Below are 72,089 nucleotides of genomic sequence, written 5' to 3'. Positions count from 1 at the left end.
ATAGTAAGCACCCCCCACTGTAAGAGTTTTTAGACAGATAGCTGGTTCACTGTGTTCTCTGCATAATTAAAAGGAACACTCTTTCCCTATGGGCACCGATATTAAACTTATTGACAGTAATGAACAGCCAGGCACGGTTGATAAATGTATTTGAATGCTATTCATGCACAATATAAAAGGAGTGGTTGTTGGTGCATCTTAATTGAGCTGTTGGTCGGAAAGTACTTCTGCATTTAGCACAATTAGCAGCATGTTTCTGCCTGCAATTCCGGAGATGCAACAGTATAATAACGGCTAATGCAGCTATAACAATAGGCTAGGTTTCTTTAATGACGCCCCAGACCCTCTGTAAACCAACACCAGTCTCAGTATGTCTCCCAAAAGCTCCACCCTGGAGAACCCCCAGAACAACCACACATTTACACATGGAATGTATTCAGACATGTAGCTCCAAGCTAGCTCTTTTCCCCCCACCCACCCACTCAGGTAATATGTCTTTTTCTCTGAGCTCCCATGGTAGCTATCTAAAATATTTCTGTTTAACTAACCATGATATTAAAGGAAATGCCTCATTGCTTTTTTAAGCACACTACATTCAAACACTGTAGAACTCGTGTGTTTCTATATGTGTGAAATGTTTTAAAACAGACTCAAGAGATTGTATCCAGTTTACAAAAAACTTGAAAGTTTTTGTAAAATGCAGTAAAAACAACAAAAAATATTTTTTGTTGCTTTAGCTTACTGATGAATATTCCAAGATTTTTTTTAACAATTCTATTGTATTTCATAAATATAAACACATTTTGAATTTTTTGTTACCTGCAATAGCCTCAAAAATACGTGGACGGGCATTTCACCACTGTGTTACACAAATTTTAATGACACATTTTAGTCATATAGGAAATTATAACCTTTTTAGAAGTGAAATATTTGCCTATTCTACTTTAATACAAGGCTTCAACTTCTCAACAATTTGTGCTCACTGTTGTGTGACTGTAATCTTCGTGATATGCCATAGGACACTCAAGCACACTCGCTCTGTGCTGATGAAGTCACATTGTTGTAGCATGTTCAGAAAGCGGCCTGGCATTATCTACCTGTAATAGCCATGGACATCCAAGGAATAGGTGTGTGAGGTATACTCTTTCTGTAGGATATGGAAAGGTAGGACCCCTGGCCTGTCCCCACCACTTTTGAGGAATAAAAACATAATGCTAATACTAGAAGCTAACCTGCTTCATCAACTGATATTGGTGGCTACCAGTATAAACACCAAAATGAGACAACAAAAAAAGCAAATGACAATCATAGTATTTTCCCAGGGCAGAAAATGTGAGTACACTTAATTGTTATCCATTCCTAGTCTTTGTTCCATGCAAATGTAAATGCATTTCCCACATATCTCCAATAGATGGGTTTACAGCTTTTATTTTGAAATTTATTTAATGCTAAAATGCATTTGCCTGATGTGATAAATACTTAAATAGCACTTTCAGGACTCATTTAGTGAAGTCACCATGTGACATAGTTTTGGGAGGTAGACCATGCCCCAATTACCTCTTCACAGCTGCATTTATACCTCTTCACTCTCACTCCATCCCCATGTCAAAGAACATCGCACCCACCACCACCCTGTCTCCCCCCTTTTTCATTCTGACCACTTTAAGCCCGGGGGTGGGGGGAGCTTTACGAGCACACCTCCAAGCTTGAAGTTAGGATTTCAGATTTCAAAAGAACCAAATCAGAGAGAGTTTGAAAACAGACTGTGACTCTGTTTAGTCTCATTCTATTTGGTTCTCTAGGGTTCTAGCAACAATGTTTCACCAGCAGTGTTCTTCAGGGTACCATTGCGTTCTCCAGTATTTCTTCCATGAATCCAAGAATAATTTTCCTTTATGTTCAAATAACTTTTTGGGCCTATGTTTTTCTGATTGTAATAGTACCATTTTTTACTATATCCCTTTCTGATCTTTAACTGGATAAGGAACCAGAACAGATCTTATCTATAAAGCTTTTTGTTTTCTATTGTTTGTGTAGCTATTGTTCAACTGGCCCAGACTAAATTTGTTTTTGAGGATGGCATAGTATTTTTCACCCAACTTTCTCACTGCCCAGTTTACTCTTTATGGGTTTTAAACACCTTTGACTTTGTCCATTAACATTGTTCTGTTTGTTTTCAACACATAATAGGGTCGAGTGTATTTTAAGCTGATAACCTTCAATGACCTAAAGGAAAGAAACCAAAGAGTAGTAGTTTAGGGGATTGACATGCTTTGTGAGTATATAGAGCTGAAAAACTAAACAAAAAAATGTTTGGATACAGGATCTCATCCCTCATTTGTCTTTACTCTTGTCACGTAGATGTGCCTTTGGGCTTGGCTAAGGTTTACTCTTTTATTCCTTAGCTTTAAAATACTGAAGAATGGAAGGGCCATCTGTCTAATCTCAAGTGACAACTAGTTTGGGACTGTGTGTAGAAGTCCAAAAACTATTATTAAAAAAGAGAGATCACAGGTTCTTAGAACATAAAAATGCATAACATGGATGTATTTTTACCAAAATGGCTTTTTATTAATGAACCAGCAGTTAATATGATATTTTGATATTCTCTTATATAGCAATTTTAAACATGGCCACCCCATGTAGTGTATCTGCTGTCTGGTTTTTTGTTTTTTTTTCAAATTGCATGAATTTAGAAAATATTTTTTATAATTTATACAAGAAATGTAAAAGTGAAAAAAGAATCACACATTGTTTGTTATTTTTTTTAGTGGTTAAAATGAATGATGGCTCCTTTAAGGCTGGATTGTGTCGATGAGGTCAAGAACATTGGACAGGGCTATAAAGGTTTTACTCACCTAGACGGCTGTTGTCATGGAGATCCCAGTTGCTATGTGCACAGTGCTTTCCAAATGTCGGTCAAGGGAAGAAGACACTGAACTAGTTTAAATCCCTGCCAAGGTTCCCAGCTCTCATTAGGAGCTTTTCCATGCACTAGAGCATTGACTATTTTTTTAAACACAAAAATCTAAATAAGAACTAATGAGGTATTATTATTATATTTAAACAACTCATACAGAATTTCCTATTTGTCTCTAGACTTTAAGAGTGGCATTAGACAGGGGCTTAAACTGCTGCATTGAAGGAGAAAAAGGAACAGGTCACAAGGTCATTGGTTTTAATGAACAGGCCCTCAAAACACATATAAATATTAATAACTAAGAACTGATCATATATTAAGGTGCTTATAGTTCATAACATATATGTTAATGTGACAGTGATAATAGTAGTAGTAGTAATAATAATAATAAAATAATAATAATAATAATAATAATTTTATGAGGGCGGCATGGTGGCACAGCAGGTGGTGTCGCAGACAAGCAGCTCCGGGGACCTGGGGTTGTGGGTTCAAGTCCCACTCTAGGGTGTCTGTGAGGAGTTTGGTGTGTTCTCCTCGTATCTGCGTGGGTTTCCTCCAGGTGTGAGTGTGTGTCGCCCTGTGAAGGACTGGTGCTCCCTCCAGGGTGTGTTCCCACCTTGCGCCAAGTGATTCCGGGTAGATTCCGGACCCACCGTGACCCTGAACTGCACAAGTGCTTACAGACTATGAATGAATGAATAAATTACAAATTTTTTTCTACAGACGAAACTGCAACTATAACAATTTATTTTGCACTTACAACAACTGCGCAGACAATACTTTAATTTACAGCAATTGTATACATGTGCTCCTTAACATTCATGATTTCACTAAGATAAAAAGCACTCATTAAAGTACAGAACTGTCAACAAAGAAATGCTTCTCCACTAAGTTAAACTAAAAAAAATCACTACAATGATTCCGGGTCGGCTCTGGACCCAACGTGACCCTGAACTGGATCAGCGCTTACAGACATTGAATGAATTAATTAATGATTTTAAGGTTTTACCACCATTCTCTGTAGTACTTTAAAACTAGTAGGTAAATCATGTAATAATTAGAGGAACCAAAGATGCATAAATACCACTACATTGCAAAAGACACAGTATAATGATATTTTCTCAGTGTTTCTTGCTGTGCAGGCAACATTTTATTACTTCATTTTAAATTAAATAATTCAATTCAGTGATCTTGACCAACACCAACAACTTAAACCTTATTCTTCAGAGTTCAAATACACTGTTCATTAAGACTCTCATTCAGAATATATGACACGTGTTATTGGTATAAATCCCTGGACTAGGCCATGGCACTGTAGTTCACAGAAATTTTGCAGCTGTGTCTGAGGGATTTAGAGTCTGTTCACACACCCCTCACAGAGCCTGCACATGTTTAACAGGTCAGCTGTTGACAGTAGGCTGCTGTTACATGATCTGTTTCAAAGAATAATGTAAGGAAATCACATCACACTGCTTTAACTTTGGTTCCCACGCCCCTGTTAAACCCCAATGAATCTTCAATAATGCCTCCCACTTTCCACGATGTGGTAAAATTGTAAAATAAAATGGGCACAGCAACATAGAAAAAAAAAAGATTAATAAATATGAGCATTACACTTTTAACATTAATTTCAAATATACAGTGACTGAAATGATCAAATATACGTTGGACTGTGTGAAGTTGAAATTTCTTCAATTTATTAAATAATTATAGATATCTGCCATATTTATAAACAAATGATGTAATTATTTGTAAAATGTAATGAAACAAGTTAGATTATCTGTGAAACAAACCAGGTCAGGAAACAAACAAACACACACACACACACACACACACACACACACACACACACACACACACACACACACAAATAATAAGAAAAAACACCTGGCTCTATATTTATGATCTAAGTCCATGAGCAGGAACAAGGCATTAAGCCACACCACAGGCTCACGTGGGGACATGCCAAAGTGAGCAATGAACTCTGATATTTTGGTGCAATTCCAATAGAGAAGTGCAATTCCTAAAAGAGGTTTAATTTCCTCTAAGCTTCCTCTAAGCTTTATTTTTTTCTAAGCTTCAAAAAAGGATAGGTGCATCAACGAAACAGCACAACTGCATCATAGGAAAAACATTCAAAATTTGCAAATATTCATTTTATTCTCCTCATAGTGAACAATAATAAAACCAAAACAGCAAAATCGGGGTGTGTTTAAGTCCTTTATATAAAAAAGAATATTGATTATTCTGTAGAAACATGCACAGAAATATCAGTCTGTGCATGACATAGTGGCAAGATGAAAACTAATTTAAACTAATCTCACTAGTTTAAAACTAATGAGCGAGCAACTCTGTGTGCTGTGTGAATCAAAAGAACAGGATCCACCAGCAGCAAAATCACCATTCAGTGCACACAAATGTGGGCCTGTGGTGAATGTGAACCTGACTGTTCTCGTGTATGTGCACCTATCCAACATGCCCGCCTGTCAAGTTGATTTTTGAGGGTTTATAGGCATGAGCAGTGGCTACTTTCTCCACTCCTTGATGAGCAAGCATGCAAGTAAGGTCATGCCTATGTTCCCGCCAGCCATGCCCACAGAGCCGATACGCCCTTGCACACTCACACCACACACATCTGGCGCTTTTCCACTTCATGGTGCCTACTCGACTCAGCTCAGCTTTTCTTTTGTTTTCCCATTCATTACATTTGGTACAGGAACTGGGATCTTGTTTGTGGTTCCAGGCAAGCCGAGAAACACCTTCAGACATTCAGAGCTCCAGCACAAATATGACATCAAGTTGAGGGTGAAAAAACACCAAATATATACCTGCAAGTTTTAACACATCACATGTAAATATCCCCCTCTGAGCGCAAATGTAAAACTCTTGAGCACAGAGTGTATAATTGTGTGTGCACTGATCATAATCTTGCTCTCAAATCGTCTTTTTTTCTTTCTCGAATGGCTTTTACCGTCTTAATTATTTTTTTTACCCCCTCAGACTCTTTGAGAAGATTTTCCTTGCTCGGTTTGGGGGTGGAGTCAGAGCTGCTCATTGAATACTATTGGCTGATGTAACCTTACATCAGACTGCAGTCATAAAAGTTGAGCCCCTGGACGTCTGGGATAATAAAGGTGCAGGGTTACAAACACAACACAGGTGAACAGGGATGGGGGGATGAACAAGGAAGTTGAGAGTTACCTGGAAATATGCAGAAACGGAACTTGACCAGTTTAATAGTTTGTAAAATTATGACAGCAGTGATCCAATCTGCATTTAGGTACAAACGTGTCACTTCATAAGCCATCTGTGATCAATAATATATATATATACACACACACACAAATGACCACCTCTGCTCATATAGACTGAACCTGATATACTGAAATACTTCTGTTGTTCTGCATAATTTTGTGCTCCCTTTCCTCTGTTTTTTTATAGTCAGTGCTGCAGTGACACTGACATTGAGGTGGTGATGTGCTGGTATGAACAGACCAGACACACCAGCTCCTGGAATTTTTAAACCCCTCAGTGTTACTGCTGGATTGAGAATAGTCCACCAACCAAATATATCCAGCCGGCACTGATGCAGGACCTAAAGATGATTAACACAAAGTGCACAAAAAGAAACGAGCTACTGTCTCTGATTTTACATCTAAGAGGTGGACCAATGAGGTAGGTGTGTCTAATTAAGTCAACAGTGAATGGACACAGTTTTTAAAAACTCTCACAGCATTGCTGTGCCTTATCCACTCGTAGCAGCGCAACACACACTAACACACCACCACATCATTAAATAACAGCATGAAAGAGGGCAAGCATTGAAAAAAGAGCAACAAACAGACTATAGTCTCCAATTGTAGATCTCCAACGTACTCCTGTAGTTGTTTTGTTCTTTATTATTATTAGTTAGCTATACTCTAATGTAACCAACCTGGTCACTAACTATGGTATACCTCCTCCTATCCTCTAGGGGGCAGGAGGGAGGTTAACATGTCTAGGGGTATAAATAGGGGAAGCCAAGTAAGAGTAGGAGAGAGTTGACCTACAGGCACATGTACTCTCTGCTTGGAAGACCTCCTTGTGAGAAACTTTAAGTTTCAGGCTCATTGTGAGTATGTATTACTTATGCCACAATGTTGATATTATGCTAATATGCTAGTACTAGGCTAAGCCTGTTTTTTATACTAGCATGCTAATGCTAACGGGTTAAGAACATGGTAGTTGGGGAATTAATTTTCACCCTTTTATACAGAAGGAGGTTCTTAATGCGCGGATGGCTGGGAATTGATGAACTGCTTGGAGGTTTTGCCGTACCCAAGTTCCTTCAAGTTTATATCTTCCTCCTGCTGCTCATCCTTTCTGGACTGCATTTCAACTGGTGGGACTAATTATCTCCTTTTCCATTAAGGATCTACCCAAACCTAAGCCCATGCTCCTATAGGATAAAAGGACTGTGTTTTGAGGAGTTATTTGTTTGTGGGTTTTTTCTTTTGGTTTGTTTAATTGGTTAGTTGGTTTTGTATACTTTTTTTTTTTTTTTTTTTGGTATGTTTGTTATATGAATATATACTTTTTTTTTGCTTGATATTAATGTTGTAATATTATGAGTAAGATAATTAGTAAACACTATACTAGATAAAAGGTCTCATTTCAGCTACCTTGTCTTCATTTAACACTGTAGCATTTATGCAGTCCCATGTGGTATCCCCCTCATATTTTTTGTAGCAAACATTCTAACAATATCGTTTAGGGTAATTGTTACACTAATTAGACATTGAGACAGAGGTTGATTTTAATTTTTTTTTTAATGTAATCATGAACATTATTTATTTTGTGAATTTCTCTCAGGTGTGAATCTTTCAACAACTTGACGATACTATATTCTCAGAAACTAATGTCTCTTATGTGTATCCCTGACTTTGCTAGCTGCTGCGACAGTAAGAATGGTGCATCACAAATGTGATAGCAGAGGAAATGTAATTGAGCTGAAAGATCAGTAATTTATGATGCTATTACAAATAGGAGCAGATACTCCTATCTCTGAATAGACAGACCATAATAGCAGCATTGCCTGTGGGACAGAAAAAAAAAAATAAAATACAAGATCTCACGAATCTTCAATCAGATCTCATTATTTTCTCCTTAATATCTTTCTAAATCTCTCTATATAATCTCTGTAGACTATTATCTGTGTTTTTTTCTTAACTGCAGTTTTTCTTAATACATCTGTATTTTGTCCTTAAATTTTCATAAATATTCACATAGACTGACCTTAATATCTCAGTAGATTCTCCTTATTGTCTCTGTAGCTTCTCAGTAATATCCCTTTGTAGTTCCTCCTTGGGCAGCTGTGACTTAAGTTAGAGACTTGAGATGGAAAGTCATTGGTTTGTTCCCTTCAGCCAACAGGAAATGGTGGGGGAGAATGAAGTAACAGCACTGTCTCCTCCCTCAACATTCATGGCTGAGGTTTTCCCCAGGAAATAGGATGGCTACTTGGTACATGTGGTGGAGACTACACTTGTCATTTACCAGAAAAAATTTGGAGATGTGTTTTAAAATGTCATAACTGGCCAAACCAGAAGCCAATCTTCATTTTTCTAGGAAGATTTTACTCTAGGCAACAGAACATTAATATGAGGATTTGATGGAATGCAGTCAAAAACATTATTGATGTGAGGTACTGTCATGGGAAGATTTGTCCTGGATGATAAACACCACACATCACACTTTTTTTTTTTTTTTTTTTTTTTTGTAGTTACAATGATATAGTTCCTTTTTAGACACCCAAGAATGCTTTATAAGCACTGCACAAAACGCCATTCCATTCAGAGAAGCGGCAGCCAGATGCGCACAGTGTACTCTCAACCAGAAATTCCACCTGAAGGACGTCATCAGGCTCTAGGGGGTTCAACCAGCGCATAGTGCCAATCCATAACTGGGCGCATACACAAACAGACATTAGTTCACATACATGCTAATTCACTCACACCAGATCAAGTAGCCAATTCAACTAACCTCCATGTTTTTGGACTGTTGTAAGAACCCAGAGACCCTGGCCGAAACCCACGCAGACACAGGGAGAACATGGAAACTCCATCCAAATGGGTGGAGTACATGTCCTCTGCATTATAACCCAATATAGGCTAGCTTTATTCCATTCTAGCCCAAACTTGGCACTGAATATGATGAGATAAGCGTCGTGTGCAGCTCTAAAAGACAATTTGATTGTACAGTGGTGAACCAGGAGCAGCACAGTGCTGCAGCAGCTAGTGTTGCAGTTACACAGTTCCAGGGATCTGAGATTGTGTGTTTGAGTCCCACACCAGGTGACTGTCTGTGAGGAGTTTGTTCTCCCCATTTCCACATGGGTTTCCTCCGGGTGTTCCAGTTTCTTCCCACGTTCCAAAAACATACGTTGGTAGGTAGATTGATCATTCAGAAGTGTACCATAGATGTGAGTGAATGTGTAAGTGTGTGTGTACACAAACCATTTACAGCACAGTTTCTCTAGCTCGTATTTGGTTATACATAACAGAGATTTTGAGTTTGCTTTGTGAAACTACACCACCAGTAGACAGAACTCACTTTGTATCTTTTAAGATGTAATAGTATGTTTTTGAAAAAACACTACAGCTGTTTGTATATGGCTGAATTTTAACTTGTTTAAGTTTTTATACACTATTTGGACTACCACAGAAACTTATTTATAACTTAAATTATTTAGTTTTGAAGCACTTTCAGTCTGTGTTTACTTTTTGCTATTAATTTCATGTCATTACCTTTCATTCAAGTAATCTGAAACAACAAAAATAAGTCAATATTACCCACCTATGGACCCAATAGAGCAATATCCACATCTTGGTTCATGCTTTTCAAACCACCTGAAACATTTCTCTGCCATAAGCAGTGAGAAAGCCTAACATACCAAATCAAGACACTCTGGTTGTTTATTTAGTCATTTTCTGACACTGGGGATTCATAAACACATTAGACCGGTTTGAGCAAGCAAACAGACTTGGGAGCTAGCAAAATGATAGGAAACATCCTCTGTATTTGAATTTTTCTAATGTTTTTGTGAAAAACACACACACACACAAACATAATGCAAATGGTGACTTGTGGAGGGATTAACTGTAAGGGTTTCTGTTTTATGGGCCATTTCTGTGAACTGAAAATTAAGTTGTGCCTACAAAAAGGAAATAATACATGCGAAACCTTCAGCTCAGTTCAGCTTAATTATTATTAAGTGAACATGCAGGTCAGACTGCCACATTGTTTCAACAGAAGTACCAAAGATGTGAAACGTGTACTCTCTAATGTCTGTGTCAGCATTTTATAAGACTTTTAAAAGAAGAAATGCAAAATCAGAAATTACAAAAATCATACTAACAAACAAATATAAATAAATAAATATGGGTTTTTCTTCAGATCTGGTAATGACGAAAATAGCAGGGACACCCAAAGTTCACATATGTACTGTCTTTATGCTGTTATAGGGGGTGCAGTACCAGCCAGCCCCTCTCACTTTAAACCCTTGAAATAGCTTCAATTACTTAATTACAGGTTTTATGATTCTTTATTCCAGTATATAAAACAACCAAAGAAAAAGTAGACACATGAGATCATCTCCTATGCTGTGCGTTTTACCAGCTAAAACAAGCAGAGACAGAGTTGTGCGGTTTCCTTGACAAAAAATCATAAACACTTTCTACAGTGAGAAGGTTTTAAAAAAGTTCTTAGGGTCAGAAAAGCCTGTGGAAGTACTGATGTAGGCAGAGCAGGAATAGAAACAATACAATGGCTGCTTTTTATATGCACTATAATGTACTAAGGTACTTTTGTTAGCTTACGTGATTTTAATAAATAGTTACAAACTTGAGCCATGAGTTCAGGAACTTTATGACCTCAAAAAGTCTTTAGACAGCTACAAAAGCCCCACTGAGGGAGGCAACAATTAATAAGCTGAGTCTAAAAAAAAAATGACGAGAGTCAATACAAAGAAAAGCCAAATCTTGTTCTCAAGGCCACACTCCCTGCAATCCTCCTTACCATCTAATCTTCAGAATAAGGGCCTCTCTCCCTCTCCTTCCCTCCCTCTCTCTCCCTCCCTCTCTCTCTAAATGGATACATTCCTCTGAATCCCACCCCTGTTGCCTAGAGAACTTGTCCAATTTTGTATCATTCCTCACACTTAGCTGTAACACTGGAGCTTTCAGAGTCTGACACATTCAGAATTACAGGGAGGGAGATGCACTAAAACATAATTCAAGTGGGCTTATGAATTATCAGGTGATTCCACAACAGACAATTCAAATAGCACACCAGTGGTCCAGTAATACACAATGGCTTGTGTCAAGCATATGGTGTGTGGGCCTGAATTGGACTAATTGCGCCTCTTATTCAACATGCCCAATGAATTTATTTATGCAATTAAAGGAGCAATCTGGAATACTGACACCAAGTGGTTAAAATCGGAACTATAATACAGTTTCAAAACAGTGGAGAGAACAGTCTGCCTCCTCCCCCTCTTCCCCAGACATGAAGCTCGAGCAGGTTGCCAGTTTGAAAAAACCTGAAGGAGCAAGCAAGAGACAAATTTAAGAACTTAGGCCGTAATAGCTAAGAAGAATGTGCCATAATTAACATATTTACACAGAAAAGTGTTCATCATTTCACTAAAACATCTATCTACATAGAAAAGTGAACAGGCGGCCATCATTTGCCTGTATTTACAAGCCTTTACTGTCTAAATCCACATTAAAAATTTTGGCTACTCTTCTTCAACTTTATCCATTTAAAACACACAAATCAATTGCATTATTCAACCAATTATTCACAGTTTTCTTATTCAAGCATTTAGTTCCACCTTAAATGGGTCTGTATAAGAGACTTGTTTGTGTTTTTGTCCAGCTTCTTATTAAATACTCGTTTTCATGTTAAACAGCTCTGCGAAACACAAGGCAGGAACACACCCTGGAGGGGGCACCAGTTCTTCACAGGGTGACCCACCCACACACACACACACACACATTCACTCACACCTATGGACATTTCTGAGTCGCCAATCCACCTAGCAACGTGTGTTTTTTTGGACTGTGGGTGGAAACCGAAGCACCCGGAGGAAACCACGTGGACACATGGAGAAAACACCTCACAGACAGTCACCTAGAGAGGGACTTGAACCCACAACCCAAGAACCCTTTGGTGGACACCTGGGGTGAGGGAAGCAGTCAAGTGTCAGCAGTAATGTGGTCAGTGTATCAGACTGTCATAGTGAAGAGAGATCTGAGCCATAAAGCAAAGCTTTTAGTTTACCAGTCAATCTATGTACCCACTCTCACCTTTGGTCATGAGTTCTGGGTAATGACTGAAAGAACGAGATCGCGGATACAAATGGCCAAAATGAGGGACCCACACAGACCAAATAAGATCCATAACAGGTGGTAGTCCTTTTTTGAGTGAGGGGCAGGTTGAGAATGAACACGAGAGAATATCCAGCAGTGTAAGTGCAATGCATGCTTGCAGTTATTACAGAAGATTTACTCTCTACAGCACATAATATCATGGTAAGTATCTGGAAACTGGAGTGTAAATATCAGTGAGTAAAATACAATTACAACGGTATAGTACATTCTTTCAGCAGAGACATGTTTAATGGAGGAATGACAGGAAAATGAAACTGAACAAATATGTGTCCTCAAATGATTATTAGATGTTCATAGAAGGAAAGGGATCAAATTTGGAATGAGTGTATTTCCATTCCTTCTATATTATTTTTTTATTTGTTAGTTTCAATAATTCATAGCCACATCGGTGGGTCTTTTCAGGAGGATTTGTGAGATTTCTGGGAAATGATGCACTTCCAATTTATAATCTTCACAACAAAAGGCCAGGCCCAATGTGACTGAATAGTGGAACTGTATATTTATCCTGTAATTGCAGGCTTCCCCCAGACTACAGCACTTAAAAATAAGATTAGAGGTTCTGCACTTCAGGACATCAAACACGGGAAACAGAAACACTGCTTTGCAAAAGGAAACCTGTCTGTGCACCAACATGGCCACAACCGAATAGAGCAGATCAGTATTGAAATATTGATAACTCTGATGTTTTGAGACTCACAAAAATGTGCATATTAAGTTATTATGGAACACCACATAATATTTTACCATAAAATTATAGCTTCAAAATCATTGTGATGCTTCACTGCATTGCCATTGCTACTCCAATCTCAGCACTGCAAAAACTACACTATGTAACTTTTGGGCACCATGTGTCTTTAAGTGAGTTTTGCCATGCTTAAAGTGATATACAGGGTGGGCTATTTATATGGATACACATTAATAAAATAGGAATGGTTGGTGATATTAACTTCCTGTTTGTGATGTATGGGAGGGGGGAAACTTTTCAAGATGGGTGGTGACCATGGTGGCCATTTTGAAGTTGGCCATTTTGGATCCAACTTTTGTTTTTTCAATGGGAAGAGGGTCATGTGACACATCAAACTTATTGGGAATTTTACAAGAAAAACAATGGTTTTACCATAACTTTATTCCTTCATGAGTTATTTACAAGTTTCTGACCACTTATAAAATGTGTTCAAAAGTGCTGCCCATTGTGTTGGATTGTCAATGCAATCCCACCCTGTATTAATTGGTTGTGTTGATCTGTAGGAAAGTAACGAAAGGATCCATGTGTTGCAGCTGTCATCACCGTGTATAGTAACTAAAATATTGAATACCTACACAATGTGGCTAACACACTTTTTCTCCTCTTTATGCAACACTGAGGGATCTTTACCGTCCCTGACACAAAGTGGCCATGGGATTCTGTGCTTCTGAGTGTTACAAAACTCTCTCCAGCGCAGGGATAGGAACTGTGTATGAGAGAACTAAAAGCCTCAGCTTTTGATATTGGTTCTGCACTCCACCAGATAATCTTTCCCTAATATGGCACCCATACAAAAAAAAAATCACCAGACTGCAACTCTTAGATTTTACTATGGGAAACACCCTCTGCATTGCAGACCAATAAAGCACCAATGGCAACACATTTGGCAGATACAAGTACTGACAGACCAAACACAGCACTGATCTGAGAGTATCTATCCCCCACATAACTTGGGAACATCACCCATGCCAGTCATCCTTGTGAATAAAGAATTGCAAGATGCTTCACACATGCTTCAGAGGACAAGCATCTCAATATGCGAAAGATATGGCTCCCATATTGCATGTATTCTGAACTAATCTGCTGTGTGTGCTGAGGAAACCTGGCCAGGCACATGATGTCAGTGGCACTACGCTAGGGCTAGGACATAGTGCTGGAAATTCTACATTTTTAAAAGGCAAAAGGACTGAGTATCCCCTGTGGGAAAGGTACAGGTAAGTGCCTGAAATTCCATATCTGTCTTTCAAAAATGTTCTGTAGTACAGAATGTAATGGTATTTATATTTAGCCCCAGGTAGGTTGTATCCTGGTTTGTGTTGCCACCCAGACTCAACAGATTGAACATCAAAGTGGGTAAGGGGATACAGAGCAGACAATCATCTAAATTAGCAGTAAGAGAGACAGAGATGTTTTCATACACTTGGGAAAACCCATGGGGAAGATAGGTAGGTATCATAAGTAGTCACATACAGTGATGTTAAATGGTAGGTAAGTCTGTAAGGCTTTCCCCCATATATTTCTAGTAACAAGCTTTCTGAGAGATGCTGGGAGAAATGGCATTTAGCCTAACAAAGCATGTTTATTATGAAATAGCATTCTTGGCATTGACTGCATCTTTTTTGCCTAAGTGAGGGAACAATGTGAATGAGAGTAATATTGGCATTTCTTTCACAGACGCTTTATTTCATCTCCCTTGAGGCACTACTCTGAGGGAGGTGAGGGAAATGGCATATGTTACTGGCTGTGCTCCAGGGTGCCTTCGCCAATGTGGACCAGAAAGAATATCAGGCCAAATTTGTAGCACATCTGAAGTTTTCTTATGGCCCACATTTGGTATTTGGCCATTGTTTGGACCACACAACACACGCTGTAACTCAAGTCAAGCCTGGGCCTATGGCTCACGTCTGGCACATACAACAATTGTCAGCACCATAATGCATCTTTCACACAAACTCCAGAGAATTTCTAGAGAAACTCTGGAGTATCAGGTTCGGAGATGTCCTGGAACAAACACAATGCACGGCTGTACATGCAGGAGAAACTCGGAAACATTTCCCTTGCCGTTCTCACATGCACTGACTCGGACTTCACACAGAAGTGTTACTAGGGCACAAGGAGACTAAGGTCAGAGTAAGGTCCAGGATGAATGTTGTGGGTGGTCTCGTTCACAACTACAAATTCTCCAGGTGAACTCCGGAACATTTCTTGATTACCGTTCATGTGTGAATTGATTACTGTGCATAACTGAACCGTAAGTGCCTAAACTGAGACAGATTAGGCACAAATGTGACTCTTCCAGGGCCTATTTACAAACAGCTTTAACATTAATTTTGCATCTAGATAGTATCTGGGTATACTTTGACCAGAATTTGTTTACATTTAAAATGCATCCACAACCTGACCATATAAAATCTGATTTCAATTTCCTGTGTAAAAAGCACCACAATACCCACATCATCTCCCTTTTACTTCCTTTAACCTGCTGTAAACATTTCTCACATGCTGCTACCAGTGTAATTTATGCTCTCAAACCTCAGGAATCAATGTTTAAACAGGCAGTGCTTGACTGACGCATTAGGGGGAAAAAACTCCCTACTTCCTACATACAGATTATAACTTTAAGAGAACTACTATTAGACTAAGTGCACTAAATTTTAGACAGGGCAACGAAGCCTGTAGCTGAACATAAATTTTTTTATTATCTGACACTATTTTGTGTGCAGGCTGTTATTTTATAACCTACACTATTTTGCCAAAAGTATTCGTTCATCAGCCTTTGCACGCATATTAAGTTGAGTAACATCCCAACTGCTTCAACTCTTCTGAGAAGGCTTTCCACAAGGTTTGGGTGTGTGTTTATGGGAATATTTTGACCATTCTTACAGAAAGGTATTTGTGAAGTCAGAAGGTGTTCTATCAGGTTGAGGTCAGTTGAGATCTTCCACACCAGACTTGTTCATCCATGTCTTTATGGAGCTTGCTTTGTGCACTGGTGCGCAGTCATGTCAGAACAGGAAGGGCTATCTCCAGACTGTTCCCACAAACTTGAAAAAACATGAAATTGTCAAAGCATTTAGAATTTTCAGACCCCACTGCTGACAAGACACACCTAATCCTTTTTTTCATTTTTTCATTTTAATTCATTTAGTCCAGTGGTACTCTACTTTATACTAGTGCATTTGATGCTTTGCATTGCGCTTGGATGCAGCTGCTGGAAATGCCATGGAAACCCAATCTATGAAAACCACTAAGCACTGTTCTTGAGCTAATCTGAAACCCACATGAAGTTTGGAGGTCTGTAGTGATTGACTCTGAAAGTTGGCTGACTGTTCTCTGGCATTGTACATGGCCTACCACTTCACGGCTGAGTTGCTGTTGTTCCCAATCACTTCCACTTTGTTGCAATACCAAAGTTGACTGCAGAATATTTAGTAGTGAGTAAATTTCATGACTGCACAGGTGGCATCTATCATGGTACAATACTGGAATTCACTAAGCCCCTTAGAGTGACCCATTCTTTCACGAACGTTTGTAGAAGGATTCCACATAATTAGGTGATTGGTTTTATACACCACCATGGAAGTGATTGGAACACCTTCAAAAATTTGTATGGGTCAGTGAATACATCTGGCATTGCATTCCCCATAGGGCAGAGGAGACATTTGAGATACAGCCAGTTTCGCAGCTCACATTTTGTTCAACATAAACACAAACAGAACAACTTTAGTTAAAGGTAAAAACATGTCCTCCAAGAATCTGTTAAACTCCCTGAGCTCGGGGTGAGCCTGATCAGTTTGCCCTGTAAACAGAATGAAAAGAATGAGACAATGGATGTGGCTTGTGTTTGTAATTTACACGCTAAAACACAAGTGAAATAACGCTGAAATAACTGGAGCTTGGTCTTGCTTATAAGACCATTTATTCTTAAATCTGTTGTTGTAAAGTCATTACACATGACATAATTTATGTGGAATTCCTCCGGGTAAACTCACTTGGGTTCCTGTGCATGTATAATAGGGGCTTAAGGGAACTAACAGGTCTGGATTTTATTATGGCTACTAACAAACTAAATAACTAACCTAGTTTAGATTGCATTAGCTTGTCAGCTAACAAGAAACATTTCACACACAAGCATGAGCTACCCAGTCTATCTAATGTCATGGGTGTTTTCATTAGGGATGTAATACCCAAGGTCTGTACATTCCCATGGGTTCATTTGGTCATTTGCGCCATCATCTTGCCAATGATTAACAGGGCATTCATATCACTCCATTTGAAGTATGCCTCTGAAAAATCAGTTTCCAGCGCTATACTACTCTAACCCTTTCCCTACCTCTCTTTTCCAACAAGAACTGAGGCACCCTATCCCTAGGCAAAATGGAGGGGAAGGGCTAATGGGATGTACCGTTGGTATCAGCCCACTCAAGGTGGTGTTTTGACTTAATCTCAATGAGACATATTCTTGGACTTGTCTCAGGTTTGACAAAAGCTTTCAAATCTTTGATTACCGCCCTGCCTCTCAGCAGTGGTGGAAAGCCAACAGCAAGTTTTGATGATGAGACACAGATAGCTGACCATAGCATTCTACTGAGGCTAACTTTTTAGAGAAGGCAAGGTTAATGGCTGCATCCATGCAGGAAGGGACCTCTATAATGGTTAACTAGCAGGCTATGGTGTGGGAGAAAGTGCTTGGGTTAGCTTGTAGTGAGGCAATAATAACACTAGTTCACCATGATGTGTTAGCTAGTTTGAGGTGCTCTCACCAAGTTGGAACGCCAACAGCCACATTCAGGAATGAGAAAATGGTGGGGTTCGTCTCTTAAATGATTGAGCATGGTCATCAAATGAAAACATTTTAAAAATATTGGTAATGAAAATTGTTCTTTTTTAGCTAGCCTTAGACATTCATTATATCAGACTAAAAAATAAAAAATAAAAAACATTGTATTGCTCATACTATGCAGGGAGTTGTGGGGTTTCCTAAACTCATTCTTTGCTGAAATGTTGTTAATGTGGTAAAAAAAAAAAAGGAAAGAAATTAAAGACTTAAAGGGGTGGCACGGTGAAGCAGCAGGTAGTGTCACAGTCACACAGCTCCAGCAACCTGGAGGTTGTGGGTTCAAGTCCCGTTCTGAGTGAGTGTCTGTGAGGAGTTTGGTGTGTTCTCCCTGTGTCTGCGTGGGTTGCTTAGGTTTCCACCCACGGTCCAAAAACACACATTGGTAGGTGGATGAGCAAGTCAAAAGTGTCTGTAGGTGTGTGTGAGTGAATGTGTCACCCTGTGAAGAACTGGCGCCCCCTCCAGGGTGTGATCCTGCCTTGTGCCCAGTGATTCTCGGTAGGCTCTAGACCCACCACGACCTTGAACTTGACAAGTGGTTACGGATAAAGAATGAATGAATGAATTAACTTTGGTAGAGGACAACGCCTTTCTAAGTGATTCTCCCGTGCTCATGTCAGAAAAAAGCTTTTATAGTGACACCTAGTGGCCACTATAAGGACCTGTGTTGTGAATAATAAATTGATTATATCTGGGACTGTATATTGCTCTATAGCAATGTGTTCAAAATAATAGCAGTGTGTTTAAAAACATTCGTTAAGCACAAAATCTTAATAGCAGTTTTTATTTCCATGCATTGGGAACATTGCATACTGTTTTCCAAATCAAAACATGAAGAGAAATTTAAATAATTTTAACTGCTTTACAGCAAATACCAAACAATTAACATTGGGCTGTTCAAAAAAATAGCAGTATCTGCATTTGTCTTTACTAACTCAAAATATATACTCTTTTTTGGGGATTTATCATTCCTGTGAATCACTAACCTAATATTTAGTTGAATAACCACAGTTTTTTAGAACTGCTTCACATCTATGTTGCATAGGGTCAACCAACTTCTGGCACCTGTCACCTGGTATTCCAGCCCAGGATGCTTTGACTACATCCCACAATTAATTTGCATTTCTCGGTTTTGCCTCAGAAACTGCATCTTTGATATCACCCCGCAAGTTTTCTATCGGATTAAGGTCTGGGGATTGGGCTGGCCACTCCATAACCTCAATTTTGTTGGACTGGAACCAAGATTTTGCTTGTTTACTAGTGTGTTTAGGGTTGTTGTCTTGTTGAAACACCCATTTCAAGGGCATTTCCTCTTCAGCGTAAGGCAACATGACCTGTTCAAGTATTCTGATATATGCAAACTGGTCCAGGATCCCTGGTATGCGGTAAATAGGCCCAGCACCATAGTAAGAGAAACATGCCCATATCATGATGCTTGCACCACCATGCTTCACTGTCTTCAGAGTGTACTGTGGCTTGAATTCAGAGTTTGGGGGTCATCTGGCGAACTGTCTGCAGCCCTTGGACCCAAAAAGAACAATTTTGCTTTCATCAGTCCACAATATGTTTCTCCATTTCTCTTTAGGCCAGTTGATGTGTTCTTTGGCAAATTGTATCCGCTTCAGTACATGTCTTTTTTTTAACAGTGGGACTTTGCGGGGACTTCTTGCTAATAGTTTAGCTTCACACAGGTGTCTTCTAACTGTCACAGTACTCACAGGTAACCTGAGACTGTCTTTGATCATCCTGGAGCTGATCATTGGCTGAGCCTTTGCCATTCTGACTATTCTTCGATCCATTCGAATGGTAGTCTTCCATTTTCTTCCACGTCTCTCTGGTTTTCCTCTCCATTTTAAAGCATTGGAGATCATTTTGGCTGAACAGCCTATTATTGTCTGCACGTCTTTATAAGTTTTATCCTCTCCAATCAACTTTATAATCAAAGCTTGCTGTTCTTCTGAACAATGTCGCTATCGACCCATTTTTCTCAGGCTTTCAAGGAGAAATGCATGTAGAGCATGTGCTGGCTTCACACTTAAATAAGGGACACCTGATTCACACCTGTTTCCTCACAGAATGATTGCCCTCACTAATTGAACACCATGCTGTTATTATTTTGAACACACGCCTTTCAATTAATTACACAAATACACAGACTCAGGAGCATGCATATCATGAATGCTGAGTCTGTTGGTTTTCTAAGAATCTACAGCACGAACTGTTACATTGTTTGTCAAGTGGTAATATAATTTATACCAAAAACAGTGATTATCTGGTTAGTCAAATTGGACTGCTATTATTTTGAACACAACTGTACATGCAATAAATATGTTGTGGTCATTCTCACATCATGCAACACCAATGAGAGCAGGTTCTGAAATAAGTATTCTTCTCTATTTAGAAATTTTTGTTCTAAAATATAACGCTAAAAACTTTCAGTAATGTGGCATATCACAAAGCAGTTCAGCATTTCAACACAACGTAATTAAACTGGATATGAATCAATTACATTTCTTTACTCACTGGTGTTCTTAAGTTATTCCACACACCAGAAAGACTGTGTTAAGAACAATTAGCCATTCTTTTTTGCCCTCTGTCCTTCAGACGGGCCCCTAAGCATCACAGGCACATAAGCATCAGATACCATGTACCATGGAGTACCATGGAAGAAGATGGCCTGGTTTGATGGATCATGTGTCATATACCTGTGGGATATAACTGTGCCTTTTGAGACTGTGAAACTTTTGATTTAGCATTAATGTGTTTTAGATTTAAACCCATTTTCAGTTTTGAGTAAAAAGAGCTGTGTATAAATATGTGTCTGAATATTATAAAGTTCAACATCAGAATGTGGAGCTTTCCAGTATCCCATTGTTTATAACTTGTAATATATCCAGGGTAGGGCGGCACGGTGGTGCAGCAGGTAGTGTCGCAGTCACACAGCTACAGGAGGTTGTGGGTTCTATTCCTGCTCCGGGTGACTGTCTGTGAGGAGTTGGTGTGTTCTCCCTGTGTCCGCATGGGTTTCATCTGGGTGCTCCGGTTTCCTCCCACAGTCCAAAAACACACGTTGGTAGGTGGATTGGTGACTCAAAAAAGGTCCGTGAATGTGTGTGTGTCTGTGTTGCCCTGTGAAGGACTGGCGCCCCCTCCAGGGTGTATTCCCGCCTTGCGCCCAATGATTCCAGGCTCTGGACACACCGCGACCCTGAACTAGATAAGCGCTTACAGATAATGAATGAATGAATATATCCAGGGTTCATCAGTTCTATTCAAATACAGGTAACTTTCGGATGGAGCATGTTATCAGTTACTAGGCTGAGTATCATTTGTGGCTGAGGGTTGTGATCCCAAATATCAGAAGGAAGAAATAAAAGAGCCTTTTTTAAATGTAAAATACTTTAAACAAGGTTAATAATAATGCAATAACAACATCAATTGAGTCTGTCTGGCTATTGAGTCTGTACTGTAGGCTACATATTAACCTGATGGCGTTTTGTGATATTTCATATTTGAAGCATCTCACGCTAATGAAAATGTTTCTTAGTATTACGTGATTATGAATTACACAGTCAGTATTATGTGATGCTGTAATATTACGGATGTGAACAATTACTGATATGCTTTTCTGTCTAACCTTGCACAAACATACTAAGGTAATGTGATACCATGAAAAATGTCAATATGAGATTATAAGATATCATACTAACACTACAATTGGAGTCAGCAACTGTATCCCCACTTATGATACTTTTCTTCTGAAAATGTTTTATAGCATATTAAACACACACACATTTTAGGTATTCATACATTTAATAATGTAAATATGTAAATACAAGCTCAAATGTATTACATATAGATTATTTCTCCATTGAGCAAGAAATTGTGCATTTCAAGAATTAATAAATGTGTATAACATGTATTTGCTTTTTTATTAGCAATGTAACTATAACATATTTCTGCAAACATATTAGTGGACGGTGTCTAATGGAGTTTGACACATAGGTATTGATCTTTCTGAGCATTCAAAGAAAAGACAAACTAAACACGGAAACACATTCATACACAAGAGCAAACACTGAGTTTCTCCAGTGATTCTTCTTCATAATTTGAAACAGCTACTACACTGACACCTAGTGGCCTGAATTTGTCATAATTAAATATGGCCATCAAAATTTGGAGTCAGTAAAAATTACAATATCTGCTGCAATATTCCAATCAAACACCATTTCCAGAAATGTGAGGACATTTTGTAAAATGAAATAAGAGCTTGAATCTGGGATATGTTAATTGCTTTGAAACTTTATTTAACTGATAAAGAAAAATGATGAATGTTTTCACAGAACAAATTGTTTATGTTGTAAATATTAACACATTAAGAATTTGATGCCTCCAACACACTCCAAAATGAGCTGGGACAGAGGCATGTAAGCACCATGTTTTATTATTTTCCTTTTTTAATATTTTGTGGGCGGCACGGTGTTGCAACAGGTAGCGTCGCACAGATCCAAGGACCTGGAGGTTGTGGGTTCAAGTACTGCTCCGGGTGACTGTCTGTGAGGAGTGTGGTGTGTTCTCCCTGTGTCTGCGTGGGTTTCCTCCGGGTGACTGTCTGTGAGGAGTGTGGTGTGTTCTCTCTGTGTCTGCGTGAGTTTCCTCCAGGTGACTCTCTGTGAGGAGTGTGGTGTGTTCTCTCTGTGTCTGCGTGGGTTTCCTCCAGGTGACTGTCTGTGAGGAGTGTGGTGTGTTCTCCCTGTGTCTGCATGGGTTTCCTCCAGGTGACTGTCTGTGAGGAGTGTGGTGTGTTCTCCCTGTGTCCACTTGGGTTTCCTCCAGGTGACTGTCTGTGAGGAGTGTGGTATGTTCTCTCTGTGTCTGCATGGGTTTCCTCCAGGTGACTGTCTGTGAGGAGTGTGGTGTGTTCTCCCTGTGTCTGCATGGGTTTCCTCCAGGTGACTGTCTGTGAGGAGTGTGGTGTGTTCTCCCTGTGTCCACTTGGGTTTCCTCCAGGTGACTGTCTGTGAGGAGTGTGGTATGTTCTCTCTGTGTCTGCATGGCTTTCCTCCAGGTGACTGTCTGTGAGGAGTGTGGTGTGTTCTCCGTGTCCGCGTGGGTTTCCTCCGGGTGACTGTCTGTGAGGAGTGTGGTGTGTTCTCCCCGTGTCTGCGTGGGTTAACTCCAGGTGACTGTCTGAGAGGAGTGTGGTGTGTTCTCCCTGTGTCTGTGTGGGTTTCCTCCGGGTGACTGTCTGTGAGGAGTGTGGTGTGTTCTCCCTGTGTCTGCGTGGGTTTCCTCCGGGTGACTGTCAGTGAGGAGTGTGGTGTGTTCTCTCTGTGTCTGCGTGGGTTTCCTCCGGGTGACTGTCTGTGAGGAGTGTGGTGTGTTCTCCCTGGATATGCACTTACAGAGAATGTATGAATGAATGTTATTATCATAAAGTGTTTGGGCAAATTATTCTTCAGTGACCTTAAACTGTCATTTATGTATTTGTCATTTATGAAACTTAAATTTCATAAGTGATAAATCCATTACCACCCAGTGATTCTGGATTGGCACCGGACCCACCATGACCCTGAACTATACAAGCGGTTACAGATAATGAATTCATAAATGATTGAACAAATACATTAATTTCCAAAATACTCTATTGACTTGCTTTTATAGTACTGTCTTTCTATGTTATTTTATTCCTTTTATGCTTCTCTGTTTTCCTCTTTATTAGACACTATTTATCTTACAATTTTATAAAATGTAAGCCTTATATTAGATGCCTACAAGAAATGAATTCCTGAGGAATGGTGCAGTCTTATTTCTCGCCGCCAGGAGGCAGCATTATACCAGAAACCAATTTAAAGGCGAGTCAATGGAAGAGCGACTTTTCCTCAGTGTGGACAATACGAGAAGTCGATATGAAGTGCTTTGAGGTTTGTGGTGATGTAAAACATTTCTGGACTAAATTTTTGAACTGGTTAAATCGATTATTAATCTCAGTTTAATAAACAATATATTTTTGAATAGCTTAAACTGACAAACTATGTTTGTCAGTGTAGTGAACTGAGAATTTAGTAACCTTTCGTTCTTAATTTTAAAAATTATTTCCTCAGTGGCCTAATGCATGAATGAACGTTCTCTTTCACAGAAGAACCTTGAGCACATACAGTTTTGCCTGGCAAGATGATATATTCTTTTTTTTTTTTTTTTTCTGGGAATCCTGTTGGTGTAACATAAAAGGCCCATCCTGGAAAAGAGAGTGAATGTAAAGCCAGGTCACCAGGGGAAGAGAATAAAAGTAACATAAAAAGAGAAGCAGCCAATTGAAAACTTCTAAAATGACCACATACTCACATGACCACCAGTTTCTGGACAGAAAAAGCAGGCCTGGGCCATCTCAGTGGCAAAGGTTAAGAGGCATGTGGTGCCACGCCTTGGGATAATGAGCACATAGTGGAATGCCCCAGTGGGCATTGGGGTTGGGGTTGAGGTGGATGGTCTTACTGAATCTCTTTCACCACTCTGTCTCAAGACAGTTCTGATTTAGCTTAAAGAGTGACAGTGTTTCTTCTGGAAGGCATTTCCCAGATATTTACCTCTTACAGACAAGAATATCACAAAATATGTAAATGATTTATCAGTTTAAATCACTTTTTGAAATGAAATGAAACATGAAAACCAATTTAGACGTGTTTTGTACACATTACAGTTATGCCAGCCGAATTAAATTATTTTGTGCTGTTTACTTAATTTAATTCCCCTAATTATAATATTAACTGCTTTTGACATTTCCATCTTCAGTTTATCATGTTAAAACCAGTTTCATTGCTTTTTAAAAGCTAAACTGTGTAGAGCAGGAGTTCCCTAAACACTTTTGATATATATATATATATTATATTATACACACATATATATACTAGTTGTGTTTTTATTTAACATTTAAATTATCAGGTGTACTTAAGATGTTTGGTCAGGTTTATATCATTTAATTTCTTTTTTTCCTGTTCCAGAATGTATTAATCAGCACAAACACAGAATCTCGTCTCGTCACTATCTATACAAGTCTAGTCAAAAGCACATATTGTTTCCCTAGTAACCCCTACTTTTCGACCCCGGGTGTTGTGAGGAATTAAGAAAGACTTGTTTATATTTACACGAGTAAAAATCTTCCACAACAATCGAATCCTCCATACAAACTGCGAAACACCCCTTGTGGACACAGACGGGACTGCAGCACGCTTTTGAGCCAATGGGATCACAGCTCTCCGTCTGCCTCCCTATAACTAAGTTTCCAGAAAGCTGATCCGGACCACAGACGGAGTAAGTTCAGTGAAGAGAGCTGTGGGCAACGGGAGCCCTCCGAGGATTCGCCAAACTCCACGTCTGCATTTTCTCTAAGCTTCAGACACATCACAGGACAAGGACATAAGAGTGGACATCTTTTACCCCCTTCTCCCTTTTTTCGTTCCCTCTTCATAAACGACAATGAGTGGACCGACGTATGAGAGGAAGATACCGGGGATTTCTGCAGACCTTTCGGGCTCTATGAGCTGCCACCCGTCGTCTAAAGACTCCCCCACGCTGCCGGAGTCTTCGGCCACGGACATGGGCTACTACAGCGACTATTACCCAAGCCAAGCCTACCAGAACCAAGCCATGAGCTCCTATCCTCAGTTCAACATGTCCAGCATGCACGGACCCGCGGGGCATTACCCCACCAAGGCAGAATACCCCTACAGTCCGCCGTACAGACAGTACAGCCACTACGGCAGGGAACTACAGAGCCCTCCTCAAAACACAGGTGGGACACTTTTTTAAAATTATTTGTTTTTCTCTGGAGCTCTGAGGGAAGAGAAGGGAGATGTGGGGTTTTGTGTTTTGTGTTTTCATTGTCGGTTTTGCCATACGACTGTTTAAAGCGTTAGAGCATTTAATTTTTTATTTTTGAGGCGTGTGGGAATTCGTATACACTTAATTTTTGAATTGCGCGTTTTTTTCAGAATGTGAATCTGAGTTATAATACAGTAGTTAATTTGCTTGTTAATCCACTGTTGGGGCGATGTACTCACGAACAATTTTCTGTGGTCAATTCCTCGCTGGTTTAAACGTTTACTCTGTTCCAATGATATTTTTTATTTATTTACTTTACAAATAATGTCGTACTGTGATATGATCAGTGGACAGGAGGTTATTTGGCATACAGTCGTGTGCAAATATTTAGACGGCACTCTGCACTCAGAAAATGATAAAATATGACACTTTTTGAACATTTTTAGCACACTATTATTTCTACTGTCTAAAATAGCTTTAAATAATTATTAAAATATTTTTGAGCTTTTCTTCTCATACTGTTCTCTGTTACAGACCTAAACAGACGAATACAATATTAAAAATTAAAAGCCTTGCATTAATATCTGAAATACGAATAATAAAAAAATAAAAAAGTGGTTAAAATATAAACCTATCGCCGGTTTATTGTGCGCGGAAAAATGAACTTTTATAAGTTGGTTTCGAATTTTTAATAATTTTCTTCCTTTCTTTTTGTTTTGCTTCTTATAAATCCATTTATTAAACCCCGCGATTATCCCTTATTTTCTAAACTCTTCAGCTCCCAAATATCGTTTCTTAAACCGTGTGGATTTTGTCCAAATTGTATTTAAGACTGGAATTAATTAATGTTTTGGTGGAACGATTTCTCGCGAATACGACCACGGGAGGATTATTAATGTTATAAAGGGTTTTTAGTTTTCAGGTTTATGGGCTTCACTTTGGAACGGTTATCATTTTCAAAATATTAATACAATTAATAAAATTATGATAAATATTCTGAATGAAGCAGATTTTCCAGTGAAATCCATCGTCATACAGGTCTGTGCTAAGAGGTCTATTTACTACGTCCTCTCTCTAAGGGAAATATGTGTAATTTTACACATAATTTTAAAAAATTAGACCCACAAAACTTTATATATATAATAATAATATATAAAAACTATATATAATAATAATAATCTTCATCATCATCTAAAACCTGTTAAGTTAATAATGTAATGGTTACTTATTTAATAATGTTTTTACTTTCTCCACTGCTGCCCAACTAATGAAACCAACACGCTGTTCTGTCAGAACATTTGTGTCATATACATTTTAATTATTTACCCTTCGTACAAAATATAGTTAAAATGACTGGTTCAGGCACTTAAGAGTCCAATATAACTTTACATACATTTTCTTTTCTCGCTTAACTTGAGCCTGATATCTGGGCCCTAGCAAACTTGGTTTTATAGGGAATAGGTTTATACACGAACTCCAGTTTTTATAATGGTGTAATAGCAATGTGTTAACTGCTATATATTTATACAGCAAGGTGTGCCCACATATAATTTATGCACTGTATGCTTTGTTTTATTTTCTAAGCAGTTAAAGAGGAAGTGGAGACTGAAGTTCGGATGGTTAATGGGAAACCAAAGAAGATCCGCAAGCCCCGCACTATTTACTCCAGTTTCCAGCTGGCGGCGCTGCAAAGGCGCTTCCAGAAAGCCCAGTACCTCGCCCTGCCTGAGAGAGCCGAGCTCGCTGCACAGCTCGGCCTCACACAGACGCAGGTACAGCCCAGCACACACAGCCCAATATTGCAGCCTTACACACAGTCCAACAACACAACACAAACTGAAATTATACAGCCCTAAACAGGGTCCAGCACAAACAATCCAATGCACACCAATATTTACAGCCCAACACACAGCCCAATATTAACAGCCCACAACACACACTAACATGGAGTCCAATAAACACAGTCCATTGCACACAGCCCAGAATGTACAGCCCCACACACACGCACAAGCAAATATGTACAGTACAGCACATAAAACACACTGCCTAGTAAATATATCCCAACACTCACAAGCTTGCTTAATTTATATACACGCACTATAAAACTGAAATGAAAGGATTTATAAAGTATTGTCAAATGTTAAGCTACTTAAAAATATATATTTTCTTTTAAATAAAGCACATTACTGATTTTTTAAAATGGTAAGATAATTGTTTAAATCGGTTAAAATGGATTACCGACTGTAGTTGGGACTGGGCCGTATTTATACAATAAAAATCAACGCTATGTCAAAATGAATGCCATCTTTTGCTACAGAAACAGAGCTGATTTGTGTTAAACGCCAGCTGTTTATTCTTTTATCAAATACAAAGAGTTTTTTTGCCAGTTTTTGCGATTATGATTTGCCTCATACATACTTCTTTATTGTCCAGGTAAAAATCTGGTTCCAGAACCGACGGTCCAAGTTCAAGAAGTTGTACAAGAATGGTGAGATCCCACTGGAACACAGCCCGAATGCCAGCGACTCTATGGCCTGCAACTCACCACCCTCTCCAGCCGTATGGGACAGTAATGCACACTCAGGACAGCTTGGCCGGGGTCAGGGCCCTCAGCCCCCCCTGAGTTCCACACCACCTTCGTACCTGGAAGACTACAGCAGTCCTTGGTACCAGCAAGGATCACATTTACAGCATCCAGGCACTGTGCCGAGCCTAGGTGCCGTTTACTGAGCTGGACAAGGGACTAAAGAGAAAAAAAAACAGACTGGACTTTCATACAAGCAAGCAGACTGTTGGTAGTGGCTTTGTGCGAGTAGGGCATAAGGGAAATAAGCTGAAAAGAGTCATCTGGAGTCATGGCCGAGGCTCTCCTTGACTTTTGCAGACTCCTTCAATTGCCGTAAATGGCTTCATTTATCAGGTAAAGAAGGAGACAAGGACAACTAGTGTACCACAGCAATATTTCAACTTCTCGACTATTCAGAATTAATATGAGCACGTAGGCATGTAGGTTAACCTCTTATTTAAAGGACATAATGGCGTGGTTTTAAATTATTTTGACTCTTGCTCCCATGTTATTCATAGTTGTTCTTCTTTGCTAGATGCATTTTGTTTTTTTTGGAGTATTTTGTTTGTTTACGATACAATGAAAATAGAAATGAACCTGAAAACGAACATTGGTGCGGATGTCCCCGCACCTGCGCTTCACAGACTCAGGACGTACTAAGTTATACTGATTTGTACAAACTATTGAAAGATGTAATTGTATAGATATATATGTGTTTAAAATGCAACAGAACCACTAAAAAAAACATTTTTGTTTTCAGAGATATAAAACACTGCGCGATAGTGCCTCGAATGGTTTTGATATAATCTGTAAGTAGTGCTTCTGTTGTAATGCTGTTCAAGCTGAATAAATGCAAACTGAAATGATGTAAGAAATGTTGGTATGGCATTAGTTACCTAAACCAAAACACTTATGGTGAATTATATGATCATGCTAACACAGATCGTGCTGGGTGTAATATCATAGGGGCTCAGCCTCCTGAAAGATCATCAGCGTTGTAGATATTGGCCCTAGAGAAATGTTGGGTTCAAATGTATAACACTGTATACACTGGTTCAGTTTTAGATTTCTATGCAGCGAGCTGGAAAAAAGGGTTAAAATCCCAGCAGGCATGAGGTTAGGCCTGCGTGCAAAGAGGCAGGAGGAGGCGACAGGCAAGCAGACATGTTGGAGTCACTGCATTTTATTAGTATTCTGCTGGCAGATAACAAGAAAGCCCCGGAGAGGAACAGCAGGAGCAGTTGATGACTACCAAAGGCAGCCTTTAGCTTCAGGCGTTGTCAGGCAGCGCGCACACACACACACACAAACACACACACACCCAAACAAAAGTGTGAGATGAAAGAAGAAATAACTGAGCAGGTATGCCAATAATAGATTGGCCATGCTCAGGTATTTAACCTACTTTTCCCTAGGAATCTAGGGTCATCCCAAACTGGTTTTGTTTTTATTTTCATTTAAACTGCATCTAATGTGATCTCAGGGGTTTTTACTGGATTTGTAAATCTACGCCTTGTAAATTTTTACAAACAATTAGGGCTGGACAATACGGGCACAATTTTATATCATGATATATTTCTTAAATTCAGTTTGATATAATTCCAATAGTGATATTAATGAAATAAAAGCCTTTGAAAAATTGCCAAGAATATATAAGAAACGGCATCACCAAACATAAAGCTATCGTCTCAATAGTAATATTTTTAAACTACATTTAAAATTGATTGCTATTAACTTAAAGCAGTGACTGAACTATTGAAACTGTGTTTAAAAACATTTTTACTGAAACATTTTATATTGCGAAAATTATTGATATTGTAATTATTATACAAATATAATAGTAGAAATCTCACTTTATAGTGGTTTATGAAAACCCCACTCTGTTAATATCAGTTATCTTGCATCTTATGAAATATTTGGGTTTGTAACATTTGCTTTTTTCCTCATCTCTAATCTTAATGCAATAACTAAATATATTTTAGGCCAGTGGTAACCCCCGTCTGGCACAGGTTAGCCTTCTCCCTGCTTGTAAAACATGTGATCCAAAGAACCAGTTCTGAGCTGGAGTTATGTTCAAACAGGAGGTTTGAACACACCTGGGGACCTGCGTATTAAGGAAGATGAAACGTTTATTTCCCATAACTCTTAGTGAAAACACATTTTCCACACAGATTTGCCAGAGTAAGACTAGCTTTGCCAAAAACAATGCTTATAAAGTCAGTGTGAAAGTGATATAATCTAAGAGGGCATATTTATACACACACAGACTATGTGGGTGGATTTTGTATTATGATATAATGCAAAGTCAGCTTATAATGCATCAAACAGGTGCTTTTTAGTCAACGCACAAATATATGAGACATGGTATTGTGTGTCAGATACATGAAATAAAAAAAATAAAAATAATATCCCTTTATCTCTGTGTCTGGCTCGTGTGAAATTAGCTCAGAAGTGTCCCTTTAACTGATTCAAGTGATCAATTCTCATGTAGGCCAGCTTCTAACTAGCAAATATGACGCACAAATAGAAATATCGTTTATTTAGTACATGTAAATACAATGTAAAATATGATTTAGAATTTACGTATTAAGTCGTCCATGTACATGCTCCAATGTTTTTCATTTGTTTTCAAAGTGGAATTTCAAGTACAACCAGGTTGCTGACTTTTAGGGCAACAAATAATTTCATTTATTTATTTACAGTATTCGTTACTTCACATACATTGGCAGATAATGAATAAAACTACGTATGCTGTATTTATTCACACTCAATGATATGTACAATATGATAATTAATTAATTAATTAATTAATTAATGCATTACGTAATTGTTTTGATGGACCACATGCAAAATAAAGGGAAAATCGGGGAGGAGTGTGTGTGTGTGTCTCAATACATATTTTGAGAATTCTGGTGTTTCATATTGAGCTGAAATTCTTTATTAGCCCCTTGTATTAGAATAACATTAAAACTCAGCTTTTCTGTATAACAAGATTAATTGCTTATTATAAACATCCCACTTTCCTGACATTTTGGGATTTATTGTAAAATACAATAGAAATTAGCATGTAATTTTTTTTTTTTAAATGGACAACTTGACCTTTTAAATAAATAAATAAATAAATTACATTTAAATATTTCCTTTTAATTAGACTTTAATGTTTGGGAACTTCAGGAGTATTTAAAAAAATTTTAAATAATAAAAAATAAATAAATAAAAAACTTGTTGCAGTTTTGTAAGTGGAGCCCAGTCAAACACATGCACACTGCGTCTATAAAGTGATGCTGCTGGAACACATACAGGTATGAAGCCTGGCATTAACTCGCTGAAATAACCATGGACTTTCCAGGAAAACACATCACCTTGAAGGCAGCATGTGTCTCTCTCCATCACCTCTACATGAAGGGTACTATCACACGTATGCGAGTCAGTTATGCTGTGGTCACTTATGTATCCCGATACCATGACGGATATTGGCTTTCGCTGAAAACATTGGAGGTTCTCTTATGTGTTTGGCCCAGAGAACTTGACATTTTAAATATGGATTTATCTGAGCATAGCACAAGTTTCCTGAAGTATTTCAGATCATCTGAATTGAGCTTTGGCCCTGGGAACTAGGCAGTATTTCTGCATAGAATTGACACATGGTTTTCTCCTTACGAAAGAGGTCAGGTTGCATTTCTCGATACAGTGACTAACTGCTGTATGTGACAAGAGTTTTCTAAAGTCCATGCTTATATACCAATATTTAATCACAGTAGCGTGATTAAATAGCACAGTGGTGTCTGGTTTGCACTACACAGCCATTTCTCTGAATTTCTTGAACCTCTTTACAATATTACGTACCCTTGGTGGTTCGCTGTTTTGTATAGCATTTCTTTTTTTTCCATCTTTGATTTATTTCCTTCCAATGTTTGGCACAAAATGATTGGCCATGTCCCATAGATAAATATTTAAAATCTTTTATATTCATTATAACTAGTGGAATGTTTTGAAACCATGTAACGTCAATATTTTACTTACATTTCACATTTATTTTGCCCCTGTGCCAACTTTTTTTGCAGCGTACTACAGGCTAAAGTCTACATTTGCTTGCATTTACAAAATACATTTAAGTTGGTTTCATAAAATGTTGGATAGTTCTTTTTTGAACTTTATTAATTAAATAACGTTAAGAGAATGAACATATCACAGATTGTTTTATTGAAATTTACACAATGTCAAAACTGCTCCAGAAATGGGATTGTATATAAATTCAAAACACTAACATCCCACAATTTTAGTGAGTTATGTCATAATAGTTTATTCTTGTTGTGTATTAGTTAATTGTTGATTGAGTTGAAATGCAAAAACATCTTGATTTATATATACTTTTTACATTTTAATTAAAAAAAGCATCCAAATAGATGAATGAAATGTATATTTTTTAAATAACCAAGAATGCATATTTTTAAGTCTTTATCATTTAAGGAAACACAGAAATCTGGCTACTTAACCAAATTTAGGTTGAATTCATTTACATGTCTCCCATGTGAAGCTATATTCTTTGTAGTCCATGCTGGGAAAAACAGGAAATTCTGCATGCAATCCTGTAACCTGAAGTTTGTTCTCTCTCATGACATCATGGAAAACATTAATTTCTGTGCTGGCAAAATAAATGAGAGCAAAAGGAATAAAAAGTAGGCCCATGTTTAGGCAGATGCTCATCACAGTTCCCACAGAAGTCCCAAACAATGTTTTAGTCAGGGTTACAGAAAGTCAATTGAGGCTTTAGTGTGTGAAAACATTTGTGTGGTCTCATATGAAATGATAATGTCAGATCTTGGAACCAAAAAAAGCTGGAACGAAAGCCACTGATGAAAAGCTAGTGAGAGATGGATGCTGTCGCGAGAAGACACTAGCTGTCAGAAGGCTTCGCTCAATGGCGTGCTTGATGGAGATGGTCAAGATGGTTGCCTGGTCAGCAGTGAGTCATTTCAGGGCATAGCCGTGAACTTAGTCATGAAGATCTTCTAATGTCTGCCTTGCTATTCTGTGAGTTTGAATTACCCTACCTACAGAAGAGACGGAAGAGTCATATTCACACATTAAAACCTGTCTGGCCACTTAATTCCCTTTATAGGATGATTATTCTGTCATCTTCATAAAAATAGCTTTGTTAGCAAGCCATTATCCTTATCCCAATCTTATCCCATTTGGATATTTCATAATATCTACAGCAATCTTTTTTAATGCAGTGGCCCATCGGCCATACGTGTCACATTCCATTTTCTCATTGGTTTGTACATCGTGTGTGGCCTTGACACGTTGGTACAGATCCAGGGAATGCTGTCTTGGGACACATTGCTCATTCAGGCAGACACAAGGCTTGAGCTGCTGTGTGGGCTAACAAGGTCATCTCAGAGCTTTGGCCACTACCCTTAAAAAGTGCAAAGCCCTAAGCACAGTGGCTTGGTTTGAACTCTTGAACTCCGAATGTGATACTAGGTTTTGATGGTCGCTAAAAAAAGAGGCTGTTTTCACTCCTTGCCCCTTTTGCTGATAAATGATATCCAAGAAAATTATGTCAAAGGCTCTCTAGGGGTGGCAAATGAAGGTTGGGCTGATGGTCAGCAGTGGTTGGAACATGCATATGTTGCCATGAAAAGACAAGGGGCAGCTGCTTGATCAAGCCTACCCAGTTGAAACCTCAGAACGGGCTTCACTCAGTACCCTCATTCTCCTCAAAATGTAAATAAGAGCCAATGAGAGAGGCATCCTTGACAGCTGTGAACCAATGAACCCTGTTTCACCCTTGGAACCATTTTGGAGTGGCAGCAGAGATGTTGCGTTTCCACTACATACAACTTGGCTCTAATAATCTCCTTTGCCTTTCCATTAGACAAAGCTGGTACCTGAGTAATTTTTTTAGTCTCTGCTCACTCCTGGTTCCAAGCAATCAGAGTGGGGTCTAAACATGACAGGTAAACATCACTGAATGTTGATTAGCCAGAGAAATTTGTCCACATGTTGAAATGCAGACACCCAGCACAAACTTCTCACTTTTGAGTTTGACTAAAGACTAAAGACTTATATGTTAAAATATATTAATCTATCTGACCTGATGAAAAGAGCCACGTTTACTCAATGTGTATATAAACAACCTTTAACATTACCACATTTCTTGGTGGGGGGGCGGTTTATTGTGCAAACCCAACCCAGTCTCACGCCTACTCATGATATAGTTACATATATAGGAGACTGCTTTTTGTGACATAGTTGCAGATTTTCCACATTTTATGCGACAATATCACGATCATAAGTGTATGGGTAATTACCATAAAAAAAATGTGACAGTAACACGAAAACTCTTCCTTATTACAGGCGTCATTACTCATAACATAGAAAAAGGCATAATGCGAATTACAGATCATAGGTTCTTATTCCAACAAAGGCATAAAGTATTTTATTATACTATTTCTCCTAATCAATGCTTATTATTTGTGTCCTACTTTAGCTTTAACTCTAACGAGAACATTTCTTAACGTTATTTTGAATAATTTTCAAAAGGTTAATACTGAAAAGGACATTTCTCTAGCCATTATTGCTTCAATATTTTAGCAAATAATGATTTAGTAAAGTTTATTTTCCATAATTGAAAATACGGCAGTGGTATTAACGGAGGGTAATGACGCCTTAATTAGGAAGAGTTTGTGTTACTGTCACATAACACCAGGCACTGATATGTGGGTTTGTATAGTAATTACCCATACATAATAATTGTGATTTTGTCACAATTAAGTCCCCTATATATGTAACTATATCATGAGTAGGTGTGAGACCGGGCTGACAAAACCAACCAGGTACCAAGTAAAGTCAGCAGAGTTTACAACACACACAGCTGGACATTTTCCCCACTGGCACTAAATAAATTGCAGGGAATGAGAATATCTTTGAATTAACTTTAAATGAACAAATACCACAGACAATACAATTATAGGATGTCTTTTTGTACTATTGTCATTGAAGTTATAATACAGTGAATATGCCGTGTATAATAGATTAACCTTCCCTTTACCCTGACAATACAAACTCAGCTTTGATATACAAAACATTTAAAAAATGATAAAAGTAGACAAATTGAGTTCACGTGAGCCTGAGGTCTTATTCAAAAAGTCTTTATGAAAATAAAGCCAGAAAAAGGACAGTCAAACAAGTCTTTTGTCAGGAAAGGAGAATCCTGAAGTAATGAATGGAAGTTGGTGGAGGAAATTTTAGGCCACAATCCTCAGGTATTTAACCTCTGGGCAGGTTTTTCCTTTACCAGTTGCTTGCATGTGAACAAATAGAGTCCACCTGCAAACACAATAATTATTGAATTAATTTACAACTAAAAGATTCCCTGCTAAATATAACCTTAACATTAGCACCAGCCTGCTAACCACAGCCTTAGCTGTAGCCTGGGCCTGCTAACAATTACCTTAGCACTAGCCTCAACACACACCAACACAATTTAAGCACAGAACACACATAGTCATGGTTAAAAGGCAAATACCTCAACCAAACAACTGAATGTATTAGACTTCACCTGTTTGTAGATATAACTAGGTGCTAAATCTCGACCTCCCCACCATTTTAGAGGTTAATAGGGCTGCTTTTATATGCACTAGCTCCCTTACTTCCAGATCTAAGCCTGTTTAGAGTAGGTACTATACAGTGGAAAGTTACCAGTAGGTAGTTATTTAGCTAGATAAATATCTCGATGAAATGTACTTAAAAGGCCCAATTTCTCCCTTGAGTACCACAGGACCCCGATGCATGGCATTATTCATGGAACTGTAGAAGGCTACTCAGAACTCAAAGAACTAACACTGCAGCCACAGATATGACACTGTGAACCCCACTCCCAAATGATGCTGTACTGTGTATTGGCAACAATTAGTCTTGTTGTCAGATCGCAACAATGAAAGTAATTACTGCTGAGAGATTGTTTTGTTCATCTTGCGCGGATATACTGTAACTGGAACCTTTAATACAACAAGCATGTACTCTCATTGTAAGGGCAATTACTTAAGGTGGTTTCTCTCTGTCCCTCAGACCACACTCACATATTTCCTCTCCCCATCCACTGCAGCATCACCCATTAGACCTCTCCTAAATCTGCCTTGATAGTAATTGCCCCATTTGAAAGGTCTATCCAACCATTATTCTAATCTTGAGTTGTAAAATTGCCTATAATTTGCCTTGCCATGCCTTTGCTACTTCATTTGGTTACACTTGTCCTCCCTACCCATGGCCCACAACTTAACATCCTCCCATCATTTTAACAAATCCAGTACAGGGTTGTGGGATATATAAAGAGGTACTCGAAGAGTGGGTTTACAAATGTAGGATCGTGATGGATTTCTTGTCTTTGCGTAAGTTCATTCGCAGAGGTAAGTGACTAGGTGCTTGGATTCTTGGTTACTTTACATGGACTAGATTAATGGTGATTTGTTTATTATATTCTTCTTGCTATATCAGTGACAGGTAGACACAGAAAAGTATAATATAACCAAAATTAAAAATCATAAAACCATACCACAAACCTTATGACTGCTATGACTGTACCTCAGATACAACACAGATCTTTCAAGAACAATGATGTAATACATAATCTTAAGACACATCTGTGAGGATTTATAAAATAATAACAAAATAGTTTAATAGTAACCAGCAGTTGCATTAGTGTCAAATCAGTTTCATGAAACATTCCTTGAAACAAAACTTCTCTGAGCATGTGAGCTGATAGAAGATAGTGAAAAGGGTATGAGAATGATGACCCTATACGTGCGTGCTGTGGTGTGCTATAGCTCAGTGGTGGGCACACTGACAGAAGGCCTTTGTAATGTGTCTGTTTAGACAAGGGGAATGGACTCTGATGAGTGAGTCGGGTCAAAGTCAGGTCAAGTGGACCCCACAACTCTAGGGGTGGCTCTTATTACCAAGCTTTAATAGGTCTAGAATTAACCGTGAAATTATATGCATACATCGTCAAACATTCTCACAACTTTTTCTTTTTTGTCAAGTCATCTGATTTTTTTTACCACAGTCGTATTAAATTTACAGATAATACATCAATAATTATTTTTATATGAAAAACAGATTTAAATAAGTTCTACCGGAATCTTTCTTCGCTGATTTTGACGAATTCAAATATGCTCTTATTTTGAAAAAATGTTGTAAAGCGTTATCAGAGTAGAAACTTGAAATGCTAACAAACACTAAGCACATACTAAAGTCCTCATACTGACCTTGCTGTAAAGACAGTTTAGCTTCTCGTCCTGTTTTAGAATGTTACATAGCTTCAATATGTTTCCAAAAACGCTATGGTTTAATTTATATAAACATAGTAAACCTATATATTTTTCTCTTTTAACGAAACATTGTGTGGTCTTGATTTGTGTTCATTCTTGAGCACAGAACGAAAACTGTGATGTGGTGTGGAGCGAAGCCTCTCCCTTCTGTGCAATTTATCATGGTTCCCGAAATTCTCCGAAATCAGTTCCAGAGACGACAGAGAATAAACATCTCGCTTCGTTAAAAACTGAAATGTGCGAAACAGTACAAACTTCCATCAGTCAGGTTTCGCAGCATGTTTCTCGTTAGAAGGAAGGATTCTTCTAAAAATGAATCCACTAAACAGAGCAACCCAATCTCTGCCGACGAACGTTAAAAAGGAACGAGAAAATAACGAACGAGCGTTTTAAGAAAGTATCTGCTGCACAACTTCCGTGTAACAATTTAGCTAGATAACTAAAAAAATTAGTGAATGTATGGCAAAACCCTATACTGCATTTAACTGCAGAAACGAGTAATAATTGTGAAATTGCAAAAGAGAGACTAACAATTTTATTTTAGACACTGCGATGAAATCAGTTAAATGATTCACATTTCAAAACAGTTGTTTTTATGTAAAAACTCAATAATCGTTAAAATGTTTTACACGTTTTATATATAACAAACCAACAATCTGCACAAATTTGGTTAAAATAGTGTTACAATAATTAAATATACTAAAATGTTTGTGCACTCGTTGTGTCATTTGTTGAAAATGGTATCCTATAATACATTCTATGATATGATATGATATGATATGTAAGGCAACGGTTGGTGTTCATCAGTCCTTTTATTCAAACTTCAAAGAAAGCCTTAAAGATGTCTTTGTAACAATGGAAAAGCACCAATAATCAACTAAACAAAAGTACAAAAATAAAAAATATACTTGTTGAAGGAATGAAGAGGACACACTTGTCATGTTCCATGTCAGTGTTCAGGGGTTCCCAAATCGTTTGGAGAAATGACTCTCCAAGTCCTTTAATCATATCAAGATATATTTTCCCTTTAAAAGTGTGTATATTCATCTGAGAAAATATTTATGTAACACGAAAACAAATTCATAAAAAAGGCAAATGTTATTTTTGTTTTAGGCCCAAAAGAGTTTAATTTCATCCATTTAAGCTCCTGCAGAGTTCACTTAGCTTTAAGTTTTTCTCTGAATATTATAATTAATGTGTGTTGAGTCTGGACCTTTTTAAACGTATATTTATTTGTGTAGAAAATATAACACACGTAAGAGGAGTGAGCAATCACAGCCAAATGGACATGGTCCATGTTGTTAGAAAAATAAATTAATAAAAAAAAAACTGAAGCTGGTCAGTTGACAAAAGAATTCAGGGTTCCTGAACGGGGACTCTCTGCTATAAGGGCTCTGTGTTGTTGTACCACGAAGAGTAGGGGTTCATGTAAGCGCCCCCCGCGCGCCCCGCAGCGTCCCACATTGGCGCAATCCCTGTAAACGGCGGAGAACTCGAGCACGAGCCGTGCGGTTCTCCCTCAGGTCCGCTCACACCATGCTTCATGATTTTCTTGTATTTGGAGCGCTTGTTTTGGAACCAAATTTTAACCTGCAAAGAGAGGAAAACAGACACATAAGAAAAAAAACGTGACAGTTTACAGGCATATAAGTAAATAAATAGCAATAGGAAACAACCACTACATAATCAGTCAAGCAAACAAATAAATGCATTGCCTAATGGCTGTAACTGATTTTCAAGCACAAATATTGGAAAAACGTTTAGTGTAGAAGTATGTGGATTTGGTCACTTTTACAACAAATCATACATTGGAACTTCATATTAAGTTTAAAGTTTAAAACAAAATGGCAATGCACAGAATACAAGAGCAAGAACAGCTTTGGAGCTGAACCAATGGAAAAGAATAAAACTCAAGCAAAGAAATAAATAGAGCTGCTAACTTTCATTATAATAAAATGGTTTGAATTGACATGTTTACATTTAAATATGTTAGTATCATAAGTATAAATATGTTACATCAAACACAATGCTCTTTTCCGTTTTATTCTTGTGGATCTGGGTAAAACACAGGTAAATACAATACAGCATTGTTTTCATTCAACAGAGAAGACTTGCTGTATAGTTTCCTTTAAAATCGTATTTAGCTACATGGAATGGAGAGAAATAAACTCATGACTAACAATGAATAGAGATAAAAAAAATGAAATTAAACAAATTGATAATCAGTGATCCATTATTTTCACCTTGTGGAAAGAGTGAACGCCATCTGAGCCATTGTTGGTTACAACTTTTGCTAAAAATGTGTTCAGTGCTCAGTGACACCTCTGTGTGTTTTTACATGAAGCACAGCTCAAATAAATCTTCATCTTCAAAATAATGTTAGGGAAAGTACTCCTAGAGAGTTTTCAGTGGGAACACAGTAAATATTTTCACAATTTTTTAAAGCAAGGAATTATTTTTGTATGAATTTACTTTGAAGCTGCATGGGGTGAGGGTCTTTAGATTGCGCAATGGCAGGGTTAAAGAAGAACTTCTTTAAGACATAATTTGCAGAATCTATTAAATATGCTTTAGGGATACAAACCAGTAACAAAATGCCACAAAAACTAGAATCTGTGATTCGTTAACTCTACAAAAATTTACTTAACTAACAAAAGTACAAAGAAAAATATCAAATGCTTTCACTGAGCAGCTGTATTTTGCATGAATTGGATGCTTGCAGCTCAGTCAAAAATGTAGCTGCATCTTTATCACTTTTTAACGTGACTTTTACTTTTAATCACGTATTTTAATCATTCGCAAACTATTTGTTGAAGTTCCGCAAGTGAATCTTTTGCCCAATTGTCCTAGATCAGTATGACTGTTCTAATGTTTGCGGTTGAGGTTTTCTGATTTCCTATTCATGGTACACTATACTTTTTCAGTAGGAGACAGATCGCACAAGCATCATGCTGTTAAAAATAATTAGGCCTGGCACTGTCTTACTGAAGTAATCCTGGACTTCCCAAGAAAAGACATCACATTTTAGGCAGAAAATATATCAGTTAAATTCCAATATACCATTCTGCTTTGGTACCTTCACATCTAGGCAAGTCATGCCCACACCAATGTTGCCTTTAGCATCTATCACCTTACATCACTCTGGGTGGTCCCTTTTGTCTTTAGCACTGAGAATTCAAGAACATTTTTTTCCAGGACACAAACTGAAAACTGGACACATCTGACCACAGCACAAGTTTCCAATGTCTTTTGGACCCCCTGGAAAAAAATCTTAGGCCCAGAGAACTCAGCATGCATTTCTGCAATTGATATATGGCTTTCTCCTTGTGTAATAAAGTGTCAGGTTGCATTTCTTGATGCAGTGTTAAGTGACAACATTTTTCTAAAGTACTCCTGAGCCCATGTGGCTATATTTATCACAATAGCATGTCAGATTCTCATGCAGTTTTGTAGGTCAGGAACATTTGACTGGCCTTGCTCTGTACTGCCTGAGATTTCTCCAGATTCGCTTAATCTTTTCATAATATTATGTACGGTAAGTTGTGAAAGAAAATGTTTTGCAATCTTTCATATAAAAAGCTTCTTTTGAAGCTTTGAACTGTCTAATATCTTGTTTTCCAAAGTTTGTCAAAACCCATCTTTGCTTGCAACAACTAATGCTTTGGAGGATCTTTGTTTTATTGCTAATGTAAAATTTAAATGTAAAATTTATAATTGCCAAAAACGTGTCCGTTTATTTTACAATGAAGTTCTGGCAAACACAGCTGCCAGTTTTTTTTACCATGAATTCTACAGATTTTTTTTACAGTGTGCTTTTCACTTTTATTTTGTCCTTCTCCCATTGTTTTTTTTTTTTTTTGTGTGTGTTGCAAGTGTTGCAAGAATGAAATTCAAAATTTGTTTAGAGGTTTACAAGTTGGTTAGCCAAAACATTGGACTGGAACCTTTTTGTCAGCTAATTACAGGCTCAAGAGAAATAACAAATCACAGACTTATGTTTGTATTGGATTTTACAAAATGTCATAGCTTTTTTTGACTGCTAGTTTTTGACAGTTGTAATACACATTCATTCACATACAACCGGAATTACAACATCAGTATTTAGGATCAGTTGTGTTCCCTAAAACTACATTCTCTTTCCTAAAATGAATATTGCATTTTTAGGCGTTTATCATTAGAATTTTTTTTTAGAAAACAAAATGCATGAAGGTGAAAAGAGTTAGAATGGAATGTATAAAATAAGTAAAACTTAAAGGAACACTTAGTAAGATTTAGTATTTTTGCTCCTGGGCTCCTCCTACAGTTGCAATGTGTATTTAATTTTTTTACAGCACTCTTAAATCAAGAGGGAAGAGGCCCTTCAGTGATCTCCTACCCTCCTCCAAAAAATGACATCTGCGCAGCTTCTGCAGTGCTGAGTCTGGGATAGCTATGACAGAGGTTGTATTCTCCCTATTTCAGGTCAGAGAAGCATTATAATAATTTTGAAGCTGTAATTTTAAAGTAAAAAACACTACCTAGTGTTCCTTTAAAGATCTAATTTTAATTAAATAAAAATCGGTTACATTTATGTCCTTTAATTAAATATAAAACAATCATACCCCTGTGTATACCAACACAGTTACTGTGGAAGGAACCACAACAGTGGTAGTTTTTCTGAGAGTGGAGAATGCTGTTAATGCTTTAACTCTTTAAATCTAATCAATATGTTCTAAAATAATAATATGTGGTGCACACACACACAAGCTTCACACATTGAACACAATTTGTAACCTATACACTGCTGTAAATGAGAAGGAATGTCTTTGATTGTGTGGAAATGCTGTGCCCTGGTTTGTTTATCTTCAGAAGCTCTGTGTATTTTAAGGTGGAATAGAATGTGGGGGGGGGGGGGGTCTGTAAGTTTTTATTCACTGTTTAATTTATCATAAAACCTATTTGTAACTTTGTAGCATTTTCAGTCTGTGTTTACTTTCATGTACTTGGCGCTCTTCCAAATTTAGAGTCAGTTCCATCACAAATGAGTCAATATTATCTACTTATTGAGCAGGAATAGAGCAATATCCTCATCTAAGTTCATGCTTTTCATGTTTGATGTCTAATACCCCAAAAAGGCTGTTTTATTGTCTCTGAGAGAAATAAAATCCGTAGCATACAGGACAAACACAAGTTGCTTTTTTAGACAATGGGGTTTTGTGAACACATTAGACCAGATTCAAGCATGCAAAAGACTGGAGCGCTACCAAATGTTGAGGAAACATCCTCAGAATTTTATTAAAACCTTTTTGACTTTTTTCATTTAACCTTTTTTATTATTACAAATGTAAATATTATTTATCATTTAATTAAATATTTCTAATCACTTACTGCCACCATTCTTATGTGTATTTGTGTTTGTTGGCATTTGTTGGTGGGTTCTCTTTGACCTCATGCTGTTCTTAATTTGAAATCAGCGCTTTCAAAAGCACCCACAAAAAGCATCCAAAGATCAAACCATGTAAGCAGAACACATTACCCATAATCCAACATTTTCCATAACCTCAGACAAGCAAAATATAGCCACTGGCTTTTCAACAGTTACTGCTTTGGCTGCCAACCTAATAAACACCTAATGAAGGTCATTATTGCACAAGAAAGCAAGAAAAAAAAGTACTATTGTTAAAAAAGGGCACGAAAAGGGCACTAAAACACACTTTTTAAATGGACTGCAGGACCGTTTAACTTCTGACACTGGTGAAAACTGTGGTCAAAGCCACTGGTAAGTACAAGAATATGAGCTCTTAAGTAAAAGGCTTGGCCAATCAAGAGAACAGATCTTGGGAAAACTGAATGATCTATGCAAAACAGTGGTTCATTTTTAGCTTAATGAAGCATGTTGATGAGAGTAGGCATCCAGAAAATAACGTGTAATAAAAACATAATACACTACAGTTATGTTACAATATATATTTGTAGACTGCAATTTATTTATTGCCAATCTCGGGAATCTGAAAAAACAGGTATCTCAATTTTTGTGGATTTTTAATTTAATACATAATTTGAGTGGCCTCCAATAGAAATGGTGCAAAATTACTTAGAATAAAGTCTTTTTTCACTGAATTCCATTGAAATCTAAAAAGGTCTTTTGCTTTTTCCTATACAGTTACTAGTTTGGAAATACATATTTTTCCTTGGACAAAAGCAAGGGGCAATTTTCAAAAAAAAAAATCAACTGTCTTTTTTTTTTTCTAAAATCATTCACTCACTGTGTTATTGATGTAGGATCCCAATCTGTGTTTAATCATATTCAGTAAACTCATCAGCCAACTCAATGCCTCATCTAATTACCCAAATTTCTACAATTCTTTCCAGCCCTAAATGGATTTTTTTTTGTCTTTTTTAATGTAATTTTTCCTTTTCCCCTGTCAACAGTATTGTGTTGCATATTGTTCAGATAAATAAATGACTAACTGTGATTTCATTAAACCCCACCTTAAATGCCATACACTTCATCCACTGACAGTGTTCTGTCGTCACTGTCCAGCTGCATTGATCAAGCTATTTCCCCTGATTGTTAGGTACTATCTTAATAAATTGAAAAGAAAGCAATGTATTTATCAATTAACACAAGGTTGGAGTTTTGAAGACCCCAAAAACATCTCAAATCTCTGTTTTCCAGAGAATATAGCTCTTATTGCCATTCTACACGTTCTTGACATTCTAATAATAATTATAATATATTATTCAATTCATTAATTTTCTGTAACTGATTTATCCTGTTCAAGGTTGTTCAAGAGTCCAAAGCCTACTGGGAATCACTGAACGCAAGGCAGGAACACACCCTGGACTGGGTGACTTAATAAGTCCAACTTCATATTCAAGTTCAAATTATTCATATACATCCCATTATAATGTGAATTTTAACCGGATTACTCCTACTTAGCATCCAAGTTGTATTAAATACAGTAAAATCTGTCCTTTTTTCAATCATAAAACCAAACAATGAACAACTTGAAATAATCTCCAAATCAGTTTAAATGCTCATTTAAACATTGACTATCACAGACAACGAGTAACAGGTCACTAACATGTTTAACTTAAATGTTTTCAAAAGTTAAAGCAGCTGACGATCTTTACATTCTAGTATTGTTCCACACTTGTAAACTCACTACTGGAACTGAACAAACACATTATTCTATGGACTGCTTTACCGGAGTGACTTGTTGGTGTACTTCTTGGGGTTTAGAAAATAAATAGCAGAGATTAACAGATTTACGCAGTTACAAAGTACTTTATACACTAATATTTACACTGTCAGTAATATTGACTTCTTAATCCCTTTTCTGTCTTTATTTTAATAATGTTTTCTTAGTTCAACCCACGGGCCGCTCTGGTGTCTCCCACACCTCTCAATGTCAAGCTTCAGAACTGTATTCCAAATCAAAGTGTCAATAAAATAGAGGAATGGAGTCATGCTAAATTTCACTTTATGTGCTCTACTGTGTGAACAAAGACACGTTTTAACATTAAGATGTTCTTCGGCATTGACAGAATGCACAATTCATTCAATACACTCAGAAGGCAACATGGGGCACTGCTTAGTGGCACCCTAAGGCAGGAGAGGTTCATTAAAAACTCAGTAAATCTCTTAAGCAATGAGTTAACATTACATTTGTGAAGTGTTCAGAATTCCTACAGAATCCCAGAACACTGCAGACACTTATGATCATTTTGCTGAACAGTTCTAACATTTTTTAACACTTATGGTTTTATTCATTATGTTGAGAGAGAGAGAGAGAGAGAGAGAGAGAGAGAGAGAGAGAGACAGAGAGAGAGACAGAGAGAGAGATTAGATAAATAATATATTAACATTCATATGTTTGCTAAATTAGATTTGAATTATTCTGTATAATGTGTGACCCTCCAGGTTGTGTCCCTGCCTTGTGCCCAATGATTCCGGGTAGGCTCCGGATCCACCGAGACCCTCAGCTGGATAGGCGCTTACCGACAGTGAGTAAGTGAGTGTATACTGTGTTTAACCTGATGGTGCTTTGTTGCTGTGCTCCTTTGTGAGTGGGTTACACCAGCAACATTGGGGTTTTACCTTTTCAATTAGAACAAAAATAATCCATAACAGAGTAACTGAGTGATTTATTTTCAGAGCACTGGAAATATACTCAGTTCTTAAATAATATTTTAAGATGCAACTTTTATCATTCTACCCCAGTTCTGAAAAGGTACTTTTACAGTTGAAGTAGGCCTTATTTTAGCAATAGTTTTAATGGAGGGTGATGCTTAAACTCAGTACAAATGCAGTAGGGTCTTCATTTGGGATAAGATGGTGGGGCCCACCTCCACGGCAGTTTGAGTTTACCTGTGTCTGTGTGAGGCCGAGCTGGGCGGCCAGGTCCGCTCTTTCGGGCAGGGCAAGGTACTGAGTCTGCTGGAAACGCTGCTGCAGCGCCGCCAGCTGTCCGCTCGAGTAGATAGTGCGGGGCTTGCGGAGCTTCTTACCTTTCCCTCCGACCCGCGGGGGTCCGTCCTCCGGCTCCCCAGACAACTCCCTCCCCCCTGAGAGACAGGGCAGAATATTACAGTCAGATATCACTCTTAATATACGGTCTACACATGGGTTATGCACTTATTATGCACCACACCCAGTTTGATTTACGAGCTCGCAAAAAATGATTTAGCGTTTTAAAGCCCTGCGCAAACGTTCAAAGAAGGTTTTGTTGACATTCTGTGTGAAAATAAGTGAAATATTCTTTACCGAAAACAGACATCTACACAGTTTAAATATAAACAAGCCCAGCTGGATGAGAAAACGTGGCATTTTAATTTATCTATGAGTATCAACAGTTTTGCACTAAAGATGATGTTTAAAAGGAGGTATTAGTAATTAAATGTTAAAAGCAGGAAATTATAATAATATAAAGTTTGTGGTTGACATATGAAAATCTAATTATAACATCTGTTTATGCAAAGGTTCTATATACACCAAAGCAGATATGCGATATAATAACGTATAGACACAATATTAATAATGGTTAGTGTTAAAACGCTACAAGACCGCAATAAATGCACTGCACTAATAATTACAATACGCTGAACTAAAAAAGAAGAAGAGGGTTTTAATTGGCTATTTACATATAATCCCTTCTCTTTGTCTAAATACATCAAAATACCGCAAACACTGGAGCATTTCACTGACAACAGCAGCCTCAAACACAATCTGTCATCAGTAGCAGCATTCATTGTACGTATTTTTTTCCTTCTCCTTTAATTAAGGTGTTTGCCGACATTATTTTTTATTTTTTTGTTTCAATTTTATGCATTCATAAAGCGAAAAATAAATATTCATCCCTGCTTTTTTGGCGTTTACATTTTTCCTAGTTTAGTTCCCGAAATGTATGTTTTTGTGTATGTATTACATTTTACTGTTAAATACTCTTTTTGTATTTTATCATTATATTCACTGAATTACCCAAACATGTACTTGTGTAATTGTATGCAAATAATTTTTGATATCTATACACATCATCTAGAGGGCAAACATATGTTCTAGGGAACATTCTACGCAATTTATATATATTTTAAATCATATAAATTATATCATGAGCCATAACACTTACACAAACCACGAATTATGTTTTTTCCAATACATTAAATTTAGCAATACACAGTGAATGCACGCTATACAGAAATGTGCTATTTTCAGTCAAACATATAATTTACTATGACCACATTTAGCCAAACTTTTGCAAAACTTTGTAATTCTATTTAAATTTGAACCGTTTTAATTCTAGAAGTGTTGAACTAATTAGCCTAAAAGCAGCTACCTGACAGTAACATGTAGAGAATTACGTGCCAACGGCTGAATTATGACGTACAAGTGTTTTTACAACTGTAACAATTCCTTTAAAATTGTCCGTTTGCCGTATTATTTATTGCGTGCTAATTTTAATAGTTAACGATCAAAGTTTTTATGAACAGAAGTGTGTAAGATACATTCATATTTCATGTATATGTACGTTTTATTTTATAGCATTTTCAGATGGTTGTATTTTAAGTTCTATTCAAGTATATGGCCCGAGAAAACTTTTTTATACTTTTACACAGATACCCTGCTTTATTTTGTTTCTACGTCCTTTGTTGGGTAATTACTTTACTTATGCATTACTACACAAGTAGAATTTTGCGGTGTGTAGTCAATACATTCCCCAAAACACATTTAGACTTTGTACGGAGTCCCTATGTTGCAGTGATCTTCAGAAATATTTACTCACCAAGGCGTTGTGATGTTCCGTGTTGCCCCAGTGCTGTGCTGTAGTTGCCCTGCGGGTAGGGTATGTAGCCAGGCGGGGTGGGAGCGCCGCTGTGCGCGGAGTAAGAAAAGCTAAGGGGTCGCGTGTAGTGACCAACCGCGCAGGGGTAAGGCGCCTCATGGTGGGGGGGTCCGGACACGGGGCAGGCGGCGGGCGGCAATCCAGTGTCAGGCGCTGTGGAGAAGGGTAGGAAAGCAGGCGGGCGCGGAGCAGCGGCCAGGGGGTCAGAGACGAAGCCCACGGACATCATTACAAGAGAAGTCCATGAGGACGCGGCTCAGAGCGGATCCATCCTAAAAAATAACAGCTCACGAGCTGCGGGAAAATCGCGGTCAGCGGCAAAACAAATCAAAACCCAGTCGAAAAACAAGGGGAAAAAATCCACCAACAAACTCAGTCGCTGTTATAACAAGCAGAAACGAGTTAATCTTTATTTAAAAATCACGTAGAAAGAATACACGCACACACTTACACACACACAAACACACACAAGACAGTTCCGCTGAACGCGCACTCTGATTGGCCCTCACACTGCGCTGTCACGCGCCCCAGAGGGCAAAACTCATTAAGCTTATTAGCAGCTTCACAGAGAGGAGATAGATGTAGAGCACAAAACGTAGTTATAGAAAAAAAAGCGTTCTCCCCGTCTCAGCAGTTAGAACGGGAAAAAATGTCTCTTGGTCAAGTTCTGCAACCTGTTCACTACACACATTTCCAAAAATACCTACTTAAAGAAGCACTAGTTATAATTAAGTCTCTAGCAAAAGTAAACTTTAACTCTTTAACTAACTGTTGTCAAACTAATATCTTAGAAATCGTTGTATCTCAACAGTTCATCTCTTAATAGAAATATGACAGAGACAGCACTTGTTGTAATAAGTAATTACCTCTCTCTGGCTCCCGATCAAAGCTGTGTATCTTTGTTGGTGCTACTGGATCTAAGTGCTGCTTAGACCACATTAGGACGCATGATTGGAAATACAGCAACGGCAAAAAATAAAAGTGAAATGAGGAGTTCCAAAAGGTTCTGTTTTAGGACCGTTATAATTCACATTATTTATGCTGACACTTGTCAATGTTAAGCAAACCGTAAGGGTTTCCACTGTTCTGGTGACATGCCCAAAATTATTCAAACCAAATCACGAACATGTTCAAATTAAATAAGATCAATATTTGCGTAAAAGACGTAAAACACTGGATGTCACACAGCATTTTTTTTCTTCTAAAATCGATGTCAGATTTATTGTTTAATAAAAGCCGATTTGTCTCTGCTCCTGGGTCAGCGGCTAAAATCATGACGTCTCAATCGATCCAGATCTATCATTTGACAAACCAAACAATTTTACTAGCCCTGTTCTGGCAACCGTGGTTTCCAGTTAAGTGTTATATTATTATATTCATAAATTTTTTACTGATGTATAAAACCCTGTATGGTGATCTCATTTCATCTCGTGAACTACATGTCCACTTAGATCACATGTTGCTGGCTCAAGCCCCTGACCTCTGGTTAATCATCCAGATAATATTAAGCACTAAGACACGGTCTCCATGTTTTTAAGTCTAGGTTGACACTTACTAGTTTATTGTACATTTTTGGGGGAATGTGTATCTCCTTAGAAAAAAACTGTACTTCTAGCGGTTCATGTGGAAGTGTCGTAAACTGAGATGTTGGTGCTGTGACTCAGGTTTGACTGTTATAACAAGACAATATTCTTACACCGTTTAATCCACACAGAAATAATAGCATCTCTCTTTTCTGGGTAACCGACTTCCCTCCTGTCACAGAGCGTCCTCTAGATCGTTTATCTAAACCTCCACAACACTCCACACTTTCAACGTCGTATCTATGGCATCTGTCATCCCATTGCACCAAAACTTGCACATATGATGGGAATGGTTCGGCAGAGACATCCACAACTCATAGACCTCAAGGCTGCTTCTACTTATCCAGTGTTTAATGAATAGTTTTTAATATATTTGACCAGCGGATGATAGATCCTTGAGCCCTGGTTCCTCCCGAGGTTTATTCCTCCAGCTTCAATGGAGATTTTCCTTGTCACCTTTGGCTTGTTCACATTTAGTTGTTGTTTTAAATCTGGATTTAATGTGCTTCACGAAACCATGAGGCTGTAAAAAAACATCCCATACAAATAAATCTGACTTGACTTGAGAGCTCTGAAACCCTTCCAGCATCACTTCACGCAAATTACAATAACAGCAACAAAATCTTTATTGTTGTAAAAACATCATAAAAATATTTACACTGTACTTTTTTAAAGAAAATTATTAAAATTGGATACCTAACAGAAAAATGTACCACGCAGGAACAAACAGCTTGCTTTCATCTAAATAAAATAGTAAACGTACCTCGAATTTAATCCGTTAATTTACTAGAAACACAAGAAACAATTGGTTTTCCATCTTTAAATGTAAACAAATCATGTAACTGCTCTATGCAGCTTGCTTACGAGGAACTGCGTCACAATGTACGTTATTTCTCACCTATTCTCCCAAATGAATGATAAAGTTACGCCATCGTGGTTATTGATTACTTAGGTGAAGAAAAAAGGTGTGGTTGTTGATGAAAATACATAACTCTATTAAAACAAAAATGAAATACGCATGATTTTAATAATATTATTACAATACTTATATCGGTTAAAATGTAATTCTTATTCTGTCCTAATTTTTAAAATAAATTTTCAGTAAAAATAAAATACTTTCCATTATTGCTTCAAACGTATATTTCGGGATAACGAGATATTTTTTAAAAGTGTATGGAATGGAACCAAAGATATTTTTAGTCCAAAAATAAATGAAATTTATTAAATGAATGTTTTTTTTTTATGGATTCATTTAACAGTAAATTAAATCTTTCCAGGAGCCAACTCGGAATCACTGGGCATGCGCAAGTGGACAGGGCGCTAGTACATCATAGAGTATCACACATTGTCGCGTTCAGTTACAGTATAATTTGTAAAATATTTTCAATATATTCGGTATCTTCTTGCATCCGCAGTAATTTACTGTGTCATTACTATTATAAAATAAGAATCAAATACTGTGATTTCACAGTAACCATGACCAAAAATATAATGTGATAGAGCTGTATGTAGCTGTAAACGCACATGCACAACAACCTACTCATTCACTGGATCCATTTCTTATACACCATCAGAATCAAATTCCCTATTTCACTCTAACAACATACTATATAGCCCCGCCCACAATAGCAACCTACTGATTTTCTGACTCCACCTCTTATACCCATCAGACTAATCTTCATTTACTGCAAAACTGCTACTCATTTTGCAAATATTTCTAATTAACATAATCATATTACTGCAGTGTGTTAAATGTTTTTTTAATTAATGGAATGTGATAATGCTCTTATTTTTCTACATCTGACACTTGTAAGTGGGAAATTCTGAGGCAGATGCAAATTGCGCTAACTTTCTGTAAATTATACAGAATAAAAACATAAAAAATGGACTCAAGATTCCAGAATTCCCTGTGAAATGTACCAACATTGTATTTTAAGAAATCACTGTTATTATTAACATTTTGTACTGTATTATTTTTATAATGCATATACCTGCATCTTTTTAAAAGTTTCCCTTTAGAAAATGTAGCATGGTTGAGGAGAACAATAAGGATTTTAGATCCTGGCCAGAGGCCAAACTGATATTAACAGGTATTGTTAAAGCTCAAAAGGGCTTAAAATATATGTCAGTTTTTTTTGTAAGCATTACTGCTTTTAACATGAAAAGGGAAAAAAAACAACTTTTACACACACACACACACACACACACACACACACACACACATATATATATATATATAATTGTGTTTTTTGTTTTGTTTTTTTTGTGTGTTTTTAAGTGATGTAAATGATGTAAGATGATGACTGATGATGTTAATGGCCCATTTTTCTGAGTGATCTGTAGTGATGTATAGTGAGTAAATTCATGCAGAACGGTAGTTACAAACAGAAAACCAGAGATTTCATTTTTCAAAAATCATTTTATATAAAGTTTGTTCCACTGGATCAGATATCAACATTAAGAAGCATGATCTATTTCACTATAGAGCTACAGTACAGGGATGTCTTCGGACTATGTGGAGACAAATGTTGTAGAGGCATGTTTAGACTTAATGTCTTATTGAAATGCTGTATATTGTCACGAACATGTCCAGCAAAAGGGTGTGCCAAACCTGTAAGCCTATATTTTCAGGCATGACAGGTCTTTAACTGCAAGGCTTTCATCTTCTGCCAGGTCTTAAACCTTCCTCAATGCCCCTGAATTCAATACAATTTGACTTCCTTTAGAAAGATCCAGGGAGAGCTTGTACATCATTTCTTCTGTACAAGAATGTGGGCAGTAGTAGAGGAATAGTGAAAGATGTCAAGATCCATCATTAAATTTGATCAGCTTTTAGTGCAAGTGGAATTCATAAGATTATGCAGTTCAATACATTTTCAAAAATGTACAGTCATAATTCGTGAAGCACTACAGAAAAAACAATGAAGCTTGTTTTATTATTTGCTTCATGCTGCTTAAAATAATATTAATTTGACATTGTTTCAAGGCAAGCCTAGAAGTCAAAGCAGAGACACTGGCACATTTTCATTGCTGGTACCAGCCTGAGCAAGCTGATCCTCATTGCCATTGCCATTGCATTGCCTCCCCATTTTTAAACTCCAAGCAAACTAAAGCTTTCATTACAGCATGGCCAACCCTGTATATTGCTGAAGATATGTGTTGTTGGTGTGCCACTTGCTCATTTTGGTCATGTCTCTCCATGTGATATTGCTCCTCAGGCCTGCATAGCCCCACCACAATAGGCCCAAAGCCCAAACTCTGATGGGAAATAGACTCCAAGCCCCATAAGCCCCAACAAAACCACAGATTACCACTGAAACAGAATCATACTTTTACAAATGACAGCACACCAGATGTCCTGCAAATAGTTGCCTGCTTCAGGACGGCTTGAATTTCTCTTCTTAAACGGAGAAAAGAAAAATGCAAAGCCTTCGGACCAATATCTCAGCCAGAAAACAGATAATAAATAAATAAATAAATAAAACTGAAATGTCACTATGCTTATAATTGTCGCATCTTCATCATTATAATTAATGGTGTGCTGTTTATGGGACTGAACATTTTGAACTTGTTTTAAAACTTCAAAAATATCAAAGTAAAGATTCACCCACATGCCCTGTTCTAAAAAGTAGTGTAGTTGCCAGGGTGGATTCCTATCAATAGTCATCATAACAAAGTGGGGTGCTGGTCGGGGTGTGGGGCAGGAGAGAGAGAGAGAGAGAGAGAGAGAGAGAGAGAGAGAGAGAGAGAGAGAGGGTGAAAAGGAAAGGTAGACTCACTTTAAGGTTGTAATTATGTCTGTGTTACGGGGAAGAACAAAGCAGAGCCCTGCAGTCATAGGGCTGGGATGTGTCCTCACGTTGCCTTAATACGCGCAAGGGAGAACGTTAATAACAATACTGCTGATCGTGGCCCAGACTGGCTGGCGTCTGCTTCCCTATGGGTGTGTGTGTTTTTGTGTGTGTATATGTGTGTGTGTGTGTGTGTGTGTGTGTGTGTGTGTGTGAGAGAGAGAGAGAGAGAGAGAGAGAGAGAGAGAGCGAGAGAGAGAGAGGGAGGTAGAGAGAGAGATAGAGAGAGAGAGAGAGAGAGAGAGAGAGAGAGAGAGAGAGAGAGAGAGAGAGAGAGAGAGAGACTAGGAAAGACTGACAGCTTGTGTGAGAGCATGTGCATAGTTAAGATGTATCTACCTTTAAATGAAGATTGACCGTGTCCATTGCTGGTCACTGATGCTACATGACAGCACCCCCTGTAATATAAATGAGTCAGGTGCTCAACTCTGACATTTTCACCAGTTTATGTGTCATAATTTTCTTGTGCCAGGATTATGTTGCAACCTTTGTGCAAGAAGGAACAAAGTTCTCACTTGGAGTACAACTTGACTAAAAAAAAAAAAATGAGCGTAGAGTTTGAACTTAGAGTTACAAACCTATACATTTCTACACACACACACACACACACACACACACACACACACACACACACACACACACACACACACACACACACACACAAACACACACACACACACACACACACAAACAAACACACACACACAAACATATATATAATGTTTTATTTTTTGTATGTTATATAAATATTTCCCAAATATTTCTCTGTATATCAGTCCAGGTTTGATTGAAGTTATCTTATTTATCCAGTACCTGGTTTGGATAATAAAGGTTTTTACATCATGAAAAGTCTGCAGATGGAAATCCTTCTTATTGCTGTATCATTATTGTTAGAGGATTGTTATTCTTGGTACACTATTTATGTTTACAATCAAAATCCAGTCAAAAACCAAACATTCTTCTAAGATAATCAGTTTTCTAAAAAAAAGCTGTGTTCAAAACATATTTATTAAGTTTGGTGTTTTTCAGGCTACATTTGATCTATTAAAACCATTAAAAAAAAAAAAAAAAGAAATCATCTACAAATAATTAAGTTTAAATCCTATTACAGCTCTCTCTATATATGAACTGCATTACATTTCTAAAAATAATGAGGACTTTTGGTCTTAACTATTCACACATTATACTTTGCTTTAGTTAAATATCTTCTTTTCCTTCACCAAGTAAGGGTTTTGCAAACCACACCAGGTTTACTACAGAATTTTCCATTTTTCACTCATGTTATTGCCCAGAGGACAGAGAGTAGGTTGAGGGAAGATACCTCTCTGTGCTCATTATAATAAGTAGCACTAATCTGGCCTCGAGGCCAGTGCTTTCTGCAGTTTGCCCTAGAGTTTCATTCCTCCTCATGTACCCAAGATGACCCGAACTCTATAACACTGTAAGAGTTCATTCCCAATGATAATGACATTGTTGTGGGTTCACATGACCACTGTATTGCTTCAGAACTTGGGTGCTTTCAAAATTGTAACTGTGATGAGTAATGAGAAATATATTTCAAAGTCTCTAGTTTTAAATAAGCATTTATTATCGTTAACTTACTAAAACATTCCTCCTAGGTGAAAGTTAAAAGGTATTCTATAATCATGAACAAATGGAAAAAAATACTATTGATATTGCTAACTGAACATTCATTCATTGTGTGTAAGTGCTTATCCAATTCAGGGTGGTGGTGGGTCCTGAGCCTACCCGGAATCACTGGGCGCAGCATGGGCACACCAGGGCAACACATTCACTCACACAGTCACACCTATGGACACATTTGTGTAGCCAATCCACCTCCCAAAGTGCTTTATTTATTTATTTTTGGACCATGGAAGGAAACCGGAGCACCTGGAGGAAACCCACACAAACACAGGGAAAACACACCAAACTCCTCACAGACAGTCACCCGAAGGAAACCCATGCAGACAGAGAGAACACACCACACTCCTCACAGACAGTCACCCGGAGTGTGACTTGAACCCACAACTTATATGTAGAAAAATGTTCTGTGCATTGTATTAATTGTAAAATAACTGATAAGCCTTTTTACTGCTTTACTGTAAATTTAAATATGATATAAATTGATTAAATAAGAAAATGTATAAAATATATTTGTACTATTTATGTACTTTTGAAAGTATAGTGTTTTCCAGCCTGTAACATACTGAGAAAATTAGAGCGAGAGATGGAGTCGATCCATTTTGAAAAGGACCAAATGGACACCTGTTTAAGGAAGCACAAGGTCAAACAGCCATAGAGAGTGAAGCAAAGTTTCCCAGACAAAATGCTTGGGTGAGTGCTAGCCTCTTTTTATGTGTGTGGGTTTTGGCTCCAGCTTTACATTCACCCCCCTAGTTAATTGCTGCCAGACAGAAATGTGAAAGAAAGCTTCAGGAAGCTCTCTGCAGGACAGGAAGATAACGATCACTTCTTCAGTCGCTGGTGGAGAAACAAATTAGTCACAAAATATGGTCTATATGACTGTAATAATTTGCTGAAGTATTGTGCAAGGGGCGCTTGAGTAGTCCAGCACTGTAAGGGTTGACCCTATCATCAGAACACTGCTGGTACAATCGCTGGAGATGCCTCAGCCATCTGTTTTGTGGTGCAGTTTGGTGGTTGGCAGCATGTGCTTTACTTCATATAAATATTTATATCAAATTTAAAGGTACTACTGGGCCTCTCCTAAGTGTAATTCATATTTACAGCTCTGTATTGAAATCAGTGGGGAGGGGGCATGGAGCACCCCCCCCCCTTCCAGAGTTACATAGTGCAGTCTCTGCAGTGCTGAGCTTGGAAAGCAATGACAGAGGCTGTATTCTCCCTATCACAGGTTGATTTTGAAGTTGTGGTGGTCATGTAGATATGTTACATAGAGTTTTTTAAAACAAACAAAGTATATTTGCATGTTACACTGATTCTTGTCTCATGCTATAAAAATGTGAGTGTAGAACAGGTGACGAGGCTCCCACTGGGGTCCAGCTGTACTAGGCCATTTCTACTGATCAGTGATCAAGACAGTCAGAACATTAAACAGCTGAACAGGGTCACACAGGACCACTGCACTGGTTTTATTTCAGTGGTGGATCGTTCTCAGCGCTGCAGTGGCACTGACATGTGGTGCAGTATTAGTGTGTTCCACTGGTATGAGGTATCAGACACAGCATACACATTCATTTTTAACACTGCAGTTTGTCTGAATATTGTTGGCAGGTGGATGACTCTCAGTCTAGCAGTGATACTGAGGTAATTAAAAACTCCAGTAGCCCTGCTTTGTCTGATCCATCCATAAAAGCACAACACTCCAACACACTGTCAGTTTCAGTGCAGTTCTGAAAATGATCCACGACCAGATAGTACCTGTTATGTGATGGTAGTTTGGTGGTCCTGAGAAGAGAATCAGCTAATGGCCACCATGAAGTGTTGAGCAGCTGAGGTCTCAAGTTAAGCAAAAATGCAAAAGACAATGCACTTGCAAAGCTGCAACATTTGTATCCTCCATTCCGAAATGATTAAAAAATATTATTAAAATGAAGGATATTATTCAAATGTAACATTCAAATGTGTCTGTTCCAGCTTTTGAATGTGTTGCAACCATTAAATTCAAAATGTGTTTATATTTACATAATACATTCATGTTGGTCAATGAAAACAGTGGTAGATTCAATGAAACCAACAATTCAAAGTCTTAGGTCTTTAAGCAGTGTCCTGTTAAATGTTTCCTCTTCTAAAAAACTTTTGAATTTTTAACATTTATTTTCATTTTTTAAGTAAGTTAGTGACTAAGGATATATAACTTACCATCAATTTTATTTTAGCCAGTCATACTAAATCCTTAATTACTTTTCTGGGTTTAATTCCATAATGTTTTCTTGGTGATCATATCTGTATTACTTTGTGACTTCACAAATTCATTCATTCATTCATTATCTGTAAGCGCTTATCCAGTTCAGGGTCGTGGTGGGTCCAGAGCCTACCTGCGATTCACTGGGTGCAAGGCAAGAAAAAACCCTGGAGGGGGCACCAGTCCCTCACAAGGCGACACACACTCACACATTCACACCTATGGACACTTTTGAGTAGCCAGTCCACCTACCAACGTGTGTTTTTTTTTTGGAAACCGGAGCACCAGGAGGAAACCCATGAGGACACTGGGAGAACACACCACACTCCTCAAAGACAGTCACCCGGAGGAAACCCATGCAGACACAGGGAGAACACACCACACTCCTCACAGACAGTCACCTGGAGGAAACCCATGCAAAAACAGGGAGAACATACCACACTCTTCACAGACAGTCACCTGGAGGAAACCCACGCAGACACAGGGAGAACACACCAAACTCCTCACTGACAGTCACCCGGAGCGAGACTCGAATCCACAACCTCCAGGTCCCTGGAGCTGTGTGACTGCGACACCTATCTGCTGCTAAATAGGATGAATAGAGTTAAACATGTTTTACATTCTGTGCTGTAATGCTGTCCTCATCAGTTTTATAAATTTCTCCTTATGTAAGTAGGTTTTAAAAACGCTGTTACTGTATGTTTTCTTGAGGTTTTTAAAAAATCTTTTTTATTTTTTTACTTTTGAGGCACTCTTTTGCATTTAGATTACAATTTTCATATTACAAAGAATGACATAAATTGCCACTGTCCAATTAAAAACACGTATCAAGGAATTGGACTTCAACCTGTTTCTCAGAACATGTTTTTAATTGGACGGTGACTAAATAATATGTGGAAAGACCTGACAAAATTTCAAATTAAATAAGATTTACTGTTATAGAACAAATGCAATGGACAAAACTACAAGATGGATGAACTCAACTCACTTTAAGTAAACTTTCAGTTTAAATTTTATTCATGGGTTATGTATGTATTCATTTTGAATGTGACAAAATATGTAAGGGCAAAATAGACCATACATAAAATAACAAGACAGTATATATACATCACATCTTTATGTCTTTTCAAGAAAACCAGTGTCTTTAAAGAACTCTATTACTTGTATTTGGTCGTCATGGCCCATATGACATCTGGATTACAGAGTAAAGGACCCAAATATGCTTAATGTGTTTGCCACACTCAGTTGTTTTGCCATTCACAACAACTACTGTAGAAGACACGCTCCATGGTGAGACAACATTGGACCATAAAGCATGAGATTTTCCACCGTAAATGTGCGCTTGGCACCACAAGACGAGAAGATCTGGCTTCGATCAAGCAAAGGACTGGGACGTTTTGCTGTAGCTTGTAGCTGAGGTGCGATAGTTCAGCTGAGGTCACTGGAAGCTTGAGCCTGGCATGGGTTTGCCAAATGCCTTAGAAGGGTGGATAAGAGAGGGTGGATCACCAGGGCTGTCCCAGTGCAATAGGAAACTAGGAATTAGAACCGACTTGTTTAATGACTCTCTGTATATTCCTATTTCATAATTTTTTTTAAAGAATTTGATAACATTGAGAGAAATTAAGTAATTTTAGAATTTGTTTTCTATTTCAATGGGGATGCAGTAGAAAGCCTCTGAGGACTAACTTCACTCTTAATGAAAATCCCTTGTACCTGAATTTATGAGGTTCATGACTCATGAACCCACAAAGCCTAATGAATTGACAGTGAGTATTTATAACAGGAAAATAAACAATACAAAAAGAAAAAAAAAAAAACATTTGGTAGTGGAAGAGTCTATGTGTATATATATTAAAACAACGACATGTGACATGTTCAAATTTGGAAATTTGAATAAAACTCTCTATCAATTCTGCGTCAGATAACCTAATGTGTTATGATGCTGGATAAGAGTACTGCAAGAAAAAGCTAATTCTCACCACTTAAGAGGCCTTTGTCTAATTCTCCTTAATGCCCTTCCTGCAGAATAATGGTGTCTACAGACAAGGGATATATACTAGCCTTCAGCAAAATGCTTCCCTCAGGGGAGCAGGACACAGCACATGCACACCCAATCAACACACAATGGCACAAGGCCCGAGGTTGCCAGGTATAGACAGTGAATTTCTAAAGACCGGTTTACCAGGTCCATGGATTATCCTTCTGGAGTTACCTAACCCCCCGCGGTAACGTGACCTCCCGCTACACCACCACCCCATCATATTGTGATGTGAAGACTCAGAGGAGAGCTTGTCGTTAAACGTCTAATCTCCGTCCATCTGTACAGTCCGCCTCAGAAGGCCTGACATCTGCCTGGACAAGAATGGTGTGGCCAACTGGCAAAACAGAAAGCCGGAATCTTCAGTGAATTCACCTAAGGAGACAATTTTGAGATTCAAACAGACATAACTTGCAAATGATGAATTGCAGCCATGAAGTTACTATATCCATTTCCCCTGCTTTTAAAGTTAATATATTGAGAAACTCTCTGCCCCAAGGTCAAATCCATCTCTTTTCACAACCCTTCAATGAGAACAACTCAAAAGGATCAAGTTCAGCTTCTGACAAGTTCTTTCTCTGTCAAGTTTTAAGTTCCATCATGACTTACATCAGCTTATAGCGGTCTGTGTGGCACATAGGTCATTCCTGATATCTGATAAATCATACAAGGTCTGAGTGTAGGGGCAATGATATAATGTTAGGTTGTCCCAAATGGGTTTTTCACAACTGAAGATGACTGAGTGTAACACAGACCAAAACAGTGTCAAAAAAAGTGGTAGGTAGGTGCATATTCAAAGTAACAGCACAGTCCTTAAGATACAATTACAAACCTGCATTTATCTTTACGGGGGAAAGAAGCATATTTGTACCTATGCTGTCAGAAAAATGTACTGTGGTAGTACCTTTTGCTGTTACTGTGGTGGTCTGAAGCCTACTCGGAATCACTGGGCGCAAGGCAGGAACACACCATGGAGGGGGCGCCAGTCATTTGCAGGGCGACAAACACTCACACATTCACACACACACTTAGTAATTCGAGAACAGGGCTTGTAACCGGAAGGTCGCCGGTTCGATCTCTAGAGCTGGCAGGTCATGACTGAAGTGACCTTGAGCAAGGCATCTAACCCCCCCCAACTGCTCCCCTGGTGCCGTGGCTAAGGCTGCCCACCGCTCTGGGCATGTGTGCTCATTGCCCCCTAGTGTTCACTAATGTGTGTGTAAATGTGTGTTTCACTGCACGGATTGGGTTAAATGCAGAGAACAAATTCCTCTTTGTGGAAGCACAGTGGCCAATGAAATGATTCTAATTCCAATTTCATCTCCAGGACTTATATTTAGTTGTTTTATTTTACACATTTCTGGAGATGGACATGTAATGTATCTTTAGGGACCACAGCAGGACTTTGAAACCACTGTTGTACACTGTTGTACAGGTAATGTAAAGGTCATTTACACTGTTTGTACCTTTAGTGACCAATAATGTACCTGCTGTACCATTTTGTTTTCTGAGAGTATATATATAAATTAAGTTCCTAAATAAAGGCAATGATTACTTTATTTTCAGGTTACCACCCCAGTGAAATTTTTGTATCCACTTTCACTTATATAACTGGAAGATAAAGGAATTCCTTGAAAATTTCAATAATCCGGTTAATTATGAAAACCTAATCTTAAATATCTATTTGCCAATACATAGTTAGATTAGGGTTTCCTCCAGGTGACTGTCTGTGAGGAGTGTGGTGTGTTCTCTCTGTGTCTGCATGGGTTTCCTCCGGGTGACTTTCTGTGAGGAGTGTGGTGTGTTCTCCCTGTGTCTGTGTGGGTTTCCTCCAGGTGACTGTCTGTGAGGAGTGTGGTGTGTTCTCCCTTTGTCTGCGTGTGTTTCCACCAGGTGACTGTCTGTGAGGAGTGTGGTGTGTTCTCTCTGTGTCTGCGTGGGTTTCCTCCGGGTGACTTTCTGTGAGGAGTGTGGTGTGTTCTCCCTGTGTCTGTGTGGGTTTCCTCCAGGTGACTGTCTGTAAGGAGTGTGGTGTGTTCTCCCTTTGTCTGCGTGTGTTTCCTCCAGGTGACTGTCTGTGAGGAGTTTGGTGTGTTCACCCTGGAGGGGGCGACAGTCCTTCACAGGGCAACACAGACACACACATTCACTCACACACTCACACCTACGGACACTTTTGAGTCGCCAATCCACCTACCAACGTGTGTTTTTGGACTGTGGGAGGAAACCGGAGCACCCGGAGGAAACCCACGCGGACACGGGGAGAACACACCAAACTTCTCACAGACAGTCACCTGGAGCTGTGTGACTGCGACACTACCTGCTGCGCCACCGTGCCGCCCTTGTTTTTCCACCAAATGTTTAGGCTAAATAGACATTTAAAGTTTAAACATATGTAGTAATATATTATTGCTGTCCAAAGAAATGCATTTTTGTCAGTTTTCAGTTTGCTACATCATTTGAAAACAGAAGATATCCTTTAGTTTTTGTAAGCATTTCATTATGGACCAATAGAAATGCTAGAAAATTCATTTATTATCTGTAAGCACTTATCCAGTTCAGAGATGCTAAATTTGCTTTATTGACTCTGTGACTGTATTGTCAATGTATGATAAATGTACTCTTAGCTTTATAGTGAACATATTTTTGGAGAAACTGTAAAGCAGAGTAATGAAAATAAATTACAATGCTAAATGTGCCCCATGACCCCAGCTTTTGTGGTAGGGTGCCTTAGGCACAGAGCCTGTCAAATTTGAGAGCTTGTCACCGGTGCTTCCATGGAAGAAGTGAGAGATGGAGAGAGGTGGGGCTTCTCCCCTCCCTTGTATGAGCAATAAGCGTCGGATTGTCTGCTGTCTGAGGGACAGCCAATGACTTCAAAGTCTTTGCAGTTTTGCCGCTGTGATAGTTGGACTTTCTGAGATGCTTAAGGAATCACATACGACAGAAAGAGGGCATAATTTGTACAGAAAAGTTGTGCAGATTCCATCCATCCATCCATTATCTGTAACCGCTTATCCAATTTAAGGTCGCGGGGGGTCCAGAGCCTACCTGGAATCATCGGGCGCAAGGCGGGAATACACCCTGGAGGGGACGCCAGTCCTTCACAGGGCAACACACACAGACACACACACATTCACACCTACGGACACTTTCGAGTCGCCAATCCACCTGCAACGTGTGTTTTTGGACTGTGGGAGGAAACCGGAGTACCTGGAGGAAACCCACGCGGACACGGGGAGAACACACCAACTCCTCACAGACAGTCACCCGGAGCGGGAATCAAACCCACAACCTGCAGGCCCCTGGAGCTGTGTGACTGTGACACTACCTGCTGCGCCACCGTGCCTATTTTTATAATTATAATTATAATTCTATTATAATAATATATTTTAATAAATCTGATTGACTGTCCAGTGTGTGCTCCAACATAACTACCTCCCACTCAATGACTCCAGGTAGGCTCCAGACCCACCGTGACACTGAACAGGAAGAAAGCGTTACAGAAGATGAATGAACACATGAATAATTATAAATAACATTTGGCATGAGGATAGAGGAAAGGCAAGATAAGGTACTATGAGGTGACTACATACACAAAATGAGTTTCATCCAGGAAGAAGACCATTAATGAGCACAGGTACTGATGTTAATGGCTAGTTCTGGTTCATAAACACAACTCTAACTCATCCTAAAAATATTAAATGGAGCTCCATTACTTTTATTACAGAGAACACAGTTCCACTGACCCACAGCCTAGTGATGGGTGGCACTGAATATGCTAATTTTTTTACTGGGGATTATACTCAATATGTGTTATTACAAGCAATCTTCATCTGCTTCAGCAGTGAGTGCACCTTAACTGAGTTCTGTATTCACCAGTGTCTGAAGACATTTGAACATAAAGGATATTATTTTAAATTGTTTCTTTTTCAATCGATTTAGCATGAGAGTCTACCAGTGGGCACACCCTGATAGATCACAGTAGCTTGGAGCCACTTGAAGACTGATGGAAATGGACAAGTGACTTTTAAAAAGATCAAAGTCACAACAGTCATGCTTGTCTGGCAGTTTAACTCTTTAATCTTAACATAGTTCTAAGAGTCATGACCCCGACCTGTTGATCTAGGTGACCCCTGGGTGCAAGCCTGAAGAAGCACCTGTCCAATTCTACATACAGGTATGAAAATGAATCTCATTGCAAACGTAAGTTGTGATATTTGTGACAGGGATTAACCTGTGAAGTTTTTATGTTAATTACAGCTATATTACTTTCCAAACAAAACCATATTATGCAGCATTCATTGGATACTTGTGTAGTTAATAGTATACTGTATAGGACGTTTGGTCTAATTTATTGATTGTATTTACTCTATTTATTGTCCATAGTTGCATTTAAGGCAGAGTGATGTACCTCAAATCAATATTACATTTAATTGAATATTTTACCCTTATAATGATTCTTTTTTGTCTTCATAGTTCACTGACAAGGTGTGTACTGTAAATATGCTCAGGTATTAAAGCTGAAATATTTTTTATTTATGTTGCTAGAAACTTCTCAGTCCCATGTTTTTTTATTTTGAGCCTTGCACAACTCATACTTGATGATGTGATTGTGCTTCAATTGTTAAAACAGACTGGTGGGATTAACTTTGGTTGTTGAAACTGTTTTTTGTCCATGTTTACATTTGACATTATGTTCAGTGTCATCTTCACCAAAGTCAAAACATGTCCAAAAGACAGACAAAGCATTTTTCTTTGGTACAAGTTGCTCAAGTTGCTCAGTCTGCTTCTGTGTTTAGATTCTCCTCTATTTTCCTTCCATGATGCAGACTGGATGGGGCAGAATCATGTGATGGCGTTTGGTAATACGTTTTTAAATAGACAGCACATAACACACAGGGGGCATAATAACCGAATTAACAACAACAACAACAACAAAAAAAGGATCAACTGAATTAAAAGAAAATATATTTAATTGATATAGACACAATTACATTGATTGTAAGTTCTGAATGTTTTGATTAATTCTTGATTAATAGCCTGGCCCTAGTTTAAGTGTCTATAGGAACTATATTTCCTTCATTATTCCATGCATCTATTTGAACTATAGACTGGAATCAGCAAGAAAAAATCATCCATGGCTGAAGTGCCCTTAAGCTAGGCACCTAAACCCCAAACTGCTCCCCGGCTGCTGAGGTGGTTGGCAGCCTGCTGTTTCAGTTGTGTGTCTTCACTGCCCCTAGTGTGTGTGAGGAATTGCTCACTAGTGTGTGTTTGTGTGTTCACTGCTACAGATTGGTTAAATGCAGAGACACAATTTCCCTGAGGGGATTATTAAAATGAACCATCTCTTCTTCTTTTTTCTTGACTAAAGGAAATAATCTTAACCATTTTAAACAGTGAAGATTTGACTATATCCCACTTAATACTCTATACCATTTTAAAAGTGAAGATTTTACTATATCCCACTCTATATACCTGTTATGCTAAATAAATAAAGGGCTATTTGCATTCTTGCATTGAGAGTGAAGTCCATTAAACCATTTCCCCTACAATTTATCTCCCTGCAGCACCTAGATCAATTGGGCTGCAGCTGCAGAGGCCATGAAAGTCAGGCAGATGGAGAAGATTGGGGTTAAAGCTTGTCTGGCCCCAAGTAGAAAGACCAGAGAGATTGTCTCCATACCTTGGCTGTGGTTGATGAAGTAAGAGGAGACAGCAAGGCTGGCTGGTTGTCCTTGGGCCAACAGTAAAATACAAGGTTTGAAAAGTTCTAATTCAAACCAAAAGGGAATTTTAGCTAACCAATTTCTTCACTTTGCGATTAGGAGCAACAGTGATGCTATCATGCCAATAAAAGACAACATTATAATAAATAAATAAATAAATGAATGAATAAAGCCAAACACAGTGGTTTTCAGTTACTGCGCTTTTTGTCCACGTTTCCTCATATTTTCTTGCCTTACTTGCCTTTTTCCCAGCAGCACTAGCCTGTAGATTTTTTAGCAGCGTAGTCACCAAGGCCATCTGGTGGTACTTTAGCCCAAAGGCACTCTGGCCTTCCACTTCAGACCCAATTAGCCAAATCACACTTCAAAAGTGCTCGAGTTTACCTGCCAATGGTTAAATTCTTCAGGTGTCAAAGAGCTGGATTAAACCTCAGGCCAACAGGAGTTGGTGTATAGAATGGGATGGGATTAGAGCTAACAAAAGACTGACGATATCCTTTGACACCTGTGCAGGTACTGTGGCTACTGGAATGCCTTCTAATGGGAAAAGGCTTTGGTCCAATTTGCAGGTGCTCAGAACCTAATCTCTCAGCTTGAACTACAACATGGGTATCTGTTTTCGTCTCAGCCTATTCTCTAGACTCTGGCCTGACAGGCTGAGGGCTTCTAACCAGCCTTGCAGCATTACCCAGGTAATCAATCATTTACATCAGTATTTAGGGCCTGGTGTCAAAACAGAAATCGAACACAAGGTAGGAGGCTAGGACCTAGCGGTAGGATTGACGTCAGACTCTGCAAGTACTCGGTAATGGGGTCTGTGCAGGTATCAGCGAGAGTGAGGACATTGAAATGAAATCTGAGGTCTACACACTTGTGGGCCATACTGTGTTCCACTACCCTGAGGTTTAGACATTCCATACCATGATTATGCAAGGAACACTAGTTGTTACATCTGCTCCCTAAGATCACCCACACACTGAATGCAGGCTTCAGTAAAATCCAGTATATGTATTTCTTGTACATCATTCTATACACATATCAGTTAACAGTAAGACACTAGTCTTTGTCTGCTACTTCCTCTTAGGTACTTAGCATAGTAGCATGTAGATGCCTATGTGAGCATTTTCCACTAAACATTAGCCTTAAACTGCTTCACTTCAAGTTTTCCACCCAAGATTAATGTCTGCCCACTACACTTTACCTGAATTATTCTGTGACAAGGCATGGCTTTCATTACTTGTGTAAAAGCAAGCAAGCATTTTACTGGGTTTCAGATAATACAACAGCTAGAAAAAGAGGTTGCTTCAGTTTGCTTTAAGTACCAGCAGACCAGCCTAAGGCAGTGGAGGAGTTTTACAGACCGAATTCCTCTGCTTTGACAGAGACTGGACAATGAAATAGTGCATTATCAATGGGAAGAGTCAGTCTGGAGTCAGTGTGCAGTAACAGATCAAAGGAGGTTAAACTTATTGCAGCACTTCAGGTGAAGTTGAGGCATGCAGCCCAGTATAGAGGGCAAACATTGACCTGGGAAACACACAGCTCTCACCACTGGCAAAACGGCATGTGGTGCATGGGAAAACTCATTTGTGAGTCAAGATTCAGTTTGGCATTCCATATTATTTTTATATATCAGGAATATGTTCTGTGTGTTTAATATGGCTGGCAATACACACACAGAAATTTGACCCATTATTTTTGTAATGTTAATGAATAATTTTTCCAAATTTGTCCGTATCATCCTACAATAATTCAGTTTTACAGAGCCTAGTGCCATATTAGCGGTTTAGCGATGTTAACACAGCATCTGTATTGATATGTTCACAAGTTACATATTATTAATGCTAAAACACATAAAAAATCTCATAACTAACTCTCATGTTATTACCCCCAACTCTCACGTGCACACACACACACACACACACACACACACACACACACACACACACACACACACAAACAGAGCTCCTGTTTCGTCTTCTACCTTGCTTAACCCTCTATGTGGGCCCTTCTACCTTTAAAATGTTACGTTATTTAGGTAAAACTTGGAAACTGTATTAAATTAAACTTCACTGCTGACTGATAAACAACAGCTCAGCAGTGAGCTCCCATGGGTCACTTAAGATATAGAACAACAACAGGCAAATACAACAAACTTTGACAAGCACGAACAGAAATGAGGATTGCTCTATTGCTTTCAGATTACTTAAATTGCAAATGTCTCCAAACTTGGGAGATGGCTAATTGCATTACTGAAAATGCTAAAAAACTTAACTACTCCAGTTACAAAAGTGTTTCTGTGGTAGTTTGAAAAGTGAATAAAACTTGCAGACCAGTTAAGTTTTCTTCCCTACAAAAGTATTGTTCCACATTAAAAAAACGCAACACTTAGAACTGCGTTTCCCCAATATCACAGATGTTCCCTTTAAAAAGTTGTTGAATATGGAGTTGTTTATTGTTTGAGAGATATAGTAGTATTGATTGTCTCTATTAAACCTCTGTGTCTGATGCTAAAGGTCTCTTTGAAAGTTTTACTCACAAAATTGAGATTTTATTTCAGAAATCATCAAAAATACAGATATTATAATGAAGTAAAAAAAGAATGGTTTCCTCTAGCCGCATTTGTTTTATCTTCATCCCAAAGTACAAGGAAGTACTAGCATTTGTTATTCACAAATTCACAAACATGATGTTGTTATTATTATTTTTTTAAATTGATTGACACCAGAAATATAAATATAATTCCACTGTGTTGATCTTAAATTGATTTTCTCCAATTAAATTGCGTTGGGAATATAGCTCTTTTCACAAAGGAAATCATTACAATTCAGCTTAACAGAGATTCAGGTCTAAACCTCGGGTCCAAGTACAATTGTGTCACTGATGCAAAACCCTGAAAAGCAGCCCTTGTGGAGTATTTCTTAAATGTAAGTAAGTTAGTTATACATGCCAGTTTCACAGGTTGTTTCATATCTAAAAATCAATTATTCCAACAAGGCACTTCTTAAAAGATAAAAAAGGAATGTTCTATCATGATATATGTCTTTAGCTGAGGTGTGACACTGCTGTATGACAGAATTATGTATTAGGATTTTATCTGTAAAGGAGCTGTTTGTAAAGAATCACAACAAATAAATGACAATGTGGGTCCTTCTGTATATCCTTCTGAAACTGTATTTGTGCCCAATAATTCCAGGTAGGCTCTGGACCCACCATAACCCAGAACTGGATAAGTGCTTTCAAACAATGAATGAATGAATGCGTGTATGTGGCTGAAGCTTAACCTGTCTGTAAGTGTTTATTCAGTGTTTGAAATACCACAGAATCTCAATTGTATCTTGAGGTGTTTATTTATTTTTCTTTTATTTATTGTTACCCTTATATATATATATATGCAGTTACTGGTATCTGGAATTTGGAATCAGTTCCACTTTTTGAAACAGCAAAAAATAGGTCAATATTATCCGCTTATGGAGCAGGAATAGAGCAATATCCTTTTTCATGCTTTTCATCATTTGGAGGTCTCTCTGTGAGCAGACAGAGAAAGCCTGAGCATATCCGACTGAGACACTTTGTTAAAAACATTGCCTTTAACAAAAAAGAAATCAGAGTGTTTCAGAAACTCCACAAACACAGATATATATTTTGAAAAAAATAAATCACTTTATTAGAGCAACAAAAGATGTAAAATATAGAGACTCGAATGTGCCAAGCTAGATTGCTTTTCTGAGGGAACTGCTAATCATTGACCCATTCGAGCGCCTCTCAATATTTGTGGTGTATTTATGAGGCAGCTGCTGAATCTTAATTCCATAATCATCCACTTCCATTGCTGCATACGCGCAACATGCTGTCCTTTAAAGAGGTGCTCAACAGGAGAAGTGCAAACTGGGATAGGTTTAGATCATTCCAACACCTGTTTTTCCCACAAGATCATATGAATAGAGGCTCAGTGATGTCAGCCTGAGGCATTTAAAAGATAAATGGGCTTTTGGGACTTCTTGTTGTCCTTTTCTCCTGAGTCAACACAATTATTTGCGGTAGATCAAGAAATCATTATAGAACACAGAGTTCATGACAATGCCGCTTGGGTTAGTCATGACATACTATAGGTGAAGTCAAGTTTCCCTTGATTCAGATACGGCTGTGAATTACATAAACATCAGAAAAGCATATATTATAGTTATATTATTTTATATGTTCTTGAAAAAAGTTAAAGAAAACAAATCAATTTTGTAGATTCAATAAAACACCTAACTGCCAGGGCTTGGTTCATAAGAGAGGCAGGAAAAATTGCTGGCCTCTGTGGGTTTTGATTAGCCTTAATTACCAACCAATTGGGAAGTTGTGTTTAGATCGCAGAAGGATGTGGTGGAGTCACTATGAAAGCAAGAGAGATGCTGAACCACAAACAGACCTAATGAGACATGTATGCCTACCAGATAACAAGATATTTCCTAAATAACCAGAGAGAAACACGGAGAAGGTGTCCCCAGGCATTTTGTCAGAAGACCAACCAAAAAATCTTTTTTATTATTATTATTGTAGAAAAACATACAATTGAGAAATAATGAGTGAACATTCATGTTCCTTAAATAACAGCAGGTTAATAAAAGTAGTAAAGTAAATATGTTAAGGAATCATAAACTTTAAATGATTGTTTGTTTTATTATTACATTTTCATATTTGAGATGGAACAATTTTGGTCAGTATAAGCTGACCAGCACCAAGGGGAAGAAAGTCTCTCTGAAAGATGACAGCTGGGCGCAACCTGTGATAAATGATCCAATCTAACTTCACACCTGTTTGATGCTCTTTACTCCCATATGCACGCTGTTAGCCCCTTGACATATGCCAACACCAAATCTCTTGTGAATCAGTTTAGTGGTTAACACAAAGAAATAAACACAGATGCTCACAAGACCAAGGATGATAAAAAGCATTATTACTGAGAAACACGTGATATCGCAAACTTTAATGGTGTATGTAAATTCAAAAAGAGGCTTTTAAAAGCAATTAGCTTTTTATCACTAATAAATCATAGATGTTACATAAGGCTATAAATATATAGAGGTAGTATAATTGTAGTGGTATTAAACAGCTAGTGAAGTTTGCTTTCAGGTAAATGCGAAATTTGTAAAAGGAGTATCCACAAAGGCATGGACTTTGCAAGCATACATGGGTCCTGGCTCATCACTTTGTGCCAGACTTTTTCGTCAAACAGTTCAAACAGTTTCCTGAGGCACATCATACATTGAAGAATCAGATAATGGCAAACATAAACTGTCGAGCAGCCAAAGTTTTGTATCCAGCATGAATGGGCAAACATTCCCCTTGCAAACTTGCAAAACTCATCAGTTCCCAGATGATTAAGTGTGTAATTAAATATAATTAAATATATTTATATAAATTAAAATATGGTGTAACACAATGCTAAACATTTCTTTTTGTATATTTTGTTTAATTTTAGAATCCTTATAGTTATAGGCTTATCTTATAATAAGTATCATAGCCCAGTGCAAAACATAATATCAAAATTTTATCCCACCAACTTCTAAGACTGAGCTTAAGATTGACTGGAGAATGTTTGTCTGCTGAAAGGTGAATCTCTTGAAAATAGCTAACTTTTTAATAATTGTAAAACTTGCACAAAAATGAATATTTAAGGAAAATTGTAAATAATTATTGAGGCTCCTGTCTAAATTGTTTTTATTATTATTTAATCATAGGCAGAAATTGGCCTATATATATATATACACAGGGTGGGCCATTTATATGGATACACTTTAATAAAATGGAAATGGTTGGTGGTATTAACTTCCTGTTTGTGGCACATTAGTGTATGAGAGGGGGGAAACTTTTCAAGATGGGTGGTGACCATGGTGGCCATTTTGAAGTTGGCCATTTTGGATCCAACTTTTGTTTTTTCAATGGGAAGAGGGTCATGTGACACATCAAACTTATTGGGAATTTCACAAGAAAAACAATGGTGTACTTGGTTTTAACGTAACTTTTTCTTAAATATGGGATTTTTTGCAGAAATTTGTACAAAGTTTCTATTTTCACATATTGATATTACGTATAAAAGTGAAATGAATAAATGAAATAATAAATGAAAAAACATCTGAAATATGTATAATTATATGAATAATGAATTATTCATATGAAATATTAATAATTTGGCTGGGAGACTTCAATGCTCATGTTGGCAATGACCGGGAAACTTGGAGATGAATGATTGGGAGGAATGGTATGCCTGTTCTAAACCTTAACAATGTGAGGTTGTTTGACTCCTATGCTAGTCATTGTTTATCATTGTTGTTTATAACAAACACCATGATACAACACAAGGTTTCTCATATGTGTTCTTGGTACCAGAGCAGCTTGGGTCAAAGGCAAATGATCTATTATGTGGTCGTATCTTCTGATCAGAAGCTATATATTTTGGATACTCATGAAAAGAGTATGGCCCTTACGAGAGGAGGTAGGGCCTCAGGGTGTCAGATTCAATTTCCATGGCCAAAATCATTGAGGTATCTAGAAAGCTCTGCAGTGGCAAGGCCTCTGGAGTGAATGAGATTCGCCTGGAAGTTTCTCTATATTGGGAAGCTGTTTTTTAGTATATAAAAAAAAGCTTATATAAGCTTTTTCAGTATTGCATGGACAGAAGGGATAGTGCCACTGGACTGGCAAATTAGGGTGGTGGACATCATTTTTACAAAATAGGACAGAAGAGTGTGCCAATTATGGAGGCATCACTTTTTTCAGTCTCTCTGGAAAATTCAATGCCAAGGCAATGAAAAGTAAAGTCCATCAGTTAGTCAAACCCTAGATTCAGTGGAGCTCTCATCCTGGTCGTGGAATGGCAGATCAACTCTTCACTCTCTTGCAGATTACTGAGAAGCCAAGAGAGTAGACTCCAATATTTGTGCAAGGCAGATCCCCATGTTTTCCCGAAGGTATTTTGTGGGGAGTGCTCAGGGAGTAAGGGATGCCAGGGTCATTGAAGT

General features: G+C 38.0%; 2 protein-coding genes across 3 annotated transcripts; one reads left to right on the top strand and one right to left on the bottom strand.

Annotated features, from left to right (window-relative positions):
* The first annotated feature begins 25,246 nt into the window (after positions 1-25,246).
* dlx3b (distal-less homeobox 3b) lies at positions 25,247-29,209 on the top strand. Of its 2 annotated transcripts, none has more exons than XM_066665340.1 (3): positions 25,247-25,728; positions 27,342-27,529; positions 28,191-29,209. In XM_066665340.1, the coding sequence occupies exons 1-3, from the start codon at positions 25,413-25,415 to the stop codon at positions 28,485-28,487; spliced, it is 801 nt and encodes a 266-aa protein (XP_066521437.1). In that variant the 5' UTR covers positions 25,247-25,412; the 3' UTR covers positions 28,488-29,209. The 2 variants fall into 2 exon arrangements, with proteins under 2 accessions (XP_066521437.1, XP_066521438.1); XM_066665341.1 differs by having other exon boundaries at positions 27,345-27,529; positions 28,191-29,208.
* Positions 29,210-35,500: 6,291 nt separating this feature from the next.
* dlx4b (distal-less homeobox 4b) lies at positions 35,501-48,433 on the bottom strand. The gene is made up of 3 exons (XM_066665315.1): positions 47,924-48,433; positions 46,012-46,208; positions 35,501-39,248 (listed from the first exon to the last, which is right to left on the bottom strand). Exons 1-3 carry the CDS (start codon positions 48,210-48,212, stop codon positions 39,042-39,044), a joined length of 693 nt encoding a protein of 230 aa, XP_066521412.1. The 5' UTR covers positions 48,213-48,433; the 3' UTR covers positions 35,501-39,041.
* Between the last annotated feature and the right edge of the window lie 23,656 nt (positions 48,434-72,089).

Source organism: Hoplias malabaricus, chromosome 3, assembly GCF_029633855.1.
Source record: "Hoplias malabaricus isolate fHopMal1 chromosome 3, fHopMal1.hap1, whole genome shotgun sequence".
In the NCBI taxonomy this organism is placed as follows: Eukaryota; Metazoa; Chordata; class Actinopteri; order Characiformes; family Erythrinidae; genus Hoplias; species Hoplias malabaricus.
This window is presented reverse-complemented; position numbering and strand designations above follow the sequence as displayed.

What these genes read in the sequence shown, in the direction of transcription:
- dlx4b (XM_066665315.1), bottom strand. Translation starts at nt 48,212, where the DNA reads ATGATGTCCGTGGGCTTCGTCTCTGACCCCCTGGCCGCTGCTCCGCGC. An exon ending in CGGAACATCACAACGCCTTG is followed by an intron (nt 46,209 to 47,923) that starts GTGAGTAAATAT and finishes CCTGTCTCTCAG; the next exon opens with GGGGGAGGGAGTTGTCTGGG. An exon ending in TCGGCCTCACACAGACACAG is followed by an intron (nt 39,249 to 46,011) that starts GTAAACTCAAAC and finishes CTCTCTTTGCAG; the next exon opens with GTTAAAATTTGGTTCCAAAA.
- dlx3b (XM_066665340.1), top strand. Translation starts at nt 25,413, where the DNA reads ATGAGTGGACCGACGTATGAGAGGAAGATACCGGGGATTTCTGCAGAC. An exon ending in GAGCCCTCCTCAAAACACAG is followed by an intron (nt 25,729 to 27,341) that starts GTGGGACACTTT and finishes TTATTTTCTAAG; the next exon opens with CAGTTAAAGAGGAAGTGGAG. An exon ending in TCGGCCTCACACAGACGCAG is followed by an intron (nt 27,530 to 28,190) that starts GTACAGCCCAGC and finishes TTTATTGTCCAG; the next exon opens with GTAAAAATCTGGTTCCAGAA.